Below are 72089 nucleotides of genomic sequence, written 5' to 3' on the forward strand. Positions count from 1 at the left end.
CGCCGGTGCCGATTCTCCTGTGTACATGTCCAACGGTTCTCGCCTAGGACTCCTCGGGTGTGGGCACGTATTTAGGCCACACAGCCTGGATAAGTGCACTAGCTAAAGACACGACGAACCGATGGGTAATGCTACACACGGAAGAACTGTGGCCGCACGATATACAATAAATGATCGACTATTACTTCACATTAGATTAAGTCGAACTCAACGTTACTGCATTAAACTCTGACACTTTAACATTCTATTCGCACGCGGTTCTCAATGCTCTATTTAGATGCAAGGTTGCTCGCTTCACTGCACGTTGACTCGTGGTGAAGGTGGGGTAAGGTAAGGTACTGCCGTTTACACCTGCGCCGTATTTATACTTAAGTGAATATCTAGTCCCAACCTCAGTCCTTGTCTCGTATTACTACGCAGACTCTGGGCATGTTCTGACATGCCTGGAGTTGTCTTTGAACTTGCCGTTGGGGGCTTGTGCGTTGGCGCCTGGGGCGCTGTCCAATAGGAGAGCGAATATTACTCTGGTCTGTACGCAGGTAAAGGGATATTCCGTGTATATATATAAATAATATACAAGGTATATCAAACGATACATATATATATTCAGTTTAATCTGGCCCTTCACAACAGGTACAGTACAGTACAGCTCAATACATACAATTGTTAAGGGGATGCAGACCAGAGAAAGACTTTCATCTTGTTTACATCAGGGTCCCCCATTTTCAATTCATCGTAACATATATGACATACATGACATACAGATAGACAGTACTGCTACATCTATACATTTATGACATACCAGATTTGCAAATACAGTACTGTTTGTGATACGAAAAGAGTCCAGAAAAAAAAGTATATACATTTGACGTAGAAACTGTACATTGGAGGAGGTTGGGTAGGTGGGGGGGGGGTGGGGGGGACTGTACGTTGGAGGTGGTTGGGGGGAGGTTGGGTAGGAGTGGGGGAGGTTGGATAGGAGGGGTGGGTGGGGGGCACTGTACCACTGTACAAGCAAAACTATACATTGGAATATTGACAAGACCATACTTGGTAATTTACTGTACATTGGAGGGGGTTGTGTTAGGACATTTACAGGGGCCAGTTTCGAATTGCAGTCTCCCGTAGGTGTTTTTTAAGAGTGTTTTTGAAAGTGGGTAGTGATTCACATTCCTTTACAGCTTTGGGTAGGGCGTTCCACATTGATGTGGCATAATTGCGAAACGTGTTTTGTCCCTTGTTTGAGCCGAATCTGGGTTTAACATGATTTGTGGAGCTCCCTCTGGTGTTGTGATCGTGGTATTCACTGACCTTTGGGAAGTATTTTGACATGTACATGGGTACCTTGGTCGTGTAGTGTATCTTGTAGACCAGGCCCATTGCAAGTTGCTGTACTCTGTCGTCTACTCTAAGCCATCCTAGGTTGTCAAAGTGGGCAGGGGTGAGGTGGGTTCTAGGAGTAAGGTCAAGCAGTAGTCTGACCAGTTTGTTTTGAGATGTTTGTAATTTTGTTTTTAGCGCCTTTGAGGTGCTTTGGTACCATGAGGTGCAAGCATAGTCGTAGTACCCTTGAATGAGTGCTCCTGCCAGAGTCTTCAGGGTATTCTTGTTTACCAGTGAGGAGATCCGGTACAAGAATCGAGTTCGTTGGTTGACTTTTTTTTATTACATTGGATGCCATTTTGTCACAGGAAAGATTTGCCTCTAGGATGGAACCCAGGTAGCGTGTATCGCTTCCGCAACGGAATTCGGTTTCCTGGTTCCTCTGATTGGCCGCGACCCCCACGTGACCCGCCCCCCTATCCACCGCTCTGCCGCTGCCGTGCGCGGCAGAGGGCGGCCGCGGACTCGCTCGCTTCCTCAATTTATACGCATGGAAGTATTGACTGAATGAATGAATGAATGAAAACTTTATTTAACAGATTGCAAAATGGGTACAATACAGTACGGCTCAATACACACAATTGTTAAGGGATGCAGACCTGAGAAAGACGTTTGTCTTGTTTACATCAGGGTCCCCCATTTTCAATTCATATAGAACGACTACGCCGTAACAAATCATTAAAAAAATATACCGTTAACTGGAATATGTTGTGCCTTTACACATATGTTGGATTATGTAATTGGTTTGTCATGACAAACAAATAAAACAACACACAGTGACTGCATGTAGTCACTGTGTGTTGATGTTGTAGCCACCTCCTCCGCGGCAGGAATACTAAGCTCCCCCTTAAACTCCAGGAGAGAGGGGAGAGGCTGAAAACCTGCAGTTCTTGCCCGCCTGATGGGAGCCGAATCCCTGCATCCGATTTGTCTGATGAATACCCCCAAACATGGAGGTCCCGAATGCATGGAAGTATTGATTGCGCCGTAACAAATCATTAAAAAAAGATACCGTTAACTGGAATATGTTGTGCCTTTACACATATGTTGGATTATGTAATTGGTTTGTCATGACAAACAAATAAAATATCGCGTCGTTCTATATGAATTGAAAATGGGGGACCCTGATGTAAACAAGATAAACGTCTTTCTCATGCCTTGAATATGTCAGAGTTGGCTGCTAGCCGTGGATGGAGTCACACTCATGCTTAATGTTGCAATAAACAATTTAACATAATCTCCTCGTCCTGAATGATTATTCTCTTTAATTGAATGAATGAATGAATGAATGAATGAATGAATGAATGAATGAATGAATGAATGAATGAATGAATGAATGAAAACTTTATTTAACAGATTGCAGAATGGGTACAATACAGTACGGCTCAATACATACAATTGTTAAGGGGATGCAGACCTGAGAAAGACGTTTGTCTTGTTTACATCAGGGTCCCCCATTTTCAATTCATATAGAACGACTACGCCGTAACAAATCATTAAAAAAATATACCGTTAACTGGAATATGTTGTGCCTTTACACATATGTTGGATTATGTAATTGGTTTGTCATGACAAACAAATAAAACAACACACAGTGACTGCATGTAGTCACTGTGTGTTGATGTTGTAGCCACCTCCTCCGCGGCAGGAATACTAAGCTCCCCCTTAAACTCCAGGAGAGAGGGGAGAGGCTGAAAACCTGCAGTTCTTGCCCGCCTGATGGGAGCCGAATCCCTGCATCCGATTTGTCTGATGAATACCCCCAAACATGGAGGTCCCGAATGCATGGAAGTATTGATTGCGCCGTAACAAATCATTAAAAAAAGATACCGTTAACTGGAATATGTTGTGCCTTTACACATATGTTGGATTATGTAATTGGTTTGTCATGACAAACAAATAAAATATCGCGTCGTTCTATATGAATTGAAAATGGGGGACCCTGATGTAAACAAGATAAACGTCTTTCTCATGCCTTGAATATGTCAGAGTTGGCTGCTAGCCGTGGATGGAGTCACACTCATGCTTAATGTTGCATGTGTAGTGATTGTTAATTGTACATAATTCACCCACGGAACTATTGTTAGGAACAAGAGTTCCGCCCGAACATTATAGGAGGTGGCACTTACTGCCACCACGGGTCAGTCGTTCTGCACGCAACCCAGAGTAGCTGGTTGTATATGGTGTATTGAATAAAAGCTGTTCGCTCTACCGAGCTACCGTCTCCGACTCCCATCTCTCGGCACTACACTGGTGACCCTGACGTTGGTCTCGCTGAAGTATCAGGGACCGAACCGAACATGGCAAACGATGCCGTTATTATTCGATTGCCGGAGTTTTGGGAGCATTCTGCGGCGGCGTGATTCGCGCAGGCCGAGGCGCAGTTCGCCCTACGAGGGGTTGACGACGACGACGCGCGATATTACCACGTCGTCTCGAGCCTCGGGAGCACTACAGCGGCGAGGACGGTAGGCTTCATAACAGCTCCGCCTGCACGGAATAAATATGGGGCGTTTAGGACGCACCTACTCAGAATATTCGAGTTGTCACAGTCAGAGCGGGCCCGACGCTTGCTGGCTTTACGAGGCTTGGGGGACAGCAAGCCTTCGGAGCACATGGAGATGATGTTAAACCTGCTGGGTGCAGAACGGCCTGATTTCCTGTTTATCGAACTGTTTCTCAGGCACTTGCCGCCACACGTGCAGACGGCACTTGCCAATACAGCGGCTACGGATCCCCGGGCTTTAGCAGAAGAGGCTGACCGCTTCTACCTGGCCACTCGACACTTTGCCCCAGGGCTAATAGCCTCGACATGCGGTTACACGCCGCAGGGGGGAGGGGCGAGGAGGATCAGGAGCAGCGCGGCCGCAGGCCTGTGTTATTACCACGCACGTTTCGGCGCGAGGGCGACAAGATGCCGTTCCCCTTGCACTTTCGGCATAACGCATAAACGCAGGCACCTGCGCCCAGTGGCAGCGGTGAGCGCAGGTATGTCGAACCGGCTGCTTTTCATTAGAGACACACTCTCCGGTTGCAAATTCCTCTGCGACACCGGAGCTCAGAGGAGCGTCCTGCCAGCTACAAAAGAGGACATCGCCGGCGATGATAGAGGTCCACGCCTGACGACCGCCAACGATACCCCTATCCGCACCTACGGTACAAGGACCGTGGAGCTGTGTTTTGGGGGCCAGCGGTTCACGTGGGACTGCATCACGGCCGACATTTCGTTCCCACTACTGGGGGCAGATTTCCTGGGTGCACACGGTCTCCTCGTGGACATTAGACATGGCCGCCTAATAAATGCACAGACACGAGCTTCGTTGGCATGTGTCCGCGATGAGGCGACATACGGCGGCCTTCTTACAGCTTTCACCGACCACGAACCCCTCACGACGTCTGAGTCAAAGGTGGCGGAGCCATGGTCGGCACGACAAGAGCTCACGTACGATTCCGAGGGCGCCGCGGGACACGTCGCCGAGAAGCCCAGCGTCGTCATCGGAGCTGTACAGCCGGACCTCGACTACGTCGACAGGGGCTCGGAACAGGCCTCCGACCACGACATCCAGGCCCTCGGGACTGCAGATTCCAGGCTACGCCTGGAGGACGTCGCGATTGGTCACGCGGGTCCGACGCTGCTGTGTGACCTGTCCACCGGACACCCTAGCCCACAGGCCCCTGAGGACTGGCGAAGGCTCGCCTTTGAGGTGGGGTACAACCACCACAAGGTTGAACCCGCCCACGTAGACATTTCCCAGCCCTTAGAGCTGGCCCTCTCCCCCCGCCGGGGCCGTCCGCCGCTACCCCGGGACCCGCCAACGACGGAGCCGCCGTTGGCCTCGTCGACGTCTGTGCCCCCGGGTGTCGGGGAGGACACGGGCGCTTGCGCCGCCCCTACCTCCCCGCCCCTGGCTTTCCGCACTCACCGTGGCCGGTTCATGCCCCCGGGCGCCGTGGAGGGCGCAATCGCTTGCACCGCGCCCCGGGTTGTCCGCTCACGCCGCGGCCGGGTCGTTGTCTCTCCCCGCCGTGGAGATTTTGACCATGGTTGAATTCTGGGGGGGCTTGTGTAGTGATTGTTAATTGTACATAATTCACCCACGGAACTATTGTTAGGAACAAGAGTTCCGCCCGAACATTATAGGAGGTGGCACTTACTGCCACCACGGGTCAGTCGTTCTGCACGCAACCCAGAGTAGCTGGTTGTATATGGTGTATTGAATAAAAGCTGTTCGCTCTACCGAGCTACCGTCTCCGACTCCCATCTCTCGGCACTACACAATAAACAATTTAACATAATCTCCTCGTCCTGAATGATTATTCTCTTTAATTGAATGAATGAATGAATGAATGAATGAATGAATGAATGAATGAATGAATGAAAACTTTATTTAACAGATTGCAGAATGGGTACAATACAGTACGGCTCAATACATACAATTGTTAAGGGGATGCAGACCTGAGAAAGACGTTTGTCTTGTTTCCATCAGGGTCCCCCAATTCGAATAAGACATGCATCCCCTTAACAATTGTGTGTATTGAGCCGTACTGTATTGTACCCATTCTGCAATCTGTTAAATAAAGTTTTCATTCATTCATTCATTCAGTCAATACTTCCATGCGTATAAATTGAGGAAGCGAGCGAGTCCGCGGCGTGGGGGTCGCGGCCAATCAGAGGAACCCGGAAACCGAATTCCGTTGCGGAAGCGATACACACTGCGACTGCGCACGTGAATAATCCGCGGGTCACGTGACACGTACATTTTTCAGTCATGGCCGACGACTGCAGGCGACAAGGGTTCGAGTTGGAGAGAAGGATCTTCGAGTTGGATAACAAGTGCGCGACCCTCACCACTGAAAAACAAGGTACCTGGGAGAGAGTATAGAGTTATACATGATTGTTTTTATGTCGAGCAAATAGGTGTCTATTATTCACAACACTGCGTGTTTGTTTGGTTGACAGCTGTGCTTAGCTAGCGAGCTAACGTTAGCAGGGTAACAGCTAGCTAACTTAGCTCGACGGTATCATAACAACAGTGATGTTATGTTCGATGTTTATGAATTTTTGTTTATTAACGCTAACTTTGCGGCACTATTTTATTCTATCGATGAACAATTGTTCATCGGTGAAAAGTAATTTGTAGCAAGGTCAATTTTGGATAAATATTAGTTAGTTACCTAACCTAGTTACGTGTTTATAAACGTTGCTGCAAAAATAATACGTTAGCTAAGCGAATCATAACGTTAGCCCGCAGAAGAATGTTTCTTGTTGACGTCTGTAATGGATACATCATAGGAAGCTAGTAACACTGGTGTTTATTATTATTAGCATTGATGTTGGCTAGCTAGAGTTAGCTACGGTCACATCTGATGTGTTAGAGTTGCCAGCTTTGCTGTTGTTTACCACATTATTCTAAAACTGGTTCGTTGGGGAAATAAATGGTGTTGCTATCGGAATATTTCCAACAACAAGCCAAATAATGGATACATCATAGGAAGCTAGTAACACTGGTGTTTATTATTATTAGCATTGATGTTGGCTAGCTAGAGTTAGCTACGGTCACATCTGATGTGTTAGAGTTGCCAGCTTTGCTGTTGTTTACCACATTATTCTAAAACTGGTTCGTTGGGGAAATAAATGGTGTTGCTATCGGAATATTTCCAACAACAAGCCAAATCTTCAAACGTCCATCGTTAGCAAAAAAAATCCACACTTGTTTTTAAATGTTGTTTATATAAACATCCAGCAGGCGACCATCATCATTATGCAGATGTGACATAACAGTTCAAATGTGTAGAGCAGGCTGCTTTCTGCAGCTTAGCCTTGTAACTGCTAACATGTCAATCTTTCCTTCTTCTAGATGATGATTATTTACAGAATGCGTCTGCCATACTAGAAAAGTTGAAAAGCTTCTACAGACAAGGAGGAGAGAGTAGCAGCCTCCCCAAGCTGCTACAGGATTACACACAGGTATGCACTTTGTTAAATGTCACTCATTGATGACGTCACCCTGCTTGGAAAGTGAATCGTAAAGCGACGATACCCCCTCCCTCCTTACCTGTAACATTGAGCCAATCAGGAGGGATGGAACGACAGGGAATTCAGCCTTTTAACTATTTCACTGCGACACTACAGAAGGTTAACCCTTTCACTGCCACACGACAAGGGGTTACCCTTTCACTACCACACTACAGAAGGTTAACCCTTTCACTACTGTAGTGAAAGGGTTAACATTATGTAGTGTGAAAGGGTTAAAGAACCCATGTTATTCACGTGTCCCTGGAAACTTCAGGCATTGTTTGTGAAGATGCACCAAATTCTTCTAAAGTTAGAAAGGGAAGAGAGAAAGAATCCTGAAATGTGTAATGTCACCAGAATGTGTAATCCAAGGCTGAGGCATGTAGGCAAAGCTATGATACAGAGCTAATTTGGGTGTGAGAGCTCGACAAACTTCATCATAGCACATAGTGTTGAGTCTGAAATCAAATGGTCTGTATACTGTCTAGAATACTGTGTGACGGCTCTGTATGATAGCATGTACAATAATGCTGTATATTAATAATAATGCTGTTAACTAATTAATGTAGATCTCTGTATTTTTTACTGTATATTTTATATTAGATTGTACATACATAACAGAGGAAATGTGAATCCCGGGCTGTAGTTTATTATTATTATGTTATTCTTAGGCTTATTTTATTCCTTATTCTTAGGCAATTTTTTGTTATTCTTATTTGTTTTGTCTACCTAAATGTTTACTGTGAGCGATTTGTAGTGCCAAATTTCCCTCTGGATGATTAAAGTATTTCTATTCTATTCTATATATATTATCTATCTATCCACATCTGTCTGTACATACCTGCATATAATTATTTGTATATATCTGTAGATACTATATCTGTACATATCCCTTACCTACTCTTACTAGTTACACTGCTGGCCACTATGACTTACTACCATAGTGTCTTTATACCTGTATCACTGTACATATTAATACTACAACTCTGTACATATTATATATCTGATTAGCACTACACTCAGACACTCAGTAGTACTAACTTATATATCTTATACCCAGTTTAATCACCTGTACATTGTATATTACTATTGCACTTTACTGTTACATTTGCACTCTGGTTGGATGCCAAACATATTTTTTTCTGTACTGTACTGTATGATGACAATACATTTTAATGTAATCTAATCTAGAATCTAGCTTTTTTTTTTTTTTTTTTTTTTTTTTTATATTATATATATAATATATATATTTTTTTAATTATTTTTTAAACATACACATAAACATAACAACATAAAATTAGATATACAAGCATTAATTAACAGTACACCTCCAATTAAATCACCATTTGAATAAATGTATTATACAAGAAATATACCTAATACTTGCTATCTAATACGCTCGCCCCCCCCCCCGGACCCCCACTTGGATAATCCATCCATTATCATTCGCTCCTTACCAGGCACTACAATTCATATGCTAGCTTTTATTCTCTGACTCCACCACTTCTAACCACATTGCAATTTTGGATTCACTGACACCTAACAACCCCCACTCCACATTACCTTAACACTTTCAGTGCCAGCCATGCGGTGCCCCGGAACCCTGTTGCGTGCCACCACCCACTTCAATGACAGAGCTCTCATATTTGCGAACACATAAATTATATCTTAAATTATGCCTATGTGTCTAATATGGCCATCGCTTATTAATGACTTGTTTGCAGTCAACATTGTCGAAACTGATTGTTTTTTAATCGGTTCATTGTTTCTTCTTTTGATTCTATTATATGTACCACTGTATTGCACATCGTTGCGGGCAAGACCACCCGCATTTCATTGTATACCTGTATGCCGTGACAATTCAAACTCTTGACTTGACCTAAAATCCTTGCTGTAGATATTTCTAGATAAATCACATCGAGATAAGTAAGAATCCAAACCTTCCTACACATTTTTTCTGGTTGAAACCATCGTGATGCTATCAGCTTTTTAGCCGCTGTGATACCTGATAAAACTAATCTCTTTAGCTGTATAGATACTGCACACTCAAGAACATCATTCAACAGTAATACAGAGGGGTGTACAGGTATATTCAGAATAAAAAAATTTGATAATTGCTGGGACACTTCTTTCCAGAATATCTTAACTGGTGGGCAATCCCAGTACATGTGCATAAATGTACCCTCATCCCCATTTGTACATAAGGAGCATCTGGAGTCTTGTTTAAGTCCCATTCTGTTCAATCTTATAGTAGTCAGGTATGTCCTATGAATATAGTTAAGATTTATTTGTTGATGGTCCGGGTTACGTGACGCAAGTCGAAAGTTTGCCCAGGCTTCTTGCCAATCAAAATGTATTTCCAGGTCTGGTATATCCCTCCTCCAGACTGAGTCTAGGGGGAGGATTTCATACGAGGACGTTAGTAATTGATGATAAAAATCTGATACAAAACCCCTCTTTTTAATTTTTTTTAAATATTTTTTTTTTAGCCTTTATCGCTTTTTACTACTGGGCAGTCCAGTAGAGAGAGAGAGAGAGAGGAGGAACGGGAGACAGAGTGGGGGGAAGACATTCGGCAAATACCAACGGGTCCGGGAATTGAACCCGGGTCGGCCGTGCCGCGACTCAGCGCGTTATGTGGTTCGCCACTGGGGCGCCCTGGAATCTAGCTTTTAACGACTAATTGTAGGCAATTATTTAGCTGAGTCAGAGCAAGTGACAGGCTGCAAGGAAGCACGCAAGTTGTCATCTGAAGCTTGTTCCTGAAACTAGGTACACCGCTCAAAGTGAAGTGCTTTGCTGTAATCCATTTATACACATTAAGCTCTGGGTGAAACTGAACAAAGTGTATTTAAGTTGCATTAGTGAAGTGTCTAGTATGTGACCTAACCGTAACCATCCCTTTTAGTCCATTATCGCCAATGTTACCAAAATCTGGACCTCTTATCGTTAATCCCAGAGGAAGCGGGGGAAAATAGTCCATTTCGATCTAACTTAAAAGTTGTAACATTCCTTTGCTCTTTAATCTGAGGCTCATCAACTTTTGGCGAGTACTGTACGTGTTGCCTTTGACAATCCTTCTTGGCCACGTGTGTGTTTATGCAGGTGTGTGTGACACATGGCCGGGTCAACATGTAATGAGTGAGAGACTAGGACTAGGTGTGTTTTATGTTTAACAATTGGACTTGTGAACAGATGCTTTCGTTGTTTCTCTCGTCCCCCCCCTGAAAGTCTAGTTAATAAGGGATGCATGAAGTAATTTGAGCTAACAACCCCCACTCCATATTACCTTAACACTTTCAGTGCCAGCCATGCGGTGCCCCGGAACCCTGTTGCGTGCCACCACCCACTTCAATGACAGAGCTCTCATATTTGCGAACACATAAATTATATCTTAAATTATGCCTATGTGTCTAATATGGCCATCGCTTATTAATGACTTGTTTGCAGTCAACATTGTCGAAACTGATTGTTTTTTAATCGGTTCATTTCCGTTTTATACCATTTTGAAAAACGCTCGTTTTTTGAAAGTTTCGGAGGGGAAAAAAAGATTCTGTGATAAACGCCCTTTACTTATTTATGAATCGTTTTCAAATGAACGCTAGATTATCGATAGTATATGTGTACTTATGCACGCTATAGAAGCGGGCTGAAAAATCGATTCTCTTATTTCCTGATCGCACACACACACACATACGGCACACGCTGATATATAGGTGAAAATAGCTCTGATTATCCCAAGACTGGTAAAATAGATTCCTTACCTCAGATCAGATGTTCTCCAAAAAGATTATTCCAATTCCTGATCGCCATTCCAAATATCGATCGCGTTTATTGATCCAACGCTGGGTACTGGAAACACACATTCTCCACTGTTCTGGTGGTGGGCGATGACTTTGATCGTCTCCGGTTACTTTATGACAAGTAAAATGTGGAAGCAGGACTTTTTTTTCTCCATGCGTTTCATTCAATCCAATCCAAAGGGGTGCAGTATCCGGAGAGACGATAGCGGGCGGTAGGGGTGGACGGTATGGTCTAAAATGTATATCACGGTATAATTTGAAGCATAGACGTAACGGTATATATCACGGTATCAGTGTTTTTGTTAGAATACATTTTTTTGCCTGATAGGCAGGCTATATAAATAATGACATCCTCAAGGCATGTAGATTTATAATATTTTAACTTAAAACTAGGCTACTTTTGCGTATAAAGTCATTATATTCCAAATAAAATAAGTCCCGAGTCGAGACTCCGTGCTGCTCCCATTGCAAACAGCGGGGCTGGATGCTGGATTTTGCTAGAAGCATAATGTAGCCGCAGAGCCAGGGGCGCTTTCAGGTCTGGTCACAGGCCCGCTCAACAGCGCCCCCCACCCAACGGCTGAATTGCCAATGGCTGAATTGGAGTATTGCACATCAAATCCACTGCTGCAGCCGTCCTTATCATAACACTACACACATATCATAATGTTTACAGCAAACTGTAGTTGATCACCAGGTATGTTTTATTAACGTAGAATAATTCATATAAGAAAAACGATAGGGAAGTCTCTTACCTTTCTCCACTGGTTAAAAATGCCAGGAACTGAAATTGAAACTTGCTGTGCGCCGCAATGATATGTGTTTATTATGAAATGACAATTGCGTGTTGACACGCCCACTGCGCGAAGCCTCCTAAATAACTTTTTCCAGTTTGCACATATCTATTATCTATGACTAATTCTATCTATTTTTAGGGGCAAATGCGATTGAAATAGTCGCGCTGTGGTTACATGACGTCATTGCTATTTTAGAGCTGCTCTACCGGTTACACGGTATAGTCAAAATCCATACCGTAGAGCAAATTAATACCGTTTATACCGTCCACCCCTAGCGGGCGGTATTTTCCCTGTTCGAGTTCAGACAGATCCCCACTGGTAACGTGAGGCTAGATTGATGGAAAAATGAATGGAAATCGATAATTAAAAAAATAACGATTAAAAACGAGATCTCTCGTCGGCTGGCACTCAACGGTTGGCATGAACTAACGAGAAATCTCTTTGTTGGCACTGAAAGTGTTAATAATGAGACCGTGTGTGTGTCTGTGTGTGTGTCAAAATAGGGATCATATGTTTCCATAGGTTTGTTTGGTATTTTGATGATGTGTCATTGTCTCCCCGTACGTCTCATCTCGTGTGCAGGTGATCTTAGACGTCACGTTTTACGAGGAGAATAAGTTGGTTGACCAGGAGTTCCCCGAGGACTGTTCACCGTTCAAAATCCAGCAACTGCTGCAGGACCTCACAGAACCCGAGGTGCTCGCAGGGAGACTGGCACCTGCACAAGAGGTCTGTCTTTGTGTGTGTCCTGACCCTGCATCACTTACATTTTCACATCTCCCTTTCTCTGTAGTATCCCCACCATGTTGTCATTGTTAAAGTCCATGTACTGTGTTTGTCCATATACCATAATGTAATGTATGTAAAGCGCTTTGAGATACCTTATGTAAGCCGCTATATAAAATAAATGTATTATTACTGCAGCACCCAAGTTTCAGCACTGTTTGATGAACATTGTTACTCAGCTGATAGAGTTGTGCCCTTCCTGATGACTTGTCGTACAGAACTTGTAAGTCGCTTTGGATAAAAGCGTTCAGCTAAATGACTAAATTGTAAAGCGATTTGGATAAAAGCTGCTATATAAATGCAGTCCATTTACCATTCACATCAAATAGTTTTCTGCCTCAAAATGTCAAAAATTATTTTCTCAAGTGCAAGTTTTGCTTTATTTGTCACATATTAAGTATTGTATAAATGTACGTTACAGTGAAATGCTTGGTTCTGTATGAGCCCCCTGAGGATGTGCTTCATACAGTAAAAAAAAGTTAAAAGAATAAAGTCTAAACACTATACAAAATATACAAACTAAAGTACAAATGACAATTGTGTGTGTACAATGAGGTACACAAATGCAATTTTTTTTAAAATGCTAAATGGGGTAGGGATGTAGTGCAAATCTTTTTGTAATAAATATATAAAATATGGTGTCTAAAAAAAACACTACATGGTATTTGTAGTTATGAAATACACAAAACATTTAATCTCACTGGATCCACATATTATTTTTACGCACAGTTATTGTTATGTTTGAAGGCTCACGGTGTTCCATTAAGGATACCAAATGTACACCACAGATACCACAAATTCTTCTATGAAAGAGAGACATCGAGAGGTTTTGTATCAGATTTTTATCATCAATTACTAACGTCCTCGTATGAAACCCTCCACCTAGACTCAGCCTGGAGGAGGGATATACCAGACCTGGAAAAAGATTTTGATTGGCAAGAAGCCTGGGCAAATGTTCGACTTGCATCAAGGAACCCGGACCATCAACAAATCAATCTTAACTATATTCATAGGACATACTTGACTCCTATAAGACTGAACAGAATGGGTCTTAAACAAGACTCCAAATGCTCCTTATGTACAAATGGGGACGAGGGGACATTTATGCACATGTACTGGGACTGCCCACCAGTTAAGATATTCTGGAAAGAAGTGACCCAGCAATTATCAAATCTCTTAACTCTGAATATACCTGTACACCCCTCTGTATTACTGCTGAATGATGTTCTTGAGTGTGCAGTATCTATACAGCTAAAGAGATTAGTTTTATCAGGTATCACAGCGGCTAAAAAGCTGATAGCATCACGATGGTTTCAACCAGAAAAAATGTGTAGGAAGGTTTGGATTCTTACTTATCTCGATGTGATTTATCTAGAAATATCTACAGCAAGGATTTTAGGTGTCAGTGAATCCAAAATGTCAATGTGGTTAGAAGTGGTGGAGAGAATAAAAGCTAGCATAATGGTAGGGTCTGGTTAGGAGCGAATGATAATGGATGGATTATCCATTGGGGGGGGGGGGGGGGGGTGCGAGCAAGAGCATATGTGTAGGGTAATAGATGGCAGGTATTGGGGGTATATCTTGTATAAGACATTTATCTAAATGGTGATTTCATTGGATGTGTGCACTGTTAATTAATGCTTGTATATCTAATCTTGTGTTGTCATGTTTGTTTATGTGTTTGTTTAAAAAAAAATAAAAAAAAAGAAAATACAAAAAGAAATATGGTGTCTAAAGTGAGTGTTAAGGTGAGTGTTTGTTTAAAGCGAGTGTGTGCAATGAATGTAGATGGATGGGTTGAGGGAAATCTTCGGGCATGGCACCCCTGCTGTCACACCGCGGCACACGCCGCTAGACAAACCCCCGGTTGGTGCCAGCAGTCTCTGTGGGCCGGGCGGTTAACTGCAGGCGCTGGTCTAACCCGGCTGTCTGTCTGGTGCCAGCACTCTGGGGGTTAACTGTGGTCTGACCTGGCTGTCTCTCTGGTGCCAGCACTCTGGGGGTTAACTGCAGGTGGTGCTCTGACCCTCTCTCTAACAGGTGCAGTCTGACCTCTGACCTCTCTAACAGGTGCACTCTGACCTCTTTCTCTAACAGGTGCAGTCTGACCTCTGACCTCTCTCTCTCTAACAGGTGCAGTCAGTGCTGGGTCTGGAGCTGCTGGAGTGCCTGTACTGGAGACGCGGCGCTCTGCTCTACATGTACTGCCACACGCTGCACCAGCGCAAGCAGTGGATCAAGAAGAACAAGGCCACGTTCCTCAAGGTAGGAGACGTGACATCACACTTTAATCATCTGGATTATTGTGACTGAAATTATCACGTTTATCACTATCATCGAGGTATTGTTGAAATGTGCTGAATAGGTTCAAGAACAACTGATGCAAACAAATCAATTCAATCAGGTTTTATATTAAACGGCAAATAAAATTGGTGTTACATTATTATAATTATTATTGGTGTTACATTATTATTATTAAAGAGTACATTTTTTCATGTATACGTTTGCGTGTTATCCATCCCGTGGTGAATATTGTATAGTTTCAGAGTGATCCGGGCTAAAGTTATGGAGCGCTATGTTCATTTTGCAAAAAGTCGTTCCTGTTGCTCGCCTGGACATGATACTATTTCCAAAGCAAAGGTATAGAATCGGTATTATGTTTCATCATGAAGGCATCAAGGGAAAGGGGAAAAAAAGAAAAAAGATGGAAAATGTACGATGTTGACAATTGTAAATGTACAAATTATTCTTCCTGCAAAAAAAAAAATTAAGGCATCAAGGGGGGGGGGGGTCGTTTTGTGATGCTCTGATCATCAGCAACGGCATACGTTTTGGAGTACGTGACATATGATCGTTGCGATCGATGTGAAATCATTGTAGGATCAAAGTAGGATTGACGTCATATAGTCCTTACCTTTGCTAGGAGGTATTCCAAAATTAATATTCCAATTGTCTGATCGTGATTTCCAGTATTGATGTCCATCGGGTCCCTGACATGAAATGGGACAAACTATGCATCAAGTGTGCTGGACGCGTTCCAAGTGGCTCGAATGAAGCATTTCACCTGCCCGGGTCCCATTCTCCGCCCAGACCATATAAAATGTAACACAGTGTGAAATAAGGTTTCAATGGGTAGGCGATACTGCTACCTAGCAGGATTCGGCCGGCATTGCAATCTCGGGGTCTCAGAATGACTCCCAATGATACACAGAGGTCTGTGAGACTGTATAGAATATTAAAATAGGAAAAAAATTACCAAAACCAGAGAAATCTCGGGTATGGCGCTCAACCGCTGGCGAGATAACCTGAGAAATGTCTGGTATGGTGCTGAATGAGTTAAGACAGCATAGTACTTGCAGGAGTCGTTGTGTTTCTCCTGCTGTAATGGTTCACGCCTGTTCAATGTTGGCATGGTGTTATTCACCATCAAAGATGAATGTTTTTTTTAATAATAATCATTTATATTCTCCTTTTGGTTCATTACAATTTACTCAAGCAGAGGCATAGTAACAGACACAATATTTCTGAAACTGGGAATACATTCCCTGAGGTCCATAGATGTCCCTAGTAGTGTTGTCAAAAATATTGAAAAATCGATACATATCGATTCTGAATATTTAAAACGGTTTCAATACTCATTTCCCGATATATCGATATTTAATTATTCATAAAACATTTTATATTTATTTTATTTTATAAGGAAGTTGCATTGTTCATTTCAATACCTGTAATAGTACAGTAGTCCATACACACACATGTGCATTCAGTTAAGTCGGAATATGACTGTAATACAAACAGTTCAGTTTGTCAGGTACATGCAACATAGATTACAGTGTTTACATCTGTCTGCTTGAGAAAATACCATGTTCTGCAATACAAATTATTGAAGTGAGATTAACAGTTATTTTTAAATGTGTGATCTAAAGATAAACAAAGGGTTTTAAAAGTGTTATATTTATCTTCTCTTATAGTACCAGAGAGAAGCCGAGGAGAATCAACCAGCAACAAAAGCAAAATTTATAAAAAAAAAAAAAAAATATATATATATATTTTTTTTACATTTTAAGATTGAACCTTTTTCCCTGTGGTATCGAAAATGATATCGATACTTTTCAAGGTATCGTATCGAAGTTCAAAATTCCAGTATCGTGACAACTAGGGATGTCCCGATCGCCTTTTTTGCTTCCGATCCGATCCCGATCATGTGATTTTAAATATCTATCGATCCGATCGTTTCCGATCTTTCACATTAGTAATCAATTTTGACGCATTTTTGTCAGAAACTGGCAGAGCGAGACAAGCCCATCTGTTGCCTATAGTCCGGGGCGCCAGAGCGGAGGCTTTTGTTATTACATTCACCCTGAGAAATGTGCTTCTGCTTCATATGAGAAATATTAAAAGTTTCAATATATGTTTGCACATTAGTATACATTCAGTGTTCGACTTACGTAATGGTCCATTCTGGTCTGAAACGCCGACGATAATCCTCAGTCACGTAACGTTATCCTCCAGGTGAAAAGTTAGTCTGAAAACTTCGCCTCCAGCCTGTCCTCCTTGCAAACATTGCAACTGGCTTGACTTTCTATTTTAAAATGCTTAGTTCCAAACCTCTGACACTAGCTGCTCAAGTCAGTGGATATTAACCGTGTTTCGGGAGCGACGTGTTGTACTGTTGTTGTGATGTGGTCGAGCGTGTAGCGTCTAAATTAAAGGGGTGTTTGTTGCAACGGTGAAAATTAAAGGGGAATGTGTTTGTTGTGGACAATTATTCTGCTCTGTGTGACAATAAATACATTAATGATGATATATTATATGTAATTTAAAACCAAAACTAAGGCCTCCGTATGAGTTTAAGACGTGGACATGGTCATGTTTGTTGAATAAAATTTTTCTTTTTTTGACTGCCGATTTTTATTATTATTTTTTCCCGATCCCCGATCCTCTGAAAAGCACGTGAACGACGCCGATCCCGATCACTTGATCTGATCGGGACATCCCTAGTGACAACACTAGTCCCTAGTGTTCACACCTGAAAGTCCGGGGATAGTCCGGACTATCCGCGGATAGTCCGGACTTTCTGGTGGACCAAATGTGAAAATGATACATTGTTTGATTTTGGTCTGCGTTCACACTACCCTTTTTGGTGCGGATCTAATTTGTAAACAAAGGACATACAGTCGCATCTATTGGACTATAGCACTCACAAATGTAAACAGTTGCCGGCAGCGTAATGAGAGAGATACTATTACGAGCACGGCGCAAGTCGACTAGAGAGTAGAGGGAGGAAGAGAGAGACTGTCCGTGCGAGTCTAGAGTAGAGAGAGAGAGAGAGGAAGAGAGAGACTGTCCGCGCGCAGCGCGAGACTAGAGAGAGAGAGAGAGAGAGAGACTGTCCACGCGCCTGTCATTCATTTGAGGTGGGTCGCGCGCAAGCTGTCACTTGGCGCTGTCAAGTTGGGTCGCACGCCAGCCGCCACTAGGCGTCTGTCACTCATTTGCTCTACATTAGGTACTATATAAAGTTTGATCGCGTTCACACCAACAGCAAACGCACCATGGTCCACATTGAAACGAACCGAGTCTCAACTTTTCAAGAGGACCATGGTTCGGTTGTTTGGTCCTCAAAATAGTTCGGTTTGTGTTCACACCTGTACAAACTAAACGGACTATTGATCTAAAGGGACCATGGTCCACTTAAAGTGGACCAAACAGGGTAGGTGTGAATGTGCCCTTAGAACATGCAAATGGACCTTGTAGAAGTGGAGCAAACATCCATTTACTTAGGTATGTACTTTTAGGCAAATCTTCTGAAAATATGCCTAGGGAATATCAGCCAAAAGAACGGTGCACTGATGCTTGTTTGGTTACTAGTCACACTGTGATTAGGCCGTATATTATACTATATAATGCTGTATAATGCTGTATAATGATTAGGGGTGGAACGGTTCGCATTCGAACCGTGCACCGTTCGATACGACCTCCACGGTTTGGGGCATGTGTGTATTTCCGCGGTTAGCTTGCGGCTAACCTAACGTTAGCCTAGCTTGCGGCTAACGTTACATTAGCCGCAAGCTAACCGCGGAAATGTTCACAGCGACGTGACTCCATGACACAAGATCCATTAGTGGGGAAGGGGGGGTATATTGACACGGCTTGACAACAGAGGTTTAATGATAACTTCACGTTTATTAGCTGTTTGTTTATATTATATCATCAGGGCTTCTCCAGGTTCCAATGCTGTGTGTTACTGTTGACTATTTACTTCCTGGTGTGATGTCACTTCAAATACGGCTAGCAAGACTCTCAAATAGCAAAAGCGAGTCAAGTTGATTAGGTACCATGCAGCGAAAAACGGCATAAGAGAATACTTCATAATGTTTCATGCAATTAAAGAGTGTATATATATTTAGTACACATGATTTATTTATTTTAAATAACACTGACTTATCCTTTTTGATAAGAAAGTCTAGTGCTTGTTGAGCATATGCATACTCTGTGCATCCCCTTAACAATTGTGTGTATTGAGCTGTACTGTATTGTACCCATTCTGCAATCTGTTAATACAATTTTCAATCAAGTCAAGTCAAGAGTTTTATTTGTCACGGCATACAGTGAAATGCGGGGGGTCATGCCCGCAGCGATTGTGCAATAATACAAGTAATAAGAATAGGAATGAGAATAAGACATTTGTGCAATAATACAAGTAATAAGAATAAGACATAACGGGTATAATGTACATAAAGTTTACAAAAAGCATGGTAAGACATGCTAAGGTCCTGCGATAGTGCAATACAATGTTAGCTACGGATGAGGCACTGGGTCTTATCTTATGTACACTACTATACAATGCTATACTATACAATCTACAGTTATACTATGCGTCATTATGCTAACTTGCTATATCCATCTATTTACTATACAAGAACCACTCCTGTTATTTTTTTTATTTTTTAAAGTGACCCTTTCATTGTGTAAGTGACCGTTGAGTGTGAGCGTGTGCAGCATGTGTGTGTGTTCATGCATCAATACTTTATGTTGATGGCCTTTGTCTATAATGTGGCCACAAAAAATTGAATTATTTTGTTTGTTTGCACTAAGTTAATACTTTGACAAATCTTGCCTATATTTTTCAGTCAGTTCGGTCTTTGTGTGCCAGTTCGGTCTTTGTATTTAAGGCAAACCGCTGTAAACCTTTTTTTTTACCAAATAAATTAGAAGCATGTTTAAATCAGCAATGCCCCTCTTGCTGTACCAACATCTCTCCTAGCTCTAACCGGTCACTGTCAAAATAATGTGCCTGATGTCAAACTGCCTCATTCTTTCAGTTTTTGCATTACTACATCCTTGAGAATAACTGAAAAGATGGGCGGCTAGGTGGTGCAGTGGGCAAGGCACTCACCTCCAATGCTGGAGACGCTGGGTTCGAACCCAGGGGGGTGGGAAACTGATGGGGTGGGGATCGGACGTTGTGGACAGCGACTCCTACAGGTCGGTTGGTGCGCCTGCGCAGTAGAATCAAGAAGCGACGGGGGCGGCGTCCCTCCAAAGCGCAGACCCCTGACGCTGAAAGATCGCACTGCGCAGGTGAAAAGATGCGACGGCTGCTACCTCGAGTATCGGAGCGGACTCGTGCTATGTATGGCTTCGTCCACATTGCAGCCGGCTTGTGGGAGGCAAGAAACGGCGTTCGAGACAGGGGAGGGTTGAATTGGACGATACGAAATTGGGGATGGGAGAAAAATAGAAAATGGGAGAAAAAGTGGATAAAAAAAAGAGAATAACTGAAAAGTTGGAAATTCTGACCACGGTTAGAGTAGTGTGGGATATGCGGTGGATGTCGTTGCAATGTATTGGGGCTGAACGGAGTATTTTAGGGTGATAGTTAGTACATTGTCATGGGATACACCGCTTGCTCTGGCTAACTGCTAACGTGCACAGACTGATGACGACATCAACTCGAGACATTCGCAGAAGCAAAACAAGTCTATTAATAGCCCGTCCATCGGCGCCGGGCATAAGAAGTTAATTAAACTTGACAGAAATTATATCGATGATAATTATCGATATCGAGTTATATGAAAATAATTTTATAATTTTATCGCAATAACGTTTTTGACCATATCGCCCAGCCCTAGTTCCACCCCTAATAATGCTATATAATGCTCTGCTGCCTCTTTGACGTGTTCTCCAGTGCATACAGGAGGGTGTGTGGTACCTGATGTATAATGATGTATAATGCTGCATGTTCTCCAGTGCATACAGGAGGGTGTGCGGTACCTGATGTATAATGATGTATAATGCTGCATGTTCTCCAGTGCATACAGGAGGGTGTGCGGTACCTGATGTATAATGATGTATAATGCTGCATGTTCTCCAGTGCATACAGGAGGGTGTGCGGTACCTGATGCGGATGCTGCAAGTGAGGAATTCGGTGAAGCTCAACGACGGTGTGGTGTTCCATGACACCGCCACAGCCAACTTCCTGTCTGAAGGTGAAGATGACATCGGTCGGGTTTCTTCACACGGGTTAAAGGGATATTTCACTTTAGTGGAACTCGTCAAGTTTCAGCAGTCTTACCTCTCATCTGACAGTCATCTACATGTGAACTAGTGACCGCTGCTGTCCCTGTTGCTGTCAACACCGCCGGTCCTCTCGGGTCCGTTTGTTTTATTAGGATCCCCGTTAGCCGTCAAATTAATGACCGCTAGTCTTCCTGGGGTCCTCACAAGAAAATAATATAACGGAATTCAAATATAGAATGTAACTAGTAATACAATTAAAATAATATAATAATATATAATAAAAAACACAAAGCATAAAGGAAATCGAAAATGTAACATTGAAGATACAATGAATGGTTGTATTCATTCACATTCCCCCAAAGAATCATATCTGAAAGGGTAACTGAAATTTAAAAAAATGAAAAGAGAAATAAAATATAAACACATTTTTACAGTCTCATTTACATAATTTTACTATTTTATATATTAAAAATGTTTATTATTATACTCATAATTTAAAAACGGCAACATTAGCTCCAAAAAAAGTACCGTTGACTTTTTCTTTTTGATCCACTTTTTCTCCTGTTTTTCTCTGATTTTCTCCCATCCCAATTTCGACGTTATGCCAATTCCCCCCTCCCCTTCCTGGTCGTTGCTCGTATGTGCCCCCCACTGGTCGGTCTAGGGAGTCCTGAAGTCTTAACAGATGCTTCCTCCGTCACATAGGAGACAGCCAGCAACCTCTTTTCACCTGCCAGCGCGGACTCTCATTGGTGAAGTGTAACGCGTGAGAGGTCACACTACCTTCAACATATCCCTTCTTTGCTGTGCAGGCGCCCTGACCGACCTGTAGAAGTCGCTGTTTACAACGACCAGAATACCACCCCACCGGCTTCCCTCCTGCTGACTGTGCCAATTGAGCCAGTATGACGGCCGGCCAAGCCGGAGGCAACGCTGACAGCCGGATTCAATACCGGTGTCTCTTGCGTTGGTGACGAGTGCTTAGACCGCTGCGCCACCCAGCCGTCCAAAGTACCTTTGACTTTGAAAATGATATTACACAGAATAATATTATTCTGTATTGTTTGTTTATAGGTATGTATGCTATTTATACTCTGTCCTCAAAAGAAATGGAAGTGAATGAGGAGCCTGACACCTGGGAGGAATGGTGGTGTTGACAGCAGACGACAGGGACAGCAGTAGGGTTGGGCATCGTTTGGATTTGAACGATTCCGATTCCCCATTTCGATTCCTGTTCTAAACGATTCTCGATTCCGATTCTTTGAGGTGCAGGTCAAAACAGGTCACAGCTTATTTCGCAGGAGAAAACATTTATTTGAAAAATCCTTTATTCTTTTCATACTATTCACATTGTCAGTTGACTTGATACAGTTTAATTTGGTTGCTGTACTGTAACTAGGGTATTAACACTTTGGATGCCACGGACGACATAACACGTGTTATCAGCCCGCCCCCTGAATGCCCACGACGACAAATATAGTTTTATTTTTTTATTAGCGATCTGAATTCATATTTCATCAACCGAGTCTACCGTTGGGAAACCAGCCCCATCAGGAGCTCGGATGTGAAAAAAGCTCCCCCTATCGTCTCCCAGATGGTAATGCACCCTTTTGGAATGGACTCAATGAAAATGGATGAGAAAAAAAAATCCGGAATCCACATTTTACTTCTCACGCATGTACCCCGAGCTGATCGGATTCATTGTGGAGCATCAGAAAAGCGTGTAATATGTGTTTACAGTATGTAACATTGGATCAATAAAAGGATCGATTTTTGGAATGGCGATCAGGAATTGGAATAATCTTTTTGGATACCATCTGATCTCGGGTAAGGAATCTATTTTACCAGTCTTAGGATAATCAGACCTGTTTTCACGGAGATATAAGCTTTTCCCCTATGTGCGATATGGCTGTTTGGCTGTGCGAGCGATCAGGAAATATATCAGAACAGATATCAGATCGCCTATATAGCGTGCATACGTACACATACTATCGATAATCTAGCGTTTATTTGAAAACGATTCATAAATAGGCCGAAAAATGACAACGTTTTTTTGTGTATTCTAGAATATTCTGTTTATTATGGAATATTTTTATTTTCCTTGAAAACGAGGGCTTTTCAAGATGCTATAAAACGGAAATTAACCGATAAAAAAACAATCCGCTTCGACAATGTTGACTGGAAAATGAGTCACAGGGCTCTACGCTAACCTTTTTCCCAAGGAGCACAAATGAAAAAATTTAGGAGCACACAAAGAAATGTAGGAGCACCCAAAAATATTTAGGAGCACAGTGAAAATATTTCAAGTAACAGAGTTTATAATTTTTTTTCAAAAATAAATGTATATTTGTACTGTGCGTGCATGTGCAAACGGGAACGGGACACACATCTGTGCAATAGCACATACCACCAAAGTCACTGGCCCACTGTGTGCGTGTGTGTATCTGCGTGTGCAAACGGGAATGGGACACAGACATTTGAACTATTAATTAAGTGATTAATGCCTACTGTGGCAAAGTTGTAGCCAACAACTAGGCCTAATAAGAAAGGCAGTGACATTGAACAAAAAGGAGACACTGGCATTACCACCAGGGCCATCAGTAGAGGGGGGAGCTAGTGTTGCTCTTCTAGAAAAATAATCCTTTCAGGGTTGCCTATTGAAATACTGTACACCTCCAGTACAGAAACATTGTTTATGAGTTTGCGTGTCAGGTGGTAGACCATTGATTGACAGTCGATTCTGACAATTACGTCACACCGCTTGCACTCTGGCCGTCCGGCGCTGCAGCTGGACCCTATTGCCCACCTCTGCGTGTTGATAACGCTAGCCAAGTTAGCTGTACACACATACACAGTGGGCCAGTTACTTTGGTGTAGGGGTGTAACAATGCATCGCAATGCATCGATCCTAAGGGGAAAATTCAACTGCATCGATTTGAAAATGTTAGAATCGATTATCGCAATTTTAATGTGTACACATTAACTTAATGTTACTTGTGTCTCAGAAAACGCTCGCATATCACAATGGCGGACTCTCGGGAAGTAAAAGAGAAAATCAGAGCTTCCGATTGGTTATTTTTATTTTTTAAACCAGTCACGTCACTCTACTGTGATTGGACCGTTGGCTTGAGTGCAATGTGGGACTTGTAGTTTTTGAACGATTATAGCGGAGAAAAAAGCACGATTGAGGCTGTAATCTTGAGTCACACACCGTGCGAGTAATTGATTTTTCCGTTTCGCACACACCTATTTCTAGGGGCATATGCGAGAAATATGGTCGCACTGTAGAGCCCTGAGTCATTGATAAGTTCAAGTTCAAGTTCTTTAATAGTTGTCATACAGAAGTACAGAATACTTTCATACAAAATGCTTCTTACTGTTACGCTCCAGAGACTGTGCTAGACAAGATAGTATCAAATAACATAATAACATAATATAGCATGAATTTAGACGGGCAGATTAGACACATAGCCATAATTTAAAACATAGATTAGGCGATATTAACGCTAACATTGAAGTGGATGATGGGCATTCAAGGGGGTAAAAAGGAAAACACGGCCGGCTCTGAAAGTCTTAATTAAAAATTAATAATAAAAATTAAATAATAATAATTAAAAATTAAATAAAATAATCTAAATGCAAACATCTTCTTAACACTTTGGGTGCCGGGAAACGCTTAAACACGTCATTCCCGGCCATGCTCAAGTTGCCGAAGACGCTTTACAGCGTCTTTGATATCAATATTTCAAAAATCTGGGATCGGATTCATATGTCCCCTCCGCTGGCCTGAGATCCACCAGGAGGACCCACTGAGCTCTCTGGCGGTTCAGGAGCGCCATCTGGTGGCCGATCGGCGCAATCGCTTAACAGGAAGTGCCGTAGAGGTTGTGCTGGACGGCCGTATTACTTCCGGGCACTCGGTCTCGTCACACTACATAGCGATCGATTGCCAATAACTCGATAAACAACATGATTTGGACGTATATAACATTATACAAGCTGGAGATGGACCGGGTAAATCTACATCCCATAATGATAAAATTTGTACTCTACGATGATCGCCCAACGGCGCACGGAGACTGAGGTGAGTTTTAGCGTGTAAAGTTACCGTCTTCGATACTAACTGCTATTATCAACATTTGACCCACATTAGATGATTGGTATAACGCTGCCCACGGAATTATAAACGCCCCCTAGCCCATCCGGTCAACATCAGATGACATGTAGTAACTTCTAGAAGTACGTCTAGTTGGTATTTTTTATATCGCGCTGATTGCCATAAAACTGTATTGCATCATCAATATAATGTATTTGGGGCTATAGATCACGTTCTGGAGAAAGCTGCAGAAAGAGATGAAAACATACTTATACATTAGACCATACTTTACTATGAATATGTGAATGAAAAAGTTTAACGTTGCTACACAATGAACAATACATATAGGACTTTGAATGGGCCCTAATAATGGCAATGTAGCAATAGAATTTAAAAAGTTATAGCCCTGCAAAGAAGGGGACTTTCTCTATAGACAAATAGAGCCGGCAACCTACGGTTGATTATGAATTTAACCCATGGCAGCCAAAGTGTTAACGGTTCCGGAAGTTAGGTTCTCGGTGCCCAACCCTAGACAGCAGTGGTCGCCAGCTTACTTGTTATGACTTTAGATAGAGGCAAGACTGCTGAAACAGTAAATTATCCCTTTAAGAACAAATATGGTGTGCCCTTTTGTTTCATTTACACGATTCACATGAGTCTACAGGGAGATCAGAGCTCAGTCTACAGGGAGATCAGAGCTCAGGGGTTGTCCACACGAGCGCTGGATTTAATATAACCATGATTGTATGTGCGCAGTTGCACTGTTCGGCCACACACAACCGGGGATTTGCTACACTGCAACCGCGGTCTTGAAAACCGGTGGCCAGGGTGAAGTTTTGCGGTTTTGCGGTTGCGTGTGGGCATAGCAACCGAGGTTATTCCCAGTGTTTACAGCAGCGCTGTCGCAATTATTTCCCATGTTCACGGCAGACCGCGGGGTAGAGAGATTAGAGCAGAGCCAGAGCCAGTGTTTACAGCAGAGCTGTCCCAAGTAGCGTTATATGAAAATGATTGTAACAAACTTTTGTTCGAAACGTATCGTCTGTGTTGAAGAGTGTGTAGGGCTGTCTTAAATACTTCGAAGCTTCGAAGCTTCGTTCGATGGCACAAGCTTCGAACATTAAAAAAAAATCAAGTAAAAAAAAAATCAAACATGTAAAAAAAATTCAATCTTTTTTATTTTTACTTCGGTGTGTGTGTGTGCATGGGGCCATTAGGTGGGGCCGGGGGACAAATACACTGGAGGAAAGGAACCCAGCTCAGCACTGCCCAAATTATATCATCACTATTGCCTGTTTGAAGGATATCATCCTCAAACACATATACACCACCTACACGCCTATTCTCAGTCCTTGCCCCACAATGGTGGAATGAACTACCCACCCCAGTTAGGACAGCCGAATCCCGTCCAATCTTTCGCCGTCGACTAAAGACTCACTTCTTCAACCATTATCTGAAATAAAATAAAATAAAATCTAACCCTAACTAACCTTACTGTCATGCACTTGTCCTAATAAACTAACCTACACTGTAACACGCAACACTTTGATGAATATTGTTACTCAGCTGATAGAGTTGTATCCTTCCTGATGACCTGTCGTACAGAACTTGTAAGTCGCTTTGGATAAAAGCGTCAGCTAAATGTGAATGTAAATGCCTTGTAGAATTCCACACATAAGAAAGAAAGATACTGGGATGAATGAACAAAATAGGAAATAAAATGTAGAAATGCATGCAATACATAAATAAATATGAATCTCCATATATGAAATAGAACATTTAGATAAGGTGCTACTGAGATGTTTTGGTGAGTTCTTTGTTTTTTTGTGGAAGTAGCCCTTCTTAAAAATGCATGAACATTCACTGATAATTGGTCTGTAGTGGAGTCTACAAGGTCTACATTGCCGGACCATGTAGAATCCGGACCTTGTAAACTGACATAATTCTGTGCATAGTTTAGTCTACACAGGCCATATTTCAAATAATCAAAATCTTACTTCATTCATCTTAAACATTCTTGATTTGGGGGATGAAATCTGAAGTTGTTCAAACGACAACAGCGATCCACCTTGAATTAAATCACACAGCCGTGTTGGCTGCGTCACAGTCACGAAAGGGGCTACTTAATTCATTAATCCAATCCACTTTATTTATAGAGCACATTTAAAAACAACAAAGTTTACCAAAGTGCTGTACAAGTCCCACAACATAAGATAAAAATAAAATAAAAATATTATATATACAAAAAAAAATGAATTAAATTTTTTTTAATTCGAAGCTTCGATTTAAAATCGAAGCTCAGCCCCGAAGCTTCGATTGCCAAAAAAAATTAGAAGGTCAGCCCTAGTGTTGTGATCGACTGATGTCTGTTGTCGCATTCCTGACGTGACGCTCAGAGTAAACATGTAGCTGCGGATAAACTAAACTCATGTGTTGTCAAGTTATTGTTATAAGGAACCCAGTCCAGACTGCATCCCCTTAACAATTGTTTGTATTGAGCCGTATTGTATTGTACCCATTCTGCAATGTGTTAAATAACGTTTTGCATCCATTCATAGCGGTAACGTTACCACATTACGTTAGCATTTAAGCTATATACAGTACTATACATAGATATAGCCATTCACATTAGCATGTAGCTAACAACACCAGCGGTCTTTTGTGAGACTAAACTACCCGCTCTTGGTGGTAAATTGTGTTGCTGATGGTTTTTTTGTTTCATCAACAAATGAGAGGCAGAACACACAGTGAATGTATCCGTTTGTTTATTGCAGTTTCTTTCTTTGCTGAAAATATATGTTCCGTTGGCAAAATGATCAATAGGGTCCAGCTGTGTTTCTAAACAGGAAGTTTAGTGAGCGTTGCCGTTTAACCTTTTCTGATTGGTTGAAATGGCCTTCATGTCTGAACAACATTGCCGCCTACTGTTTTGGCATTGTACTACATGCCAAAACATGTATCGGTTGCTGGTGCCGTGGGTACGCAGTTATACACTGTTGTTCACCTGTGTTCACCTGTGTGGACAGAGTTTTATTTTTTTCAAACTTCGGTTATATTAAATCCAGCGCTCGTGTGGACAGGGCCTCAGTCTACAGGGAGATCAGAGCTCGGTCTACAGGGAGATCAGAGCTCCGTCTACAGGGAGATCAGAGCTCAGTCTACAGGGAGATCAGAGCTCGGTCTACAGGGAGATCAGAGCTCGGTCTACAGGGAGATCAGAGCTCAGTCTACAAGGAGATCAGGGTCTACAGGGAGATCAGAGCTCAGTCTACAGGGAGATCAGAGCTCAGTCTACAGGGAGATCAGAGCTCGGTCTACAGGGAGATCAGAGCTCAGTCTACAGGGAGATCAGAGCTCTGTCTACAGGGAGATCAGAGCTCGGTCTACAGGGAGATCAGAGCTCGGTCTACAGGGAGATCAGAGCTCGGTCTACAGGGAGATCAGAGCTCGGTCTACAGGGAGATCAGAGCTCAGTCTACAGGGAGATCAGAGCTCGGTCTACAGGGAGATCAGAGCTCAGTCTACAGGGAGATCAGAGCTCGGTCTACAGGGAGATCGGAGCTCAGTCTACAGGGAGATCGCTCAGTCTACAGGGAGATCAGAGCTCAGTCTACAAGGAGATCAGGGTCTACAGGGAGATCAGAGCTCAGTCTACAAGGAGATCAGGGTCTACAGGGAGATCAGAGCTCAGTCTACAGGGAGATCAGAGCTCGGTCTACAGGGAGATCAGAGCTCAGTCTACAGGGAGATCAGAGCTCAGTCTACAAGGAGATCAGGGTCTACAGGGAGATCAGAGCTCAGTCTACAGGGAGATCAGAGCTCAGTCTACATGGAGATCAGAGCTCAGTCTACAGGGAGATCAGAGCTCAGTCTACATGGAGATCAGAGCTCAGTCTACAAGGAGATCAGGGTCTACAGGGAGATCAGAGCTCAGTCTACAGGGAGATCAGAGCTCAGTCTACAGGGAGATCAGAGCTCAGTCTACAGGGAGATCAGAGCTCAGTCTACAGGGAGATCAGAGCTCAGTCTACAGGGAGATCAGAGCTCAGTCTACAGGGAGATCAGAGCTCAGTCTACAGGGAGATCAGAGCTCGGTCTACAGGGAGATCAGAGCTCAGTCTACAGGGAGATCAGAGCTCAGTCTACAGGGAGATCAGAGCTCAGTCTACAGGGAGATCAGAGCTCAGTCTACAGGGAGATCAGAGCTCAGTCTACAGGGAGATCAGAGCTCAGTCTACAGGGAGATCAGAGCTCAGTCTACAGGGAGATCAGAGCTCAGTCTACAGGGAGATCAGAGCTCAGTCTACAGGGAGATCAGAGCTCAGTCTACAGGGAGATCAGAGCTCAGTCTACAGGGAGATCAGAGCTCAGTCTACAGGGAGATCAGAGCTCAGTCTACAGGGAGATCAGAGCTCGGTCTACAGGGAGATCAGAGCTCAGTCTACAGGGAGATCAGAGCTCAGGGTCAGCCGTGTGTGGCATCCCTGGACCAGGTGGGGTTCCCCGTCAGTCAAGGTCCTTGGAAAATCAGGTCTAGACAATGACGACGTTTCCTTGTCAACAATGTGGAGATTCAGCGGCCAATCAGGATCCTATTGATCAAGCAACCGTCTGTAGAACTCTGGTGCCACGTCGTTCTCAGGAGCTGTAGAACGCATTTTTTTCATAATTTTATATTCTAATTGTATTGATCTAGTATTTATGTCTTTCTACTAAATACCCTGCCTGTACCTCCCCTATCCCCTCCCCTGTGCTGCTATGACGCCCACATTTCCCCTAAGGCAGGGGTCGGCAACCTGCGGCCGCATGCGGCTCTTTAGCCAATCAGCTGCGGCTCCCTGGCCCAAAAAAATAATAATTACTTTTTTTTTTTTTTTACTTTTTTTTTTCTCTTATTTTGGAGATCGATGTCATACTGTGACACTGAAATGAAAAAATATTTCATCAACTAAGATATTTAGTCAACAAAAGGCTTGCCTGTATGCCTGATATGTGGTGCAAAATTTGCGAACAACGAAAAATGTACTTTTAATTTTATAGATTTTCCACAAATAAGGGAAGGACTCTAATAGAGCTGCATAGTTCAGGGTTTTATTTCAAAGTAGGTCTACAGATGTCAGTGTTTTTTCTCCTTTTCTGTGTTTTATTTCAAAGTAGGTCTACACATGGTAGTCTTTTTTCAAAGTGGACTACTTTTTATTTGATAAATGTTCCACAAATAAGGGAAGGACTCAAATATACCTGAATAGTTCAGGGTTTTATTTCAAAGTCGGTCTACAGACACCAGTGTTTTGTCTCCTCTTCTGTGTTTTATTAAAAAATAGGTCTACACAGCCAGTATTTTTTCTCCTCTTCATAAGAGTTTGAGGTTTTCCTTTGTTATAACAGGTAAAAACAGCAATTAAAAAGTCAAATTTTTTCTTTTTGTTGCTTTTATAATCCCATTAATGCAACAAACTGTGTGCTATAAGTATAAAGTATAATAAATCGCAAATTACTTTGGGTATGCAATTGTCAGGCATTTTATGCTAAATGTGGGGTATGCTTAGGGATATATAAAACGTTATACACTGTGTTATCTTCATTTTAAGGGTAAATAGGTTGTGCGGCTCCCTGAGCATTTTATTTTGTGGGACGGGGGAAAAGTGGCTCTTTTGATACTAAAGGTTGCTGACCCCTGCCCTAAGGGAATCAATAAAGGCCATGGGGATCAATAAAGGAATCTCTTCTCTTCTCTTGATGCCAGCAGGGAGGGGCCTACTGACTTATTATTACTACCGTTTCACATTTTTTTATATCTTCATTTCCCAACAGGCATCTTCTCGGACACCCACCTGCTGACTATGATGTACATCGGGGAGATGTGCTTCTGGGCGGTGAAGTACGAGGACGGGGCGGACGGCGTGGAGCGCAAAGAGGATCGGCTGCAGTTCCGGGACATCGGGACGCAGATCCTCCACAAGTACGTGTCGGCCTGCGAGGGCCCGCTGCAGGGCCAGGGCTGGAACACGGAGAACGCCAAGGAGATCCTCAGCATCCTGCAGTAGAACCGGAGAGCCGAGCAGACGCAGATCCCCGAGCAGCTCGTCAAACAAAATTACAAAAAAAAAAAAAATACTTTTTGATTTAGGTGTATTATATTGGAAACTGTTCTTGGATCTGCGTTTGTAGGCGACCTCATCTTATGCAGAACGGCTCTAGCCAAGTTAGGGGCGTAAGAGAGAGAGAGGGGGGGGGGGGTCCAGAGGGTGCCAGGTATGTGTTGTACGGTAGGGGAGTAAGATAATAATAATAATAATAATAATAATAATAATAATAATAATAATAATAATAATAATAATAATAATAATAATAATAATTAATACAAAAGTTAAAAAGAAAAAAAAACATTATCTCCCCCATCGCCCTGAAAAGCACTTCCAGATTCCAGACTGTTGGTTTGGGCATGTGCTCTGAGAATGTGGTAGAGTAACATTAATAATATTAATATAAAAAAAAATATGATTATTAACACTTTGATTGCCAGCCATGTTTTCCTTTTTACCCCCTTGAATGCCACCATCCACTCCAATGTTAACGTTAATATCGCCTAATCTATGTTTTAAATTATGGCTATGTGTCTAATCTGCCCGTCGCTTATCAAAGAATCATTTTCCAGTCAACATTGTCGAGGCAGATTGTTTTTTTATCGCTTCATTTCCATTTTATAGCATTTTGAAAATCACTCGTTTTCGCGGAAAAAACAACCCATTCTATGATGATCGTCTTTTACTGGAATATTCCAGAACGTTGTCATTTGTCGGCCTATTTATGAATCATTTTCAAATAAACGCTAGATGATAGATAGTATGTGTGTGCGCACGCACGCTCGTGCCGCTCGCTGATAATAGCTGCTCTTATTTCCTGATGGCTTTTACAGTCAAAACGGCTATATCACATATAGGGGAAACGCTTATAACTGATAACATAGATTCCTTACCTGAGGTCAGATGGTATCCAAATGGTTTATTCCAATTTCCGATCGCCATTCGGAAAAATAGCTCATTTGATTGTTCCATCGTGTATACAGTAAAACACATATTCGCCGCTGCACCAAGGCTCCAGAATGAACTCTGGTAGACCCCGGTTACATCAGTGAAAAGTTAAATGTGGAGTCAGAAATCCTTTCTCCCATTCACTTTCATTGAGTCCAATCCAAAAGGGTGATTTACCATCTGGGAGACGATAGGGGGGGCGCTTTTTTCACATCGGAGCGCCGGCGGTGCCTGGATCTCCAACGGTAGGCTCGCTTGATGCAATATGATTTCAGATCGCTAATAAAAAAAAAAAAAAAAGTATTCTCGTGACGTGGCATTCAACGGTCGGGGGGTAAACCCGAGAAAAGCCGCGAGTGGCATTCAAAGTGTTAAGAAAATAACATTGTTTTGTTTTTGTTTTAATAAAAAAAATTATAAAGATTGTTTAAAGATTAATGATAATCCAGCTGGGAATGAGATTGCACAGCAACTTTTTATTTATTCTTTTTACTTGTTTTAGTTTTTGCTTATTTTCTTCTTTGTTATTTTTATGAATTGCATTTATATTATATTACAAAAGGTAAGGAGAGGAAAGGAGACGTGTCGTTGAGACTGAAGTGTTCATGACCATTTTCAAGTATGTACAGTTTGGTTGTTAAATATCAGCTTTGTAATATTTTGCCACCTGTGTTTCTTTCTCCCTTCAACAGTTCTGCCACTCTTTGATATTTTGATAGTATGCGTTTAAATGGAGAATCTGTGTTTGTGTTCTTTTTGAGGGAAAAAAAATCATTTTCTGTTTTGTATGTCCTCATTGAAAATAAAGACACGTTGGTTTAAAAAACAAACTACTTTTTGTTGTAGACTAAACACACTTGATGCTGTCTTTTTACTATTATGTACCTAATACTATGCTACTATACTACTAACTATCATGATAATATGTCTACTACTATGCACTCGGAGTGTAACACTCAAGCTCATTTGACGAACAATGCCACAACGAACAACCCTTAGCTGCCAGAGATGTACCTCCTGGTGACATGCTGTTCACAATCTGTAAATCGCTTTGGATAAAAGCGTCAGCTAAATGACATGTAAATTGTAATTGTAGTCAAGACCTTCTGGTACTTGGGTATGTTAGACCAGTGGTTCCCAAAGTCGGGGTCGCGACCCAAAGGTGGGCCGCGAGCAGCCACGGGTGGGCCGCGAGATGATTTAAAAAAAAATAAAAATATTATTTTTAATTTTTAATTTAATTTTTTTAATTTTTTTTGTCAGGCCACTGAACTTAGAAGCAGGCCAGGACAGTGTTTCTAGTTGTATTCTAAAATTCTATTCTATTGTATTCTAAAATGTGACTATATGGTTTTATATTAACTTAATAAATAAACAAAAACGAAAAATCTACTTATTTCAACGAACATTTCAAACTAAATAACAGATTATGCACATAAAACGCTGAAAACAACCGAAGCAACAATAGTATTTTAATGAGGCTATTATTATCATTATTATTTTGCAACAAGTTAGCCCTCTCATAAATAGCACATATAAATGAATAACTAACTTGAACTAACTTAATAGGATTGAAGTGATATTTGGCATAAAAAATCGGTCGCCTGGCAAAAAAAAAAAAGGCCTGACGATGTGCATTGGGCCGCGGCTCTCTGACTCCTTATTTTCTGGGTCCTGGCCTGAAAAGTTTGGGAACCCCTGTGTTAGACTACTATAACCGCAATGCACTGCTGCTGACGCTGGAAACCAAGGCTCTGTCAACCAAGGAGACTATAAAAGAAGGGTCATTATCAAATCAAATTTATTTGTAAGGCCCGACAACACACGTTAATGTCCCCATGGGCCGGACACGTCTTCTTTAAACAAGTCAAGAAGAAACATCACAATAAGTCGAGAACAAAACAACACCATAAGGTCCAACATTTTTTAAATAAATGCAACACTCCCAGACATACCCCACGCGAAGGTAAGGAAAAACTCACTAAAACCTAGCAATAGGAAATAATGCACCACAGGCAATGTGGAGGAGAGAAACCTTAGAAGGGCCATTCAAGGGGGGATCTCCCTTCTTAGATGTCGGTGATAGTGTTGCAGTTAAAACAGGCGAACAGTTGGTAAGCATGCACTCGTGTGTAGTGAAACACAGATGAGTGCATGCGATAGCAACTGAACATTTTGAAAGATTTAAGATGGAGCGGATAGCGATAGCAACTGATCATTTTGAAAGATTAAAGATGGAGCTGATAGCGGATCTATTTGAGGCACAGGGGCGGCGCAAAGAGGGTTGCGTCCTCCCGGTCTTAGTCACGGGACGTTCAACACTCCGGTCATCATTCTGAGACAGCCGGAGACGGGGCGGCGTAGAGAGGGTCCCAACCTCCCGGTCATCATCACGGGACGTCCAACACTCCGGTCATCACTACGAGACAGGGGGGCACGCAGAGAGGGTCGCATCCTCCCGGTCTTCATCACGGGACGTCCAACACTCCGGTCATCACTCCGGGACAGCCACTCACAGGGAGACGGGACAGGTGCTTGCGTGATTGTGATGGGCGGACATAGCAATAGATACAAGTGGTAAGCAATAAGCATACCGTACTTTTCGCACTATAAGCTGCACCTGACTATAAGCCGCAGCAGCTAAATTGAATGATGTGTACATATATAAGCCGCACTGGACTATAAGCTGCAGGTGTTTTAATGTTTAATTACCATATGTAATTAGCATTGGGACACAATACTGTCGGACAAATGACAAGAATTATCTCATTTACAAGTTGTATTAAGTTTAGCAAATAAGGGAACAGATAAATAACATTTCAATGCAGTCAAAAAAGCAATATTTAGATTTTAACATTTTCGGGTTTGGTCACGTCGAGTCACATATAAGCCGCACCGTTATATAAGCCGCAGGGTCGAAAAATTGGGGAAAAAGCCGCGGCTTATAGTCCGAAAAGTACGGTATATGAATAGAATAGATATATGAAGTAAGCATATTATGTGAATAGAATAGAAGTACTTAACTCAGCAATGAAACCACGGACAAGACGGTAAGAAGCTGATCCATGGCCTCGGTGGTGCACATAGAACAGTCACTGCAATCTTGGCCAAGACCCCGAGACATCCACCACCTTGGTCAGCACTACGAGACAAGCACTCAGAGAGATATGGGGGGGGGGGGGGGTTGGGACGGGTTAGAGAGTTCCCATGTTTGTAGTGGGCGGAGATGGAGCAATAAATACATGTAGTGAGCATATGCATACATGACAGTAGAGTCATAGTATATAAGAAAATTGTGAAATAGAGTAATAGATATAACTACTGCAAGCGTATGGATACAGGATGAGATACAAGACAATAGCTTAGGGCCGTATGCTGGGGGCAGGAGAAGTCACTCAGAAGGTTCAGCACTGCAGGCCAGACAGAAGATGGTATGAAGCTGTTCCATGGGACCGGTTGAGACAGAGACAGAGGATAAAAGGTTCTCCCATGTCTGCAGAAAAGCAGCCATTGGAGCAAATAGACATCCTAACTAAACTAGACAGTCTAAGGGTCAGTCCCCGACCAGGTGAGATCAGGGTAGGTTGAAGGAGAGAGAGAAAATGGGTCTTAAGCAGGGATTTAAAAGCTTCGACAGAGCAGGCGCCCCTGACGACGGCAGGTCATTTGTTCCACAGGTAGGGAGCGTGGTAGACAAAGGCTCTGTGGCCGGCGGATTTCTTTTTAACCCTAGGAATCGATAGAAGCCCCGCATTTTGTGAGCGCAGAGCACGAGCGGGCGAGTATCGGGAGATGAGATCGGATAGATAGAGTGGTGCAAGCCCATTTAAAATTTTGTAGGTGAGGAGTAGCACTTTAAAGTCAGATCGGGCTTGAATAGGAAGCCAGCCAAAACTGGTGTGATGTGATAACATTTTGTGGTGAAAATTTTTGTGGCATTTTTGCGATATTACGAAGATGGAAGAAGGCAATTTTTGTGACGTTTTTTACATGTGCATTAAATGAGAGGGAGGAATCAAAAACGACTCCAAGGTTTTTTATGGTGGAGCTCTGGGATACATGACAAGTATCAAAGTTGAGGGAGATGTCCTGAAACAGGCATCTGTGGTTTGGGGGGCCAACAATTAACATATCAGTTTTAGTTTTGCGACATCCACTTTTTGACGGCAAGCAGGCAAGCCTCAAGATATTGTAATTGTGAGGAATCATTTGGCTTAATAGGTATATATAATTGGGTGTCATCAGCGTAAAAATGAAAGTTTATGCCAAATTTGCGTATGATATTGCCGAGGGGTAGCATGTAAATCGAAAATAGCAAAGGGCCCAGGACAGAGCCTTGTGGGACACCGCATTGCACTGGGAGGGTCTCAGATGTTAAATCATTATAGACCACGCAGTGTGTTCTATCAGTTAAATAAGATTTAAACCAAGCAAGTGCGTGACCCCGAATGCCAACATGATTCTCAAGCCGACCTAGAAGAATCTAATGATCGATAGTGTCAAAGGCTGCACTGAGATCAAGCAATAAGAGCTCAGAAGTTAGGTTTGAGTCAAGAGAGAGCAGTAAGTAATTTGTGACTTTGGTAACCGCTGTTTCGGTGGAGTGTAAGGCTCTAAAGCCAGATTGAAAAGATTCATTAAGATTATTGTTTGATAGATGATCAGTAAATTGCGTTGCGACAATCCGTTCTAACACTTTGGATAGGAACGGAAGATTTGAGATGGGTCTGTAATTTTTCAAGATTAGAGGGTCGAGGTTTGGTTGTTTAAGTAGTGGTTTAATGACGGCTGATTTAAAGGAGATGCTTCCAGCTGCAGAACCACCACAGCAGCGGCGGGCTGAGGTCCCTCGCTTCCATTGGCTGATTTGGGTCACGTGGCCTGATGGTGTTAGCTGGGCTGGTGATGCCTGGGCCTGGCCTGATGGTGTAGCCTGGGGCTGGCCTGGTGGCTGGTAGGCTGGGGCTGGCCTGGTGGTGATGGCTGGTAGCAGGTAGGCTACTACTACGCCGGTTGCCTAAATATTAAAGGCAACCAACTTGTGTCTAACCACGCCCAACTTGCGTCTAGCCACGCCCCCGCGGCGACGCGGCAGCAGCAGAGCGGAGCGGCAGCTCCGCTCTGCCGCGGAGCGTAGCGGCAGAGCGGAGCTCATTATATGCCAGTAACCGCCCCTTATTCAGTATCCAGAAATAGCTCAATTGGCAAAGCTGCATGGCTGTGGATCCTACGGCTTGTTGCTGCCTAGTTCGATTCCCTTCAATTTTATTTTTTTTTTTTTTTAACGTGCATTCGCATTCTTTCGCCGTTAAGTTTAGGCATAACTTTAAGCATTGTTTCGGAGTTGGTTAAGGTTAGGCATTGTTTCGGAGTTGCTTAAGGTTAGAAGGGTTAAGTTTAGGCGCTGTTAAGGAGCTGGTTAAGGTTAGAGTTTGACTTAGAGAATGGCAATATTTTTTAACATGCATTCATTTCGCCGGTTAAGTTTAGGCATTGTTTCGGAGTTGGTTAAGGTTAGGCATTGTTTCGGAGTTGCTTAAGGTTAGAAGGGTTAAGTTTAGGCGCTGTTAAGGAGCTGGTTAAGGTTAGAGTTTGACTTAGAGAATGGCAATAGACAGCCTATTTCCGCGCTGCAGCGCGAGGCAATAGACAGCCTATTTCCGCGCTGCCGCTCTCTCGCGCTGCCGTGGTCACATGGGCGTATTGGCCAATCAGAGAAACGCTAAACACAAGTTGGTTGCCTAAAATATTCACGCAGCCCGGTTGGCCTGAGCTGCTGCAGGGCCTGGCCTGGTGGTAGCTGGCTGCTGCTGGAGCCTGGGCCTGGCCTGGCCTGGTGTTAGCTGGCTGCTCCTAGCAGGCTTGTTTGTTTATCCAAGCAGGTAATCCAAGCAGATTTCCAGACTAAATCCAGTCAGTATATCACTGAAGGCAATATCAAGCAAGCTTTAGCTAGAAAACCCATAAAAAGCTATAAAACACATTTAAAAGAAATTTAAAATCTCATAAACGTTACACAGCTGTGAAGCACTTTGAGCTGCAATTCTTGTATGAAATGTGCTATACAAATATTTATTATTATTATTATTATTGGGCTGGATATTGTGCTGGGTTGCTAAAAGCAGGTCCATGTATGAGAAACAAGATGAGCTACCCAGTGATGAACAACCTTTCTGAGAAAACTACCATTATTATTAATTAATTGGGGGGTTGTGATGTCACACTGTAGATGGGGCTTCACAAATCTTTGAAGTCACCCGCACATTCTTATTTTATTTGATTGCACTTGTGTTTATTCTATTCTCAATTAAATGTTTCTTATGTTTGACCCCAGAGAGCAGCAGTTGGCTAAGCCACCAAATACTGGGGATCTAAATTACCAAACAAACCACACAGTACATGTCATCGGTCATATGGCGCCCTGGTGCCAGTTTCATAATAAATATGGATCGCCATGAAATAAGGAATTATTATACATGACTATTATATGCAAGTAGGCTATGTCTAAGCTATTTTACAATATTATACATGAACTGCTTGTTTTTTTTCATCTGTTTATTACTTGTTTTTTATTATTATTTATTTTCAATTTATGTTCGAAATAAATAAACATTCATTCAAGATAGAATAGAATAATTGTCATTGCACAGTATACAACGACATTTCAGGGGAGCTCCCACAGACCGTAGTACAATATATACATACATGAACAACACATATAACACTGTACATAACAGAATATTTTAAATAAAGTGCATGATGAGTGGTAACAGTGATTATCAAGTCCAGGTAAGTGCATGGTGCACGTGAGGGGACAGTCAATGAGCGTTTAACAGTCTGACTGCTTGGGGGAAAAAGCTGTTCTTAAATCTTGAACTCTTGGCATGTATGGACCGGTATCTCCTCCCTGGGGGAAGGAGCTGAAAGAGGTGATGTGCTGGGTGAGACTGGTCCTTGATGATATACTTGGAGAGGTGGAGGCAGCGGGAGGTGAAGACGGAGGTGATGTTTGGTAGAGGAGTCCCGACGATCCTGCCTGCCGCCTTCACCACCCTCTGTAGAGCCTCTTGCTCTGCCTTTGTGCAGCTGGAGAACCACACAGACACACCGTAGGTCAGCACACTCTCTATAGTTACTGTCTGTACAATACTGCTGTAGGCCTATAATACTTATGTAAATAAGTAAGGCAATTGAAATATATCTGCAGTACAGCTCAATCCGGGCCTGTGACGGTCACTGTATCACACCTATCACACCTATCACACCGATCCCACCTATCACACCGATCCCACCTATCACACCTATCACACCGATCCCACCTATCACACCTATCACACCTATCACACCTATCCCACCTATCACACCTATCACACCGCTCCCACCTATCACACCAATCCCACCAATCCCACCTATCACACCTATCACACCTATCACACCTCTCATACCTATCACACCGATCCCACCTATCACACCTATCACACCTCTCACACCTATCACACCGATCCCACCTATCACACCGATCCCACCTATCACACCTATCACACCTCTCACACCTATCACACCTATCACACCTATCACACCGATCCCACCTATCACACCGATCCCACCTATCACACCTATCACACCTCTCACACCTATCACACATATCACACCTCTCACACCTATCACAACGATCCCACCTATCACACCTCTCACACCTATCACACCTCTCACACCTATCACACCTATCACACCGATCCCACCTATCACACCTATCACACCGATTCCACCTATCACACCTATCACACCTCTCACACCTCTCACACCTCTCACACCTCTCACACCTATCACACCTATCACACCGATCCCACCTATCACACCTATCACACCTATCACACCGATCCCACCTATCACACCTATCACACCTCTCACACCTATCACACCTATCACACCTATCACACCTATCACACATATCACACCTCTCACACCTATCACACCGATCCCACCTATCACACCGATCCCACCTATCACACCTATCACACATATCACACCTCTCACACCTATCACACCGATCCCACCTATCACACCGATCCCACCTATCACACCTATCACACCTCTCACACCTATCACACCTATCACACCGATCCCACCTATCACACCTATCACACCTCTCACACCTATCACACCTCTATACCCATTCTGCAATCTGTTAATAAAGTTTTCAATCATCAATCAATCAATCAATCCGGGCCTGTGACGTCACTGTACCCATTCTGCAATCTGTTAATAAAGTTATCAATCAATCAATCAATCAATCAATCAATCGGTCACTGTACCCATTCTACAATCTGTTAATAAACTTTTCAATCAATCAATCAATCAATCAATCAATCGGTCACTGTACCCATTCTACAATCTGTTAATAAAGTTTTCAATCAATCAATCAATCAATTGGTCACTACCCATTCTACAATCTGTTAATAAAGTTTTCAATCAATCAATCAATCAATCAATCAATCAATCGGTCACTGTACCCATTCTACAATCTGTTAATAAAGTGTTCAATCAATCAATCAGATCAATCAATCAATCAATCCGGGCCTGTGACGTCACTGTACCCATTCTGCAATCTGTTAATACAGTTTTCAATCAATCAATCAATCAATCAATCAATCAATCAATCAATCAATCAATCAATCAATCAATCGGTCACTGTACCCATTTAGGCCGTGAGCCAGTAGGGTTGGTCGTTACCATCTTGGGGGACTAACTTTCATAGTGATTTTTGGGAAGGTATACACCCCTGCTGCTAGAAGATATGTGATAGCAATGCAGCAGTTGCCTCCAAATGTGTGCTATCACAGCTTTTATAACACTACCAAGCATATCTTTCAGGCCTCCTGTCCGAAATTACATGCCCCAAATTAATCATGATAGCTCCTGAACCATAAGGCCTATAAGCATGTTTCTGGTCTCCTTTGATATAGGTAACAAGCTAGGACACATGAATCCAGTGTAAGTAAACCCACATCTATTACCATTCCAGAGTAAATGGAGATACAATGAAGGAAACCATCATATTTTTACCCTCGCCTGGTACATAATCTTAATTAAAAAAGCAATATGACCATTATAACCAATAACCCATGGATAATAATGCAACTGAATGTGTTTTCCTACTCCTTGACTACAAATCTAACTCTGGATGTGATGAAAATACACTAAAAATACAACATTTACAGTATGATACCGTTTAAAAAGGTATACTCAGATGATGTAAATGTTTTGGCCATGGTTACCGTTTACATGTTGACTGTTTGCTGGTAATTTGACTCCAAAACACTATTTATTTCAATACTGCCATGTTACAAAAACATAAATCTCCCCCAAACATTGAAATAGTAATAAAAAACAATGAATATTGATCAATATGCATATTCAACATTCATATAGGGCCACAGAGTGTCATGCCATGTGACCAGTTAGACCTATACAATGATATAATGCTTATTGGTTTTCAGAAAAATATTTGTTTATTTTGGAAAGTACAGACAGTTCTCAGTCTCTATCCGTGGCGCTGTTGGTGGCGCTCTACAATTGGTTTACTGTTAATAACCTAGTAATCATAATAATTTTCCAAGTCTTCCATGTCTTCCACATCTTCATCAGAACTTTCCACACTATCTGAGGTGGATGCCTGGTTCTCACAGTCTGCCAGTCTACACATGTCAGTGCACCCGAGGCCATTTGCAACACTGCATCAACCACTGTAGCAGAGTTCCCTGGGAGTTGCTCTGCTACTGCTACATTTTTCTGCAAGGTCATGGCCAAAGTCGCTTTATTGGTCTTTCTCAGCAATCCGTCTGGTGTGGACAGGGCCCAGGGCAATGGCCCAAGGGGATGAGAAAGGATATCCTCCATATGTAGACTGTGCCCTTGTGCCATCACTATGATGCGTCCAAACAAAGACCTGTCTGCTTTTAAGATGATTGCCCTCCCACTTGATTTAACTTCTTTCTTCTTACACATATCACTGAATGTTTTCAGCCTGTTCGTTTTCATTGGGTCATGGAATTTCTTTGCTGGTGGGTCTTTCTCCAGTCTCTCCTTGAAGATTGCATAGCATTGCTCACCAATCTCATATGCATTCATCAGGTCGGAGGCAATCTCCTTGGGGGCTGTCTTTGCTGTAGAGATGCTAATGAGGTCCCGCTTCTCTGCAAATGGGTTGACCCATTCCTGTATGAGGCTAACCACTGCTGAAACTGCTTCCTCATCTTTCTGGATTCTTGGCTGCTGTAGCTCCGCAGGACAAACCTCTGATTTGTTACCTTGCACCATCTCCCTTAACTGTCCCAGGAATTCACTGCGGTGCTCAGCTGTTATGTAGTGGCGCTTGACAGCTCCGTCATTCAGGCTGAACCATGTTGTGCCTCCAGGAGTCTGTGTGTCTTTGTTAACTGTGACTTCAGTAGCCTGGTCCACAGGGATCCGTCCAAAGGGGTTGTTACTTGACAGCTGCACTGAGAATTGGCCTGTCTTGAAGGCCTCATACACAGAAGGATGATTCTCTGGGAGGTTTGTCATCTGAGCAAAGTAAGGGGACAGGTACCTGGCATAATTTATCTTATCATAGGCAAAGCAACATGGGATCATGCTTCTTATAACATGGAGGTGCAACTCCCGGTCCCCCTCCAGAGAGGCACGCAGAAGGCCAAGTATTACGTCCTCTACCATGTCAATGTATGACATCCAGAATGCAGAAAGCTCTCCATTGTTGTGACGGAGGTGTTCCAGAAAGTCTGTCCACAGGGTTATCAGCTCAGCTAAGAGAGGACTTTGCAGCAGATTGTTCGCCGTCTGTTGGTTCAAGTCACTGGCCATGTCTTTCACATTGTCCAAGAGTGATTTGATCATCCCACTCTTCTCTGGAATGCTGTCCTCAACCCATGGTGTGAACTCTGAACTCTGCCCATGCTAGTCTCATCAGTGCTTCATAGATGTACTTGTGGACCCTGACAGCACGGTTATAGTATTTACCATCAAGGACTCCATTGACACTTGACAGAACCCTCTGCGACAATTCCAGCCTCTATGCATATGTCCTTTAGACCAGCATCCCGAAATCGCTTTCCTAGGATGGCTAAGGCATTACGTATGGTATGGAATGTCCCCATTCTGAGAAGAATGTTGGAGAAGCGCTCTTTGTGCTTCCAGGCAATTTCAGTGGCTTTTGCATATAGTGCTTGATCCATGACTACCACAATTGATTCTAGATGCAGTTCCTTTCTGATTATCTCTGATTGATTCAGGATTTCAAACACTGGTCAACTGTGTGGCTGGTGAATTGATGGTTGGCAGATACCCAACTATATCTTGTGAGATTGGTTCAGTCCAGCTTGGGATTGTCTGATTCTCTGTATCTGTTTGCCTTGCAAGTGCCCACACCAGGTTCTTCTTGCAGGTAAGAAGAGCAGCTTCCTTGGTTTCCTGGACACAGTGTTCCCTGGTTGGGAGAGGCTGTGGGCCCACACACGCACCTGCTACATATACTCCCAGTTCTTGGTCCTCAATTGTTGTGATGGAGGTGTTCCAGAAAGTCTGTCCACAGGGTTATCAGCTCAGCTAAGAGAGGACTTTGCAGCAGATTGTTCGCCGTCTGTTGGTTCAAGTCACTGGCCATGTCTTTCACATTGTCCAAGAGTGATTTGATCATCCCACTCTTCTCTGGAATGCTGTCCTCAACCCATGGTGTGAACTCTGAACTCTGCCCATGCTAGTCTCATCAGTGCTTCATAGATGTACTTGTGGACCCTGACAGCACGGTTATAGTGTTTACCATCAAGGACTCCATTGACACTTGACAGAACCCTCTGCGACAATTCCAGCCTCTATGCATATGTCCTTTAGACCAGGGGTTCTCAACCTTTCTGCTGCCAAGGCACCCCTGTGTCCAATAAAATATTCCAGGGCACCCCTACATACGATAAAGACTTTTCCGGTCCTGTCTTTTTGTTTTTAATACAAATAGACCTCCTGTTCACTATAAAGTGCCACGTTTTGATATATTGAGCTTTAAACTTTAAGTAAATTTTTTGGAACACGCAACCTGAAACACCTTCCTCTCCCAAACCGTTCCTGCAATTGTTTTATGTTGCATGATGATCATGGATACATTTATTATGTATTGTATTTTTTATGTTTAAATATCAACATCATCTGTCTGTCCACCCTCAGTACATTTACTATCAATATAATATAGTCGTCTGACTTCATCATATCTTTTAAAACGCACACACACAGAGGGAGAATGCCCCCCCCCCCCCCTCCTTCCCAGTCTCTGTCGCTCTGAACAGGGCTTTAGCTTGATTGATTGAAAACTTTATTAACAGATTGCAGAATGGGTACAGTACAGCTCAATACATACAATTGTTAAGGGGATGCAGACCAGAGAAAGACTTTCGTCTTGTTTACATCAGGGTCCCCCATTTTCAATTCATCGTAACATATATGACATACAGATAGACAGTACTGCTACATCTATACATTTATGACATACCAGATTTGCAAATACAGTACTGTTTGTGATACGAAAAGAGTCCAGAAAAAAAGTATATACATTTGACGTAGAAACTGTACATTGGAGGTGGTTGGGTAGGTGGGGGGGGGGGGTACTGTACATTGGAGGTGGTTGGGTGGGTGGGGGGGAGGTTGGGTAGGAGGGGTGGGTGGGGACACTGTACAACTGTACAAGCAAAACTGTACATTGGAATATTGACAAGACCATACTTGTAAAGTAGTAAAGTTAAAACACTAATTTGGCTGTGGGGGGCCAGAGGAACAGGAGTCAAACAAGGTAATTATTGTAGAAGCTAAACTTTTCTCCACATAATTACTCTTTATGGGACAACGACATAAATTCAGAATAATACTATTCAGCAGGAGGTGAGTTGACTGTCAAATACCATTAGTTAAGTCATGCTCCCAGGTAGAAAATAAAACCGAAATGGCAGTACATTTAACTAGTCATTATAGGCATGGTTAGATTTGCTCAATAGCTCAAATTCCTGGTCAAGAGTGAGCCCCAACACGTTAGTGTAGGAGTAGACATTGCAGCATAGGATGCAGCCAAGAGCTTGTTGTTAGCTTATGCTAACGGAACATTAATTCCGTTCTTAAACACGACGTGGTCATAAAGGAATGGCAAGGATTGCAAAGCATGTTATATGCATTTGACCCGTTACGGAATAAAACAGCAGGGATTTGTTTTGGGTCGCGAAAACACTATCCTTGCTCTGTTTCAATGTGCGTGTTCACTGTTCCAGACGCTACTGCTGCTGAGCTGAGAGACGCTACTGCTCAGCCTGCTCTGTGTGGAGATGCATCCTTATTGGCTGTGTGCTGTAGAGCGGATATGAGTCAAGACACCACGGATTTTCAAAATAAGAGTATCATAATGACCTGAATGTTGCTAGCTGTCGGAGCCTAGTTATTATAGCTGGAGCTGCGCGTGGGCAGAAATGAGACCCGCTATAGGATTTTCAAAATAAGACTGTTGTCATTCTATATTTTTAAAGAAACATTGCCAGGCATCTTGCGGCACCCCTGGCAGCTCTCCGCGGCACCCCTGTGTGCCGCGGAACCCCTGTTGAGAACCGCTGCTTTAGACCAGCATCCCGAAATCGCTTTCCTAGGATGGCTAAGGCATTACGTATGGTATGGAATGTCCCCATTCTGAGAAGAATGTTGGAGAAGCGCTCTTTGTGCTTCCAGGCAATTTCAGTGGCTTTTGCATATAGTGCTTGATCCATGACTACCACAATTGATTCTAGATGCAGTTCCTTTCTGATTATCTCTGATTGATTCAGGATTTCAAACACTGGTCAACTGTGTGGCTGGTGAATTGATGGTTGGCAGATACCCAACTATATCTTGTGAGATTGGTTCTTGGTCCCTGGTGCTGATATTAAAACCAGTCCAGCTTGGGATTGTCTGATTCTCTGTATCTGTTTGCCTTGCAAGTGCCCACACCAGGTTCTTCTTGCAGGCAAGAAGAGCAGCTTCCTTGGTTTTCTGGACACAGTGTTCCCTGGTTGGGAGAGGCTGTGGGCCCACACACGCACCTGCTACATATACTCCCAGTTATTGGTCCTCAATGGTGACCGATCTCTGCTTCAGTTTCTCAATGTGTGGAAGCTCAGCTCTTGGTAGTTGTGGTCCATAGACATTGGCCTGTACAACTATACCATTGACTCTATGTGATGTGCCCTTTCCAGTGAGAGTTTCCTCAAGTCTATCAATATTGTCCCATGCAAGATTGATGCTGGAAGTACAACTCTTTGAGTTGAGGCTGTTGCTAGCTTTTGGAGACACAGAGCAGTGTCATTCTCTTCAAGTTGGGAGTAATAGACCCCATGCCCAAGCTTGTTCAGTGTTTGGATGAGCTCAGTATTACCCGTCAATGTTTTTACTGCATAAGGAAGTAGAAGGTGGTTTGTGTAAACAATGTAAACATGATTACTTGATTAAAATGTTCCTTACGCTTTCTCCTAGCATCACGATCGGCCATGCTTGCTGAAAGAGGGGTGTGGCTCTAATGCAGTCCACTTTAGATGATGTGGAACAGTGGTTGGCTTATAGACATCCAATAAAATTTTTGTTCATATGGGTGGGTGGAGTCAGATAATAATAATAATAATAATAATAATAATAATAATAATAATAATAATAATAATAATAATAATAATAATAATAATAATAATAATAATAATAATAATAATAATAATAATAATAATATAATAATAATAATAATAATAATAATAATAATAATAATAATAATAATAATAATAATAATAATAATAATAATAATAATAATTATAATTATAATTATAATTATAATTATAATTATAGATCTAGACAGCCTTTAAAAGTAATGGATCAAATGGGATATCTTTATAAATTGTATCATAAATGTTGTATTTTTTGTGTATTTTCATCAGATCCAGAGTTACATTTGTAGTCAAGGAGTAGGAGGACACATTCAGTTATAATAATAATGGTCATATTGCCTTTTAAATTAAGATTATGTACCAGGTGAGGATATAAATATGATGTTTTCCTTCATTGTATCTCCATTTACTCTGGAATGGTAATATATGTGGGTTTACTTACACTGGATTCATATGTCCTAGCGTGTTACCTATCAAAGGAGACCAGACACATGCATATAGGCCTTATGGTTCAGGAGCTATCATGATTCATTTGGGGCATGTAATTTCAGACAGGAGGCCTGAAAAATATGCTTGGTAGTGTTATAAAAGATATGATAGCACACATTTGGAGGCAACTGCTGCATTGCTATCACATATCTTCTAGCAACAGGGGTGTATACCTTCCCAAAAATCACTATGAAAGTTAGTCCCCCAAGATGGTAGCCGTGGCCCAATAATTCTACAATCTGTTAATAAAGTTTTCAATCAATCAATCAGGGCCTGTGGCGGTCATGTGTACCCGTCATCAATCAATCAATCCCGCAGTGCATCAGCCAATGCCCGCAGTGCAATACTCCAATTCAGCCATTGGGTGGGACGGTCACGTGACCCAAATCACGTGACCCAAATCAGCCAATGGAAGCGAGGGACCTCAGCCCGCCGGACCTCAGCCCGCCGGTCCTCAGCCCGCCGCTGCTGTGGTGGTTCTGCGGTTCTGCAGCTGGATACTATTGATTTAAAGGCCAGGGGCACCACGCCAGTAGACAAGTAGGTGTTGAAGATATTGAGTAGGGCCGGCCTAGAGTTGGGAAGAGTTTTTTTATGAGAGTTGCTGGAAGAGGGTCAAACAGACAGGTTGAGGGTTTAGGGACTCTGATTGTGGGGGACCCTGATGTAAACAAGACAAACGTCTTTCTCAGGTCTGCATCCCCTTAACAATTGTGTGTATTGAGCCGTACTGTATTGTACCCATTCTGCAATCTGTTAAATAAAGTTTTTCATTCATTCATTCATTCATTCATTCATTCATTGTTGAGTAAGCCAACAATTTCATCTCTTATGAGATCAATTACGTCACTAAGCACGTGAACGCACCTGTTAAGTATGGACACCTTTAGTTGGACACCAACATTGAGTTGAATGGGATCAGCAATCTCCTCGTTTATGACCTGTCATTTAAACAGATTATTACCTCGGATGTCAGAATCATCAGCAATTTGTTGCTTTGTTAACTAACTGAATGAATGAATGAATGAATGAATGAATGAATGAATGAATGAATGAATGAATGAATGAATGAATGAATGAATGAATGAATGAATGAAAACTTTATTTAACAGATTGCAGAATGGGTACAATACAGTACGGCTCAATACATACAATTGTTAAGGGGATGCAGACCTGAGAAAGACGTTTGTCTTGTTTCCATCAGGGTCCCCCATTTTAATTTCATATAGACATTTATGACATACATGACATTTATGGCATAGGGACATATAGGTATTTAGTACTGATACATTTGTGACATAAACGGTATTCAAATATACAGTACTGTTACCCCTAGATCCTGACAGAGTATATACATATGATGGGGAGGGGACTGTACATTAGGAGGGGGTGGGTGGGTGGAAATATACATACGGCGGGGAGGGAATATATACATGCGGTGGGGAGGAGACTGTCTATTATACTAACGTTTGATATATTGGTTGATGTATATTTCCTCAGTTAGCTGTTATATTTATATTTACTTTTTTAAAATATAGGCTCCAATCGAATTGGCACCAAGCAGAGCATAGGACTCTGGTGTTCTGACGTGATGACCCTTCCTTCTTGTATAGTTCCCTTGGCTGTCAACCAGGAAGTGGATGCTTTGGATTTCGCTTCGTGGTGAAGTCAACACGTACAGAGAGAACAGTTCCGAGATCCCAGATCCATGGCAGTGAGGAGTGGACAACTGAGCCGGTCTGTTGTGGACAGTCTGAGCCGGTTCAGAGACCGGTACTTCAGCCCGGTCCCGGGGAAGTCTGACGGTGGACGAGGTGGTGACGTTACACCTGTTGGCGAGGATGATGGTCCACAGCAAGAGCAAGGCTTTCTGGACAGTTTACCGGTAAGATTATTTCATTTTAATAAGATCAAATGTACTTAAAGGGATATTTCACAGTCTTACCTCTGTCTAAAGTAATCTACGGTCAACTAGCGACCACTGCTGTCCCTGTCAACACCACCAGGTGGCAGGCTCCTCATTCACTTCCATTCATTTTGAGGACCTATCGTTTTTTTAAGCTAATGTTGCCATTTTCTAATCATGAGTGTAGGAACTATTTCTCACTTTAGGTGTAGTTTGACCAGGTCACGTGTCAACTTCTCACAGAATGTTTAGAATCTTTCTTCCAGCAAGGCAGCAGGTAACCATGGTAACCACTCCCTGAACATTCCATGCAGGTCAAAGATTGATTGATTGATTGATTGATTGATTGATTGATTGAAAACTTTAATTAACAGATTTCAGAATGGGTACAAATACAATACAGTATGGCTCAATACACAGAATTGTTAAGGGGATGCAGACCAGAGAAAGACTTTCGTCTTGTTTACATAAGGGTCCCCCATTTTCAATTCATAATGATACACAGACCACTCAAACCTACAACAAACTGACCGAATAATGTTTTTACTTTTCAAAGGAAATAAAGACACATCAAATGCCAAAAACAAGCATGAGCCTTTGACTCTGAATTATCTATTTTATTGAAATCTGCACAGCAGTAGTTTGTTTATACTAGTATGATATTTAGACTAGGTCCCCAAAATCAATGGGAGTGAACCTGGAAGGAACGGTGGTGTCGACAGGGACAGCAGTGGTCACTGTCTTTTTACTTGTAGAGACGCACTTCCATAGAGGTGAGACTGCTGACACTAGGGGGCGCTAGCAGAAGAAAACAACTGCTATTGTACTTGTCTTGTATGGTACGTGACAGATAACGTCTTTGACCCCAAGGTGGACCTGCAGTTCGTGATCATGACCCTGCTCTCTCCTGCGGACATCTGTCGCCTGGGAGCCGCCAGCCGCTACTGGAGGGACTTAGTCAGAGATCCCTTACTGTGGAAGTACTTCCTGATCAGGGACATGCCTCATTGGCCCTCCATAGACCATGTGACCATGCCCAGGCTGGAGGCGCTGGACCCCCCGCTGGGAGGGGACGCCTGTGGAGACACGGAGACGATGCACGACTTTATGGCAGAGTGGGTACAGTCTGACCTCTGACCCTTTATACTTACATTTAGATGTTAACCTTTATACTTCCATTTAGATGTTTACAGAGTGGGTACACCTTTATACTTACATTTAGATGTTTAACCTTTATACTTCCATTTAGATGTTTACGTAGTGGGTACACCTTTATACTTACATTTAGATGTTTAACCTTTATACTTCCATTTAGATGTTTACAGAGTGGGTACACCTTGATACTTACATTTAGATGTTAACCTTTATACTTCCATTTAGATGTTTACAGAGTGGGTACACCTTGATACTTACATTTAGATGTTAACCTTTATACTTCCATTTAGATGTTTACAGAGTGGGTACACCTTTATACTTTCATTTAGATGTTTACGTAGTGGGTACACCTTTATACTTACATTTAGATGTTTACAGAGTGGGTACACCTTTATACTTACATTTAGATGTTTACAGAGTGGGTACACCTTTATACTTACATTTAGATGTTAACCTTTATACTTACATTTAGATGTTTACGTAGTGGGTACACCTTTATACTTACATTTAGATGTTTACAGAGTGGGTACACCTTTATACTTACATTTAGATGTTTAACCTTTATACTTCCATTTAGATGTTTACGTAGTGGGTACACCTTTATACTTCCATTTAGATGTTTACGTAGTGGGTACACCTTTATACTTACATTTAGATGTTTACGTAGTGGGTACACCTTTATACTTACATTTAGATGTTTACGCTTGGTCATTTAGCTGACGCTTTTATCCAAAGCGACTTACAAGTTTGGTCTACAGTACAAAAATGGTCTTTAACTACACTCCCTCAAGACCCCTCCGCTCTGCATCCTCTGGCCGTCTCAGACCCACTCCTATCCGAGCTCCGGCAGGGTCATCAAAGAGAAACCCGCTATTCTCGGTCCTTGCCCCACAATGGTGGAACGAACTACCCACTAGGCATGGGCGGTATGACGGTATTAAGTAATACCGGGGTATTGAAAATCAATACCGTCAAAATCACAGATCCATTTCAGTTTATATTACAGTGAAACGTTGTTTTAACAGTGGTTGGTTGTAGTGCACTGCACACACGCGCCAGCAGAGGGCGAGACCAGTCCTCGAGTTTTTGATTGATTGATTGATTGAAAAGTTTATTAACAGATTGCAGAATGGGTACAGTACAGTACAGCTCAATACATACAATTGTTAAGGGGATGCAGACCAGAGAAATACTTTCGTCTTGTTTACATCAGGGTCCCCCCGAGTCACTAGTGGAGCGAGGCAGCGAGCCGCAGAGCTGGTTCTCTATACACAGGAGGAGTACACAGGAGGGAGAGTCGAGACACGCTTACCGTTGCTGCCTGGTGCTGCGGGCTAACTGGCTGTTCTGAGAGCTAACTGTTGTGTATGAATGAATGAATGAATGAAAACTTTATTTAACAGATTGCAGAATGGGTACAATACAGTACGGCTCAATACATACAATTGTATTGGGATGCAGACCTGAGAAAGACGTTTGTCTTGTTTCCATCAGGGTCCCCCATTTTCATTTCATATAGACATTTATGACATACACAACATACATGACATTTATGGCATAGGGACATATAGGTATTTAGTACTGATACATTTGTGACATAAGCGGTATTCAAATATACAGTACTGTTACCCCTAGATCCTGACAGAGTATATACATATGATGGGGAGGGGACTGTACATTAGGAGGGGGTGGGTGGGTGGGAGGGAAATATAGATACGGCGGGGAGGGAATATATACATGCGGTGGGGAGGAGACTGTCTATTAGGAGGTGGTGGGGGTTTTGGGCATTTACGGTGGTCAGTTTCGAATTGCAGCCTCCCGTAGGTGCTCTTTAAGAGCGGTTTTGAATGTGGGCAGGGATTCACATTCCTTTACAGCTTTGGGTAGGGCGTTCCACATTGTTGTGGCATAATTGCGAAACGTGTTTAGTCCCTTGTTTGAGCCGAATCTGGGTTTAACATGATTTGTTGAGCTTCCTCTGGTGTAGTGGTTGTGGTATTAACTGACCTTTGGGAAGTATTTTGTATGTGTATCACAACGGTGGTCACGCTTTACGGTAATGTTGCGACAGTGCTGTGAAAATACCGTAAAACGTTGTGGTAACGAGTGTGTGTTGTTGTGGACTGGTGGAACAAGCAAATAAACGGTAAAACGTTACGTCGCAGTCCGGTGTGTTTTTGAATACACAATACTAACGCTTCTATCCCCAGGCCATCAGGCTGCTAAACGAACAATGAATGAACACTACACAACAACAACCACCAAACGCACATAGCACACACATCCACACGCACACACTCACTTTAAACAAACACACTGTAGCACCCACTCCACACACTTATAGCACACACCCACTTTAAACAAACACACTGTAGCACCCACTCCCCACACTTTATATTTATGGATGAAGGATTGCACTACAACTCGTACACCTTACTGTAAATTGTACCTAAAATTGTACCTCATCCCATTTCTGCTTTGCACTAGATAGTACTGTACATTAGTACACTGCATAGTATTGTGTATTGTATATTATATGGTAACTCAGAACATTGTACATATGTCTATACCGAACACTGTGACCTCATTTTCTTCTTCTAAATTCATGCTATATTATGTTATTATGTTATTTGATACTATCTTGTCTAGCACAGTCTCTGGAGCGTAACAGTAAGAAGCATTTTGTATGAAAGTATTCTGTACTTCTGTATGACAACTATTAAAGAACTTGAACTAGTACTAGGGTGTTGCGGGGCTCTTGGCTACCATTCTGAGAGTTAACGTTAGTATTACTAGGATGCTGCGGGCTTCTGGCTAGTGGCTCCATTCTGAGAGCTAATGATAGTAGCACTCGGATGCTGCGGGCTAACTGGCCATCTCCGCGACTTGTTTACTTGGTAACACGGGTTGCCACGGGTTGCCCCCCCCCCCCCCCCCCCCCCGCTGATGAAAATGAAAGTCATACCGTTCAATACCGTACACTGCGGTATTATATAATCAAGGTATAACGGTATGAAAAAAGTGATACCGCCCAAGCCTACTACCCACCACAGTCAGGACAGCCGAAACCCGTCCAATCTTTCGCCGTCGACTAAAGATGCACTTCTTCAATCAATACCTGAAATGAAAAAAGAAAAATTTAACTAAATATATATATATATTTTTTTATTATCTTTCTTCCCCTCCTTTTTCCCGATTTTTCTCCCATCCCACCCTTCCTGGTTGTTGCGTACCTTCCCCTACTGTTGGTCCGGGAGACCGGAGACTGTCACATGCTTTCCTCCGACGCATGTGCAGCCTGGGGCAGGCCAACCTGGCCGCGCAGGTTCTCACCGGGGAGAGTGTAGCGTGTGGGAGGCCACACTATCTCTCCTCAGTTCCAACCCTTGCTGAGCAGGCGCCCCGACCGAACTGTAGGGGTCGCTGTCCACAACGCCCAGGACCCACCCTTCAGCTTTCCCACCCCCTGATACAGCCAATTGTATCAGTGTGAGAGGCCAGCCAAGCTGATAGCAACGCCGGGAGCTGGATTCGAACAGGCGAAATCCAGTGATATATATTTTTTAAACTAACCCCAACTAACCTTACTGTCATGCACTTGTTCTAATAAACTAACCTACACTGTAGCACTCAACACTTTGATGAACATTGTTACTCAGCTGATAGAGTTGTGCCCTTCCTGATGACTTGTATGTGGCTTTGGATAAAAGCGTCAGCTAAATGACTAAATGTAAATGTAAAATGTAAGTCCTGTACGACAAGTCAGCTGGAAGGAAGGCTACAACTCTGGCAGCTAAGGGTGAGTAACGTTGTTCATCAACTTGGGTGCTACACTCTTGAGTTCAGCCATTGTTTAGTGTGATGTGTGCCTGGTGCCAGTGTATGGTAGTCATTGAGCCTGTAGCCCAAGGCTGGGTGCTACACAGTGGTGGTGAAGGAGGCCATTTCCACCCTACATTATGGGATGGGGGCACTTTGAGCGTCTAGAAAAGCACTGTATAAATGCAAGGATCATTCAAAACACGAGGATGTTTGCGTTGGCAGCTACCTGAAGGGCTGTCCGGCCCGCAGAGAGCGATCATGGCCCCCTCCTCCGCGACCTCTGTACGAGGCGGTGACCTCCTTCCTCCAGTCCCTGGTGCCGTCCTCGGAGCCACGCTATGCCATGTTCGGCCCCGGCATGGAGCAGCTGGAGGTGTCGCTGGTGCACCAGCTCATGCACGCGACAGACGGGCTTTCTGTGGCGGCCATCCCCCAGAGACAGATCAACGGTGGGTTGGAAGGAAATTGTCACAATTGAAGTAGCTTCAGTTCAGTTCAGTTATTTTTTATTTCGGGCTTTGGACACATAACAGCGGTCATTCCATAAATCGCCAAAGTTTTACCAGCTGCTATTGCAGCATTGTCCAATTGTCCGAAAAGGGCAGAAGCACTAGGCTTGTCGGGCCCTACCCCTGAAGACTTACATTTCGTTTTTTAATTTGATTTTATTTATATACATACATAGTACATACATATAGTACACATTACAGTACACACATATAGTACACATTACAGTACACACATATAGTACACATTACAGTACACACATATAGTACACATTACAGTACACATTACAGTATAGTATACCTGCAGTATATAATAGTATATAGTACATAATAGTGTATACAGCACATATATAATGAGATATATAGTACATGATATATACAATATAATATAGTACCATAATATAATAGTATATACTGCAAATATAGTTCAATATAATATACAAATTAATTATAATATGATTATATAATGTAATATAATATAATGCACAATACAGTATCATACGTATTTTATTTTTATTGAATACTTTGGCAATTCCAATATAAATTACAATGTATCAAGTTTAAGTTTTGTTTTGTTTACATGTACATTACAGTGAAAAGCTTGGTTCTGTATGAGCCCCCTGAGATTGTGCTTCATACAGTAAAACAAGTAAAAAGAAGAAAGACCAAACACTAGTAAACAAGATATACAATATACAAAACTAAAGTACAAAATGCAACCAAAATGCAAAAATGAGGTAGAGATGTAGTGCAAATCTTTTAGTAATAAATAGGTAAAATATGGTGTAGTGTTAAAAAGTGTTTAAAGTGTCTAAGTGAATGTTAAAGGTGTATGGCGTATATCATGCCAGTTAGGCTACCTTGTGTATACTGTTTACTGTTACTCTTCCTCATAGTTTATATTCAGATTCAAATTCTTTATTGCCTATATATATATTGGAACATATAATATATAACCGATAGGGCATACAGACCCTCATCTGCATCTTTGTTTACGCTGTTTCTTTTTTACTCCTATTTTTCTAATCTGAGTTAATTATGTTGTTTACACTGTTTATTTATTTTCTCATATTTTTATAATTTTAGATCTAATGTCTTTCTGCTATTTCTTTGCCCATACCTTCCCCCCCCCCCCCCCCTGCTGCTATGACGCCCACATTTTCCCAAGGGGATCAATACATCTTATCTTATCTTATCTTAAATGGGCAATGTTGCAGTTTTTCTTCTCCTAGGCAGGGGGTGTCGTGATAAGACTTATGGGCCTTTTTGGTCCTCCTGGCACATTTAGAAAATAGCTTTTTAGTTTAATTGAATATTTTCTACTCTTTATAATTATTTCTATTGCGCTATATTGGAGAGAAGAAATACAACTCGGATTCACTTAAACAGACCGGTGACCGCCACACACTACACAGGTCAACCCCCTTGCACCTTACCTGAAAGTTTTGTACTTCATTTTCTGCATTGTACCTCACTGTTTTTACTGTGTATTGTATGTATATTGTATATTCCTCTTTACTTACTTTCTTACTTACTTTTTTTTACTGTATGAAGCACACTCTCAGGGGCTCATACAGAACCAAGCATTTCACCGTAAAGTATGTGTATTTTATTGTGATAATTAATTCAATTAACAAACTTGAAACTTGTAGTTCTATGTATCCACCAGCAGAGGGAGATTTGGGCCCACTTAAAAAAGACCGGTGACAGCCACACACTACTACACAGGTCAACCTCCTGTAGTTCCATGTATCCACCAGCAGGGGGTGGTGTTGGCTCTCGATAGCTGTCCCCACACCTTGTTTCTGTGTGAGTTTGTAAACCCAAACTGACGGTTCCTTCTAGGCGTGGGCTCCGGGATCAGTTACCTGTACAAGAACCAGCACACGCTGAACATCCTGACCCTCTACTCCACCAACAGGTACGCCTCCTCATCGCCATCTTCTCTGACCTGCGATTAATTGATTGATTGATTGAAAATTCTATTAACAGATTGCAGAATGGGTACAATACAGTACGGCTCAATACACACAATTGTTAAGGGGATGCAGACCAGAGAAAGACGTTTGTCTTGTTTACATCAGGGTCCCCCATTTTCAATTCATCATAAAATGGAGATGGAGTTGATGTCGGTTCTTTTGAAGTCAAATAACTCATCACTTTCCTGTAATAACACTTTGATCTGCATTTGTACTTAATACAGGTGGTAAGTGTATAACCGGTGACTGGTGAGTTTAAATGTAACAGTGTGGATGGTGGTCTGGCAAAGCTTTCTCTCAGATTGTCCTTCAAATAACCTTTAATCAGAGCAGCATAACTGGACCACATACCACTTTAACATAACCTTTAATCAGAGCAGCATAACTGGACCACATACCACTTTAACATAACCTTTAATCAGAGCAGCATAACTGGACCACGTACCACTTTAACATAACCTTTAATCAGAGCAGCATAACTGGACCATGTACCACTTTGACATAACCTTTAATCAACAGCATAACTGGACCACATACCACTTTAACATAACCTTTAATCAGAGCAGCATAACTGGACCGCATACCACTTTAACATAACCTTTAATCAGAGTAGCATAACTGGACCACATACCACTTTAACAACCTTTAATCAGAGCAGCATAACTGGACCACATACCACTTTAACATAACCTTTAATCAGAGCAGCATAACTGGACCACATACCACTTTAACATAACCTTTAATCAGAGCAACATAACTGGACCACATACCACTTTAACATAACCTTTAATCAGAGCAGCATAACTGGACCACATACCACTTTAACATAACCTTTAATCAGAGCAGCATAACTGGACCATGTACCACTTTAACATAACCTTTAATCTGAGCAGCATAACTGGACCATGTACCACTTTAACACAACATTTAATCAGAGCAGCATAACTGGACCCTGTCGGCCACCCGCCCCCTGCGGACGGGTGTCCCCCAGGGCTCGGTTTTAGGACCCCTTCTCTTCTCCCTCTACACTAAATCACTGGGTAACATTATCACGTCTCATGGCTTCTCCTACCATTGTTATGCCGACGATACTCAACTCTTCCTCTCCTTCCCTCCCTCAGATATCCACGTCTCTGTGCGGATCTCGGCCTGTCTGTCCGACATCTCAGCCTGGATGACGTCCAACCACCTCAAACTGAACCTAAGCAAAACAGAATTGCTCCACCTGCCGGCCAAATCCTCCCCCCTAACCGACCTTTCAATCACAGTCGAGAATGCAGCTGTGACTGCGTCCCCGACCGCCAAGAACCTTGGTGTTGTCCTCGACGACCAGTTGAACTTCTCTGCTCACATCGCAGCGACGACCAGAACCTGCCGATTCCTCCTGAGCAACGTCAGAAGGATACGCCCCTTCCTGACAAAAGAAGCCACCCAACTCCTCGTCCAATCAACAGTCATCTCCCGCCTCGACTACTGCAACGCACTGCTCGCTGGCCTCCCGGCCACTGCCACCAAGCCTTTTCAACTCATTCAGAACGCAGCGGCCTGCCTGATATCAAACCTACCGAAGTCGGCCCACGTCACCCCACTTCTTAGGGACCTGCACTGGCTCCCCATTGCTGCACGAATCCGCTTCAAGGCCCTCGACCTAGCATACCGTGCAGCAAAGGGAACCGCTCCCGCCTACCTCCGGTCAATGGTCTCTAACTACACACCCTCAAGACCCCTACGCTCTGCATCTTCTGGCCGCCTCAGACCTACTCCTATCCAAGCTCCGGGAGGGTCATCAAAGAGAAGTCGCCTATTCTCAGTCCTTGCCCCACAATGGTGGAATGAACTACCCACCCCAGTTAGGACAGCCGAAACACGTCCAATCTTTCGCCGTCGACTAAAGACGCACTTCTTCAACCATTATCTGAATTAAAAAAAAAAAAAAAATCTAACCCTAACTAACCGTACTGTCATGCACTTGTCCTAATAAACTAACCTACACTGTAGCACTCAACACTTTGATGAACATTGTTGCTCAGCTGATAGAGTTGTGCCCTTCCTGATGGCTTGTCGTACAGAACTTGTAAGTCGCTTTGGATAAAAGCGTCAGCTAAATGACTAAATGTAAATGTAAATGTATACCACTTTAACACAACCTTTAATCAGAGCAGCATAACTGGACCACATACCACTTTAACATAACCTTTAATCAGAGCAGCATAACTGGACCACATACCACTTTAACATAACCTTTAATCAGAGCAGCATAACTGGACCACATACCACTTTAACATAACATTTAGAGGTCAATGGATCGATGATTGAATACTCCCAAGCAACTGGAATACACAAACATCATGTAGGATGCATACTTTTACATTTAGATACTTAAAGGAACACACCAACATTTTGGTAAATTAGCTTATCGGCTTCTCCAGAGAGAGACAAGAAGATAGATACCAGTTTCCTTTCTGTTACTTACTTACGCCTTTTACCCCGTTTGGGGCATAGGCCGTCAACAAGGGTTCTCCAAGCATCCCGATCCTGAGCCAACCTCTCAAGCTGGCCCCAGGTGTGTCCCATCTTCTTGGCATCATCTTCCAAGTCTCGGCGCCAGGTGTTTCGTGGTCGGCCTCTCTTTCCTTTCCCTTGGGGGTTCCACCTGAGAGATTGTCTTGTGATGCTCAGGGATGGTTTACGGAGTGTATGGCCAATCCATCTCCAACGCCGTTGGAGAATCTCTTTCTCTGCTGGCTGTTGTTGTGTTCGTTGCCACAGGTCTTTATTGCTGATGGTGTTGGGCCAGCGATTCTGGAGGATTCGGCGCAGACAGGTGTTTAGGAAAACTTGTAGTTTATTGGTTGTTGTGACAGTGGTCCTCCAGGTCTCAGCGCCATAGAGTAGGACTGACTTCACGTTGGTGTTAAATATCCTGATCTTGGTTGTGATGGAAATGTCTCTTGAGCTCCAGATGTTTTTTAGTTGGAGAAAGGCTCCTCTGGCCTTGCCAATCCTGGCTCTCACATCAGCATCTGTTCCACCTTGCTTGTTAACCATGCTGCCCAGGTAGGTGAAGTTGTCTACCTCTTCCAACGCTTCTCCTTCCAGAATGATGGGTGATGTGTTGTCAGCATTGATTCTCATGACCTTGCTCTTCCCTCTGTGGATGTTAAGCCCAAGCCGAGTAGAGTTGTCAGCGATGGTACTGGTCTTTTCCTGCATCTGCTGCTGGGTGTGAGAGAGAAGGGCCAGGTCATCTGCAAAGTCGAGGTCTTCTAACTGCGTCCATAATGTCCATTGTATGCCATTTCGTTTCTCTGCCGTGGATTGCTTCATGACCCAGTCTATTGCCAGCAGGAACAGAAATGGTGACAACAAACAGCCCTGTCTCACTCCAGTTTTTATCTGGAAGGCGTCGGTGGGTTGACCGCCATGAATTACCCTGCAGGTCATCCCCTCATAGGAGTTCCTGATGATATTTCTGTACTTCTCTGGCACTCCGTAGTGTCTGAGTAGCTTCCAGAGGGTCTCTCTATTCACGCTGTCGAAAGCCTTTTCGTAGTCAATAAAATTTATGAATAGGGGTGAATTCCACTCTAATGACTGCTACAGTATTATCCGCAGTGTTGCAATCTGGTCTGTGCAGGATCTGTTTTTGCGGAAGCCCGCCTGGTGGTCTCGTAGCTGTGGGTCGACGGCGTCCTTCATCCTGTCCAGTATAATCCTGTTGAATACTTTTCCTGGGATGGAGAGTAATGTGATCCCTCTGTAGTTTGCACATTGCTTTCTGTGCGTTCAGTAGAAAGCTATCTGGCTGCATGTTAGCCTAGCTTAGCACAATGAATGGAAGTGGACAGTGCCGGTTAGCCTTCAGGAGAGGTGTTAGTTGGACACTGCCTAGGCTAACCGGCACTGTCCGTTTCCATTCATTGTGCTAAGCTAGGCTAACGTGCAGCCAGATAGCTTTCTACTGAACGCACAGAGAGGAAACTGGTATCTATCTTCTTGTATCTCTCTGGAGAAGATTGTAAGCTAATTTCCCAAAATGTTGGCGTGTTCCTTTAATGTTGGCGTGTTCCTCGCAGGGCGGAGAGGGAGAGAGCCAGGATGGAGCAGCAGAGCGTCGATAATAAACTCTTCATCCTGGAGGGAACGGACCAATCGGGCTGCCCGATCTTCAGTCCCGCCCCTCAGGTCCAGGAAGTGTGCCAGGTGGTGGATGGATTCATCTATGTTGCCAATGCAGAACCTGGAAGAGGTGAGACTATATCTATATTCTATATTATAGCTATGGAGACACTATGGCTCATTTGACAGTCACTATCTCTCGTCCAACATGCGTGTTATCCCGTCGTGAATATTGTATAGTTTCAGAGTGATCCTGGCTAATTCCTGGAAACTGAGTTATGGAGCAATATGTGAAAAGGCGTTCGCGTTGCTCGCCTGAACACGTTACTATTTCCAATTCAAAGGTATATAATAGGAATTATGTTTCATCATGAATGCACCAAAGAGGGGGGGGGGGTAGTTTTTTGATGCTCTGATCGTCAGCAACAGCATTTATTTTTAATACTACATACGTTGATCGGCTGGATTGATGTGAAATCATTGTTGGATCAAAGTAGGATTGACGTCGGATAGTCCTTACCTTTGATCAGGGTTATTCCAAAAAGAATATTCCAATTGTCTGATCGCGATTCCAGTATTGATGTCCATCGGGTCCCGGACATAATCTGGCACAACACATGCATCGAGTGTCCTGGACGCGTTTCAAAGTGCTCTCATGAAGCGATTCACTTGGCTTGGTCTAAATTCTCTGCCCGGACGACATTAGATGTGACACACAGTCTGGAACAGGGTTTCAAAGGGTAGGCGATACTGCCACCTAGCAGGATCTGGCCGGTATTGCACTCTCTGGGTCTCAGTATGGCTTTCAAAGGTAACGTAGAGGTCCGTGAGACAGAATAGAATATTAAAATAGAAAAAAGGGAAAATGGACCAAATAACGTATATATACGTGATTGGCGTTCAGCGGTTGGCGAGCAAACACGTATATATACGTGAATGGTGCAGAATGAGTTAATGATACGTCCACATAGCTCTCTTATAGGTGTGGAATAAAAGTATTGCTTTTGCCCCCAAAGAGAATATTGATTAATGTATGTATCATTGAAAAGGTTTTGGCAGGTCCAAAATGTATGTTGTTGTTTACATGTTGCATGTTGCATGCATGTATCCCCTCCCTACTTCCCATTTCTCCATGTGGAATGCACCTGATTGGATAAATAATATGCTAGTGCTCTAGTGCGACATCTAGTGGCCGGATGTTATCTATAGCCCCTTTAACACATTGGGGACGAAGCACCGATATCTCCGTGTTTCGATTCCACCCGTTGTGGACAGAAGGACGGATATATCCGTGGCAAGTTGTTTTGGCTTTTATTCCATTTTAATAACCTATTCAAGGTCGCAGAGCTGCAGATGTACCCTACTCTTTGAATTCGCCAAAGTACAATACCGGCCAGATCCTCTTAGGGGCGCTATCGCGATAATAGAGTGTTCCCTGTGGCAGAAGTTGTCTTTTTTTTTGTGGCTCTCTAATGTAGTTTTCTACTCATCTGAAGCGATAGCTATTGTCTGTTCCACGGAATACCTTTTGGAGCGTGGATTTCACTATGCAATAAGGGGATTTATCATCAGCCAATGGACACATCGATCTACCAGATGGCGATCGATAACGGGGAAATGCTCGGGGGGATCCAACCGGCTCATGGTAAGATCTTTTTCACGTAAAGTACAACCCGATTGGGCATTGTTTTGATAGCCATCCAGGCGATCGGCCCTATGTGGCTACTTAGACGAACACGGTTATTGGTAATCAATAATAAGAAACGACGTCCCCCGCCCCCCCTTTCATGCATACATGCTTGAGGATCGTGCCGATCATATGCAGTTTGAGTTTTAACTGTAGCATCTGTATAACGGAAATGCCATTGGATATAACGTTCACGGCGCTATAAAATGAGAACGTATTGATGACATTTTCTTTTCTTTAAGCCATTTTGAAGGGACGGTTTATGGACTCAATTGACAATGAGAATGGACAGATAGGAATACTGTAAATGCAGCTGTCGCCTATAGAGGGCGCATGTTTATTTTTTATATTTCATTTTATCTCTTGTGACGTATCACGTCCTGTCTCACGCTCTGACTTGCCGTAGTTTGAGCAGATCTGGCAGAACGTGTCCAGACTTGTCGGAGAAGACAGTGCAGCAGATTTATGCACTTTATTTGTCAAAGCAAAAAAGACTAAAGTACTAGAGCCATGAAGATAACCCCCTCCCATTGAGCTGCAAGCAGGCCAAAGTGGTTCGTAAAGCTTATTCACACTTTTCGTTTTGTTTTTGTAATTCTATTGACTGAATTGTATGAGTATTGACTGTTATTATTTCCTGCAATTGTATTTCTACGGTGGTGATGAACTTGATTTGCATCAATAAACAGCCATCTGTAATTAAAGAACTCTGAGTCCTCGTCGTGCATCAATGGGCGGCACAGTAGAACACTCGACTGTGGAGTTGAATACTCCAAATGAGAAGTGAATCACGTCGGGTAGAGGATTGTCTGCAGTTGAAGATGTATCGTCGTGTCTGGGGAACCTTTCTGCTGGGAAGGAGCTGCAGCAGTGCGCACACGGCCAAACAAGCGAGCTCGTGGAAGAAGACGGCTCGAGGTTGGCGCGGGTACAGGACTCTGCCGCTGAACTTTTCCACGTATCAGTAAGGTTTCGCAGCATCCATCTTAAAGAAGCAGCAGACTTTCCCCTACATTGAAGTTGAACTGCATAGGCAAACAAGCGAGCTCGTGGAAGAAGACGGCTCGAGGTTGGCGCGGGTACAGGACTCTGCCGCTGAACTTTTCCACGTATCGGTAAGATTTCACAGCATCCATCTTAAAGAAGCAGCAGCAGACTTTTCCCTACATTGAAATTGAACTGCATAGGCAAATGCCATTCACCAAGTTGACTGACTACACGTCTCAGGTATTGACTTTTCAGAGAGAAGTATTGTTGTAGGCTACAATTGCATTGCAAGTGCGCACATTCTTGAGACTGTATATAAGGTTTTACAGTTTAATATTTTTGGCCATTTAAGAATAGGTTGATATTCATTAATGAAGTCTAGCTTTATAAGGTTAATTTAGAAAAGGCCATTCATAAAGGGTATATTCGAACTTAATATTTGCATTTTCATAATAGCCTACTAGGCTTACATTTTCATCTCGAAATCTCAGTGTCACACAACGCAAGACAAGCTGCAGCGGAAGCAGCCGCAACTACAGAGGTACTAAAAATAATGAAAGACCAGAATGAGCAAGAAGGAGAGATCCGAAGACTGGAGCAGGAAGATGAAAGGCTGAAGGCTGAAAATGACGCAGAGAACGCCAAGAAAAGAGTTCTATTCATCATGGAAAGTGCTGATAGAAGAACAAAGCTGAATGAGAAAAAGAGAGAAGTGGAACGGTTAGAGGAACTCAAGAAACTCACGCAGTTAAGGCAAAGCTAAAGGTTTACACTGAAAGCGTTCATAATGATGATGAAGAAGATCATCTGTGGTCACCTCTTCTACACTATCCTTCAGCACATTCGCTAGCTCTCACCCCACAAGAAGAACTGCGTCCTCTTGCGCCTCCAGTGTTCCAACAAGGAGAGAGCCCGTCTCAACAAGGAGAGAGCCCTTCTCAACAAGGAGAGAGCCCGTCTCAACAAGGAGAGAGCCCTTCTCAACAAGGAGAGAGCCCTTCTCAACAAGGAGAGAGTGAGCGAGAGGAACAGGAAGAGCCTGTCATTCTGACTGGACAAGAGCCATGCACTGCCACAGCAAACGGTGTGAAGAATGAAGATGAGAATCAACAAGGAGAGAGCCCTTCTCAACAAGGAGAGAGCCCGTCTCAACAAGGAGAGAGCCCTTCTCAACAAGGAGAGAGCCCGTCTCAACAAGGAGAGAGCCCTTCTCAACAAGGAGAGAGCCCTTCTCAACAAGGAGAGAGCCCGTCTCAACAAGGAGAGAGCCCGTCTCAACAAGGAGAGAGCCCGTCTCAACAAGGAGAGAGCCCGTCTCAACAAGGAGAGAGCCCTTCTCAACAAGGAGAGAGCCCGTCTCAACAAGGAGAGAGCCCGTCTCAACAAGGAGAGAGCCCTTCTCAACAAGGAGAGAGACCTCATCGACAAGGAGAGAGACATTCTCATCAACAAGGAGAGAAAACAAAACCAGGAGAGTTTGTGAAAGAAGACTTCTATCTTCAGAAAAGATGGAAGAGAGTTCAGTTCCTGTCAAATGAGTTCCGGACTAGGTGGAGAAAGGAGTACCTGCTTAATCTGCAACACAGAAGAAAATGGAACAAGGACAGGAGAAATACAAGCAAGATGAGAACTTGCCAAGAAATCAGTGGAAGTTAGCTGCTGACAATAGGGTCAGAAGAGTTAACCAGTTAGCCAGTGACACAACACTAGACAACAAAGGCGCACGCATATCTCAGCCACATTATTTAGAGAGAGCCATACACAAAACGGTACTATTACTGGAAGCTGAGTAAAGGCTCATTGAAACCTTTTTTTGTTTTTGTGTATCTGGTTTGTTTAAAGGGTTCCCAATGTTTAAAGGGTTCCTGATGTTTTAAATGGTTATGTTGAAAATCACATGTTATGTGATTGGTGGGAGTGTAAATGCAGCTGTCGCCTATAGAGGGCGCATGTTTATTTTTATATTTCATTTTATCTCTTGTGACGTATCACGTCCTGTCTCACGCTCTGACTTGCCGTAGTTTGAGCAGATCTGGCAGAACGTGTCCAGACTTGTCGGAGAAGACAGTGCAGCAGATTTATGCACTTTATTTGTCAAAGCAAAAAAGACTAAAGTACTAGAGCCATGAAGATAACCCCCTCCCATTGAGCTGCAAGCAGGCCAAAGTGGTTCGTAAAGCTTATTCACACTTTTCGTTTTGTTTTTGTAATTCTATTGACTGAATTGTATGAGTATTGACTGTTATTATTTCCTGCAATTGTAGTTCTACGGTGGTGATGAACGTGATTTGCATCAATAAACAGCCATCTGTAATTTTTTTTTAAACTTTGGCCATTCCGCTGGCTCTTTTTTGCGTTTATCGCATTTACTCTGGTCAAGGATGACCGACAGAAACAGGCTGAATGGGGTACAGATGGGGGGAAGACACTCTGGGAAAGGCACGGCTGCAGTCCGGGATTCGAACTCGCTAAACCCCAGATCCGTGACGAGCACGGTTGTCCCCGGCGCCGAAATAGCGCTCGAGGTACGCGGTGAGCTACTGGAGCTCCCCAGCCATCTGTAATTAAAGAACTCGGAGTCCTCGTCGTGCATCAATGGGCGGCACAAATACTATAAAGTATAGATTTAGCTCTACAAACAGCCCCACGTCTGTTTACATTTGCTGGTCCTCTAGAGATTTATTAGACTCATCCCAGTGGCCGCGATTGTGTTAATCTACTGTATTATGTGTTGATGTATATCCAACTATGTGTACAGAATATGTTTTCCTGTTATTTGTAAGATATTTCATTACACCTGTGTATAGATGTGTTATTCTGACCGTGTCCTACAAGTCTCTGTCTGGGTTGGGCATCGTTTCATGTTAGAAATCAAAATAAACAATGAATCAATGGAGGTCATGAGTAACGACCCCAACACTGGTGTTCCAACAGGCGGGGAAGGGGTGTCTGAAGGGGCTCAGATCCGAGCTGTAGTGAGCCCCGCCCTGGGCTCCACCTCCAGACCCCTGCTGGTGCTCTCCTGTGTGGCCAGAGAGACGGCCTGGTGCAGAGAGGACCCACAGCAGCCCGGGCCGGCCCGGTGCAGGACCCCCTGCGTGGACACGGCCCAGAGGCTCCGCCTGCCCCAGCTGCCCAACCCCTGGATGGTGAGAGACTGCGCTTCATAGAGGGTTGATGGGCTTGCATGGCAATAATTCACATCCAGTTCAAGTTTTACGTTTATTTGGATCCCCATTAGCTGTTACAAATGGCAACAGCTACTCTTCCTGGGGTCCACACAAAACAATAAATACAAACAAACATCATAATTAAAAATAAAACCAACAATAAACATACGAAACAATATACATAACATAATCAAACATAATTCCCCCCCCCCACACCCATCCAACCCAACCCACCTCATTACATTAGCATTATACCAAAATATTACAAAATGACTAGTAAAATAATAAAATGTTATATATCAAGCATTGTGCCTGTACCCAAAAGTAACCTCTTTACTTGCTTTTTAAAGCTTTCTTTGCTTGTTGCTTGAGTAATTATATATGGCAACCTATTCCACTCAATGTAGAATTGTGTGATGGAGGCCTTGCACATAATGTCTGTAGTTCTCTTTCTTCCAACATGGCTGCCTGTATTGGTAACCACTTTTGAAAGAAAATGCCCCCCCCCCCCCCCTCTCTCTCTGTCTCTGGGGGCAACAGTGGCTCAGGAGATAGAGCGGTTGTCCGGTAATCGGAAGGTTCCCGGTTCGATTCCCACTCCTCCCGGGCAATGTGTCGAAGTGTCCTTGAGCAAGACACTTAACCCCCAACTGCTCCCGATGAGCAGGTTGGCACCTTGCTTGGTCGCCTCCGCCGTCGGTGTGTGAATGTGTGAGTGAATGGGTGATGTTTTATTGTTTTATTGTGGATCCCCATTAGTCTACACCAGGGGTCAGCAACCTTTTTGACATGGAGTGCCTGTTTGAAATATAGTTGTAACTAGTGTGCCTCAACAATATTCCATGCATCGTAATTTTTTTCTTCTCATAATCAGGTCTTTTTAATGATAATTTTTACATTATTACATCATTATTGTTATTGTTATTATTAACAATATTATTATGATGGTTGTATCAACCCTAAATCTGAGTTGGGGGGGGGGGGGGGGGGGGGGGATGCAATGCAGACAAACAGCTGCATACAGTGCGACCATTTCACTCACATTTGCCCATTCATTTTTGGACACATCACACACCATCGGTGTGTGTGTACTGTACGTGTGCTGTCATAGCTCCACCTACAGGCCTAATGGAGAACACCAGGAGAACACCAGGATGTGAATGGAGGGTGAATGTGAGGTATATCGTGTAAATAAGTTTTGATTGATCGCAAGACTACACTGTAAAAAAAAAATTATTAGTTACCAGAACTTCAAAATATTGAGTTCAGTTACTGTGCATTAAGGTTTTCAGTTTTCAATCCATAATAAGTTAACAGAAAAATAAGTACACAACTACATTATTTCAACCTAATAAAACTATGTTTATTGTCATTGTTTTAAGAACACAAGTTGACTTGGTAATACTCACATTTTGAGTAAAAAAATGGCTTTTAACATGTGCAATGTTCAATGAAATAGAAAAATAAATAATACAATTTGTTGATTAATCCCACTGGTCACAATGGTGACCGTAATAATGTTTTTGTTATAAGGCTCTGCAAATGTTACTGAATGATGTAGCAATGTATTTCCAGCTAAATTGAAATAATAAACAAATAAAGGGTCTCAATTAAATATGTGGAAGTAAAAAGAACCTGTGGGAGGATTTCAACAAGATAAATGCGACAACAGTGCAAAATAGTTCACTATAATATTTCAAAGCAAAAAAAAAATAAAATAAAATTAAATAATATTTTTTTTTATTTTTTTTTAGTGCTGCCCCCTGTGCCTATGCAAATGCCCCCACGTGCCTATGCAGGCACGCGTGCCTAGGGTTGCCTACCCCTGGTCTACACCAAAGTGAGACTACTCTTCCTGGGGTCCAAACATTTAAAATACAAACACAAAAGAAAGTAAAATTAAAATATAAAACCACAAACATTGAAGTACTCACCAGAAAACATCACAACAAACAAAACAAGTGAATCAAAGCTCACTCAATGTGAGGAACAAAATTGTAAAGCGCTTTGGACAAAAGCACAATTGTATGCACCATTTACCAGTTACTATCCTCTCTCTCTCTCTCAGGTGCAGGATACAGTGGCTGAATCTCTATCAGGTCTGCTGGATGGGATCTCCTGGTTGTTGAGCTGTTCTGGTATCAGACTCCACAGCAGCTGATGAACTCCTGGTTGCTGAGATGTTCACATTTACATTTAGAAACTTAGCTGTCGCTTTTATCCAAAGCGACAAGTCATCAGGAAGGGCACAACTCTTATTAGCTGAGTTACACTGCTGGCCAGTATGACGTACTACCAGTGTCTTTATATCTGTATCACTGTACATATTAATACTACAACTCTGTATGCATCTGATTAGCACTATTACCCAGTAGTACCAATTTATATATTTTATACCCAGTTTAATAACCTGTACATTGTATATTACTACTGCACTTTACTGTTAAATGTGCACTCTGGTTGGATGCCAAACTTCTTTTCACTGTACTGTACTTGTGGTGTATGATGACAATACATTTGAATCTAATCAATACATTTGGGTGCATGTGTGCAGCCTCAAGTATGTTCTGGGGTCAGACTCTACAGTAGCTAGTTGCTGAGCACACCTCAATGCCACATATCTTTAATATACATACAGGCCACACTATAAGTGGACTGCATTTATGCCTCAAATTCACTCATACATTCACACACAGATGATGGATGCAACCATGCAAAGTGTCACCCTCTTCATCGGGAGTAGTTGGGGGTTCAGTGTCTTGCTCAAGGACACTTCAACGCACCTTCGGGAGGAGCCGGAATCTAACCGGGAACCTTCAGATTAGCAGACGGCCGCCCTCTTTTACTAGTTATTTTCACTAGTTCTCAACCTTTTCACTAGTTATTTTCACTAGTTCTCAACCTTTTCACTAGTTATTTTCACTAGTTCTCAACCTTTTCACTAGTTATTTTCACTAGTTCTCAACCTTTTCACTAGTTATTTTCACTAGTTCTCAACTTTTTTACTAGTTATTTTCACTAGTTCTCAACCTTTTTACTAGTTATTTTCACTAGTTCTCAACCTTTTCACTAGTTATTTTCACTAGTTCTCAACATTTTCACTAGTTATTTTCACTAGTTCTCAACCTTTTCACTAGTTCTTCTCAGCCTTTTCACTAGTTATCAACATTTTCATTAACTGTTAGTTATTTTCACTAGTTCTCAGCCTTTTCAGGTTGTATCCCCTACTATGGGATACATGGTTAATCAAAGAGAACGGTTTGACTTTGACTACAAATAATGATGTTTAGGTTCCTAATAATTGGTGGATTATTTCACTAGAAAATAAACCATCTATACCATAGACTGTAAATATGGTAATAATGTGTGTTGTTTATATCTGTCCACAATATCCCCCAGAATCATCTCTCGGGCCCCAAGGGGGGGTCCCAACCCACGGGTTGAGAACCGCTGCTTTAAGTCACAAGCCCCCCACAATACCCCATGTGCAGGACATACAGGTGCAGCTCGATAAATTAGAATATCGTGGAAAAGTTCTTTTATTTCAGTAATTCAATTCAAAAAGCGAAACTCTCGTAGATTATAGATTCATTACACACAAAATGAAATATTTCAAGCCTTTATTTGTTTGTTTTATTTTGATGATTATGTCTTACAGCTCATGAAAGCCCAAAATTCTGTATCACCAATAAAAAATACATGTATTTTTTCTTTTTATATAGAAATGTCGGCCTTCTGAAAAGTATGTTCACTCAGTACTTGGTTGGGGCTCCTTTTGCACAAATGACTGCATCAATACAGCTAAATATATATGACTTCCACGATATTCTAATTTATTGAGCTGCACCTGTATATTAAAGGAACACGCCAACTTTTTGGGAAATGAGCTTATTTGCCATCTACCCTGGAGTTAGACAAACAGGTACATACTCTTTTCTTCTCTGTGCATGCATTAGGCTTAGGGAACAGCCGCACTGTTAGCCTAGCTTAGCGTCATTCACTGGAAGTAGGTGTGCCAGTGTAGCCTAGTTCCCAACAGTCACGAAATACACTCCAAATACAACTCCAAAACGTTCCTGTAAACATGTTGTGACCTGTGTATTTACCATCTGGAGAAATAAAAAAGAATAATTAGACATTTTCGTTTTCTAAGCAGATATATACCCGGAACAAATTTTTGCCAAACCACTGCTGCCTGAAAAACTGCGCTTTTGAGGTGATGAAATCACTGCGCCCAGGCAGCAGTGGTTCGGGATTTTTTTTTTCTGAGTATATATCTGCTTAGAAAACTAAAATGTCTAATTATGTTCCTTTAAGCTGTCAGAAATAAGACCTGGTTTGTGATGTTTATGCCATATCGGTACTCGCAGAAGAGAATTGGACGGAATGTGAATGTTCCCATTCAAATCCCGGCAGGTTTGTTCCAGCTGGCTTGCTGTAGACTCGTCATATTGTCATTGAAATGAGCGTTGGTTTGGTGCAACAATAATTAAATCGATTGAAAATAAGAAACGTGGGGAGCTCCAGTAGCTCACCACGTACCGCGAGCGCTATTTCAGCGCCGGGGACAACCGTGCTCGTCACGGATCTGGGGTTTAGCGAGTTCGAATCCCGGACTGCAGCCGTGCCTTTCCCAGAGTGTCTTCCCCCCCATCTGAACCCTTTCAGCCTGTTTCTGTCGGTCGACCTTGACCAGTATAAATGCGATAAACGTATAAAAGAGCCAGGGGAATGGCCAAAGTTTAAGAAAATAAGAAACGTATTTCCCTTTTGAGCAGTCGTTTTAAAATTGATGAGCGTTTGTTCTCGGAAAGTTTTCCCGCTGGCGTACTGCGTGGTTCTAACGCTGGTATGAAGGATGACAAAAGAAGCTCTCGACGTTTCCAAGTAATTTACAACATTTTCTTGTAAGATGTTATTCTGACCGTTGAATAAAGCTGGCATTGATTCTGAGGGAATAATTATGTTTTCATGCCAAGGCAGCCAGGCGTTGTTAGCCAGTTATGACAAATCAGCAGCAGCTGTTAATGACCATCCACACCTTTCAGGCTATGCTGTCCTGCAGAAGCTAACCGCAGTAACTATACTAACCTGCAGAAGCTAACCACAGTAAGAGGCTTATG

General features: G+C 42.7%; 2 protein-coding genes across 2 annotated transcripts; both read left to right on the plus strand.

The window, feature by feature from the left end:
• Positions 1–6152: 6152 nt before the first annotated feature.
• Positions 6153–32798, plus strand: rimoc1 (rab7a interacting mon1-ccz1 complex subunit 1; the record flags this gene model as incomplete). Its single annotated transcript, XM_084323807.1, has 6 exons — positions 6153–6246; positions 7242–7351; positions 12582–12728; positions 14919–15050; positions 21163–21277; positions 31219–32798. 6 exons carry the CDS (start codon positions 6153–6155, stop codon positions 31449–31451), a joined length of 831 nt encoding a protein of 276 aa, XP_084179933.1. The 3' UTR covers positions 31452–32798.
• Positions 32799–49302: 16504 nt separating this feature from the next.
• fbxo4 (F-box protein 4) lies at positions 49303–69470 on the plus strand. The gene is made up of 7 exons (XM_084323811.1): positions 49303–49520; positions 50412–50656; positions 54741–54967; positions 56870–56945; positions 61080–61252; positions 66731–66945; positions 69035–69470. The coding sequence occupies exons 1-7, from the start codon at positions 49344–49346 to the stop codon at positions 69125–69127; spliced, it is 1206 nt and encodes a 401-aa protein (XP_084179937.1). The 5' UTR covers positions 49303–49343; the 3' UTR covers positions 69128–69470.
• Positions 69471–72089: the final 2619 nt, after the last annotated feature.

The sequence above is a fragment of the Notolepis coatsorum genome (genome assembly GCF_963971535.1).
Source record: "Notolepis coatsorum genome assembly, chromosome: 10".
Lineage (NCBI taxonomy): Eukaryota > Metazoa > Chordata > Actinopteri > Aulopiformes > Paralepididae > Notolepis > Notolepis coatsorum.

Excerpts from the sequence above, each read along its gene's own strand:
- fbxo4 (XM_084323811.1), top strand. The coding sequence starts at position 49,344 with ATGGCAGTGAGGAGTGGACAACTGAGCCGGTCTGTTGTGGACAGTCTG. Across the intron at positions 54,968-56,869 it reads CCCCCAGAGACAGATCAACG|GCGTGGGCTCCGGGATCAGT; the intron begins GTGGGTTGGAAG and ends GGTTCCTTCTAG. Across the intron at positions 66,946-69,034 it reads AGCTGCCCAACCCCTGGATG|GTGCAGGATACAGTGGCTGA; the intron begins GTGAGAGACTGC and ends TCTCTCTCTCAG.